Source organism: Anabrus simplex, chromosome 4, assembly GCF_040414725.1.
Source record: "Anabrus simplex isolate iqAnaSimp1 chromosome 4, ASM4041472v1, whole genome shotgun sequence".
Lineage (NCBI taxonomy): Eukaryota > Metazoa > Arthropoda > Insecta > Orthoptera > Tettigoniidae > Anabrus > Anabrus simplex.
In genome coordinates this window covers 211,193,123-211,265,211 of record NC_090268.1, presented here as the reverse complement: position 1 = coordinate 211,265,211, position 72,089 = coordinate 211,193,123, and positions in this window count along the sequence as shown.

The window sequence follows — 72,089 nt, the reverse complement described above, 5'->3', positions numbered from 1 at the left end:
ATACTCCCACGTGGCGCGTCCCAGGTGGCGGATAGGGGGGTCCTAACCGGCTTGCCGGCGGACTTGAGGGAAATAAAATACATCTCGCGGACCAAACACACTACCCCCTGTGCGTGGGGGCGTCAGACGAATAATACACCCACGGTATCCCCTGCCTGTCGTAAGAGGCGACTAAAAGGGGCGACCAAGGAATGATTGAATTAGTACCATGAAACTATTTTTGATTCGTACCATCACGCGGGAACACAATGCGAGTAGTACCACTCTGTTAGGTACTGAATAGTTTTATGATTCGTAGCACTCAAGCGGGGTTCAGTGTGGGTTTCCAGTACCCGTGAGTCGTACCTATGTGAGCAACTCCGCGGGTTTAGGCGTTGCCTGTGAGTTGTACCACTGTATGAGCGACACCGTGGGTCTGCGTTGCCAGTGATTTGTACCCACTATGTGAGGAACACCACGGGAATGCCGGTGCCCGTGATTAGTACACCTAGGTGAGGAACCTCATCGGTTTGCGTTGGCTGTGAGTGGCGCTATTTTCTGAGAAACACCATATGTCTGCGTTACCTTTACGATGTACAATACTTGTGAGTAGTACCTTAATGTTTGGAACACCGTGAGTTTACGCTACCTTTGATTAGTACCGCAGCTTGAGAAATACCATGGTTCTACTTTACTCGCGACATGTACCATTCTGAGGGGCCTTAGACCTGAATTTTGGACCCCTTTAGACGTCAAGCATCCTCGATTCAGGATTGTGCTTCATGAGTGGGCCCTTGGTCAGTAATGAATTTTCTATGATTTTTTAAGTTGGATCCAGTCGTTTTTTGTTTGCTCGTTTTTTGTTTTTTGTTTTTGGTTCATGTCCATCCATTCCTTCTTCATGACAATTTTTTATATTTTAGTCAGTGGATGATTTTGAAATTTTTGTTGTCATTTCATTTCGTGCCATTAGGGGCCGATGACCTTGTTGTTAGGCCCCTTTAAACAACAATCATCATCATCATCATCATCATCATCATCATCATCATCACTTTGTGAGCAGTGGCTGTGCATGTGACAGGTGTAACATGGAACGTCGTCGTGAGCTGACACCGTTCGAACGGGGTATGTTGGTCGGTGCCCGACGGATGGGAAGTGCGATTTCGGAAGTTGCGCGGGAATTCGGCTTCACACGATCAAGCGGGTCCAGGGTGTATCGTGAATGGTTGAATGCGGTTGTCACCGTCCACAACAGACGAACGACCGGCCGTCCAGCCACCATCGATGACCGTGACCGGCGACATCTGAGATGGATTGTCGATAGTGACAGACAGGCAACCATGCAACAAATCATGGCTCAATTCAACACAGGCCGTGCTAGATACGTCTCCCATTGGACAATCCGTAGGAACATGGGTTCTATGGGGGTATGGGAACCGGTGCCGCACACGGGTGTCACTGTTAACCCATCGTCATCGGGCACAATGACGCGCATTTTTCGCCAGTCACCAGGAATGGACACTGGAACAATGGCGTAACGTGATATGGTCGGACGAATCACGATTTCAACTGCACCATGCCGATGGGAGGCACCGTATATACCGCAGACCACATGAAGCGATGGATCCCGCCTGCCTCGAAAGTGTGGTCCAGGGTGCTGTTGTCTCTGTTATGGTCTGGGGTGCATTATCCTGGTATGGAATGGGCCCCGCCTAGTTATTCTGGAAGAGACTTTGAATGGTACGCGGTATGTTGAGCTGCTTGGAGACCATCTCCACCGATTTTTGGCCTTCCAGCGCCCAGACGGTTCTGCGGTGTTTCAAGATAATTGTTGTGATTATTGGGATTTGATTATTTGGACTCGGAAGACGGCGATGAATTGTGTATGTAAAGTATTTATTCAATTGTTTGTTTTGGTTTCTCCTCAGTATGTGAATTTTGGAATTGTTTAATTTGTTTGAAGTTGATATGATTTTAAAATTATTTGATTGTCATGGTAATTCTGGTGCATCCTGTACCACACGCGCCACATCGGCGTGGGAGATTTCCGGTTTCGTAAAGTTGCATCAATTTCGTAATTTCTAGAGGCTTCCTAAATGTTCTTTATCAGCACTATTTTTTCTGCGCTCCTATTGGAGAAAATAAAAGGAAATGTGATTGGTAGGTGAATGAAAACATCGTACGCTCATTGGCCGTGGTAAGATTTCATAATTTCCGGGGAGAAGCGTTGTCGCTGGAGCCTTGCTCTGCGAGGGCGTCTTTTCTGTTTGACCACTGAAGGGAACGGTCACCTTCCAAGGTACGGGTCTTCGTGGCCCCGCCATCCGGTAAGCACTGATTATTTTTTTTAACTTTTCAGGTATTCAGTTTCAGATGTAGTGTTTCATTTAATTTATCTTGCCGGAGCGTACCCGTGTTTTCTTCTGCTTCCAAATGTTATCATTTTGACTTAGCCGTTTCGGTAAGTCACCTCACATTGTTAAGAGATAGTTCCCGTTTGTTGTTTTGTAAATTAAATGTTATACGCCTTTCGAAGTAATCTTTATAAGTATTTTTTTTTTCTCGGGACTATCTCATTCATTCCGCTTCATCGTGGAATATTCATCTTTAGGTCGGGTACCCCTTCTCAGAAGTGTTTTTGAGGGGCTACCCACTGAAGATGCTCTGCTCCATGATTATACGTAAATATTTTTCTCCTTAGATGCATCTCTTCACTTTGGTATAACGTTACCTTCCTTTTATTTATTTCAAACTGTTTTGGGTTTTTAAAGGTAACGCCACGACAGTGGAACGTCATGTGTGATGTTCCGGTGTAAAAGAAATTTCATAACTAAATGCTACCCTCATGTAAACTGTAAATTGCAATGGTTGTTGAAATAATGCCGTCAAAATTTTAATGGTATATTGGCTATTGCTTTATGTATGAAATTGAATCTAAATTGTTAAGTAAAGTTTAGGATTACATTGACTTCGCTTCTTCAGTATTACCAATACCTTCCACCGCCTGGATATGGTTCCCAGCCGCTTCCCGGTTATCCTTTCTTAATAGTCATGTTGGTTAAACTGTTTGTTTATTTTTTGTGATTTATGTACTTGCAAATTTAGTTTCGTACACGTTGACATGCCTAGTGTATAGTACTTTTGGTGAATGCATTACCGTAGCAAACATTTTCTCTTCATTAAACCTATTAATTGTAACCTTACCCTTTGGAGAGGTTACAATAATAACGCGCCGCCACATCGCTCCCACGTCGCCCGGGAATTGTTCCAGGAACATGTAGCGGAGGTCCAACGACTGCCATGGCCACCCAGGAGCCCAGATATGAACCCTATCGAGCACATCTGGGATGTCCTGGAACGCATGAATCCTGCACCCACGAACAGACCAGCATTGGCGGCCGCTCTGCAAACGATTTGGTGTCAGCTGCATCTAGAGGACTACCAGGGACTTGTCGACTCACTTCCACGGCGTCTCACTGCAGTTTGCAGGGCCAGAGGAGGCCCCACACGCTATTAGGTGACTATCCCATGACATTTGCTAAGTCAGTGTAAACGTTCCAACATATTTAAACGGCTTTTACAAACTAGATAAGTTCACATTAAAAATGGAAATAACGTTAAACGTAAAGATGCCCTTTCTTGAAGAGCTTTGTCCGTCACTGTGAATTTTTTTTACGAAATAATAAAAATTGTTACCGGTCACAAGTTTTATTAAATTAATTTTACTACTTCAGTCAGAAAGTTCATGGCCTGCCTCCTTTGAGCTAGACAACATGGCGTACACTCCTGTGCTACATTCAATTAGTTCACGTACAGCCTCGTCTAGGCTAGGCAACATGGCGTACACTGATGTGCTACAGACAATTCATGTACTGTCTCCTATAGGCTAGACAACATAGCGTACACTCGTGTGTTACAGTCAATTAGTTCTTGGACACAGCGTACACCTATGAACTATAGTTAATATGTTCGTGGAATGCGCTAACAGTTCAAGAATCCCATAGTCTTTTATCCGCCTTTTCACGACATTTTCCCGTCGTGGTGATTCGGGCGAATTCAACTTCATCATCTCAAACGTTTCACAGTGGATTTTCGTAAGTCATGGCAAAACTTGAAATTTGCCCGTTGTTAAAACTACGACATTCCTATGTTCCGCCGCTACCATTCAACTATACTTCCCAATAGAGACCGTAGTTCTACTTATAGAGCATGCACGCAAGTACCCCTTGCTGGTTTGGCGAAGAACTGTCTTGACCACATCCTGTTTTGCAAACTTTCCGCTGCAATTCACCACAGCCACACTAGTCGCCCAGTACACGAATTCAGTGACTCTACTATGCAAAATCATTTAATACATCTTGTAACTTGGTATGGTTCTAATTATTACATAAAGAAATAAATAACGGCTCATCTGGTTGTAGCAATTATGGTGCCAATTTGTGCATGAACAAACAAACAATGCGACAGACATACATAAGAAACACACACAAGCAGCAAACATTTTCTTTGCCTATTGACGATGTCACGCACAAACACATAGACCACGCAGCCCATCTCGTGTAGTTTTAATTGCCACGTGGCTCAGTTTAGCATAATATCCGCCATCCGGATGTCCTGAGTTTTGACTTGCTGAGGGCACAGTTAGCCGCGGCCAGGTTGGCAATTAGTTCTCCACGTTCATCATTGGCCATATCGCAGTTAATCAACGCAGCTGTGATGAATGGCTGACCGTAAATTTTCTGCATGTTCTATATCCGAATACAATAACTCAGCTCACTCAAATAATGACTTCCGGCCATTATGTGATCAATTCTAAAGCTCGTTTTCTGCTCTTTTCCTTCTTTTGTCGTATCTCTACTCTGGATCGTGAAGCGTAGGCTCGCAGCTTTCTTATTCTGGTCTCTCTCTCTTTCCTGCCTGAAGGAATTTGCTCACACTTTCTTTCTCTTTCATATCGACAGTAATTTGTGAGACGCTAGAGGATGCTTCCCACAATACAATTAAGATATTCCAACCGTCTCGTGTATGGTTCGTCTATATCCTACCCAGGGGCACCTGTTTCTATTCCTAGCACCTCAGGGGATTAATACCCATTTCTAATAACCTTTCACATTGGTGCTGAATTGGAAATTATTGCTTATAATGTGCCACTGAGGGTAATGAAACACTTTAACCAGTTGAATGGTGTTCTTATTAAGCTGTTTCTTTTTGTACAGTATTTAAGAAAAGAACTATCTTTCATACAACAGTAATCATTATTATAACCATCAACCAGAGTGCATTTATTGTGAAGAAGCGTAAATGACATTAATATGATGCCAGCACCCACCATCTACACAGTAAATGCCATAAAATATATTCTTGTGTTCCGTACAGTTGCACAAATATTGGAGGCGTCTTCGTCGCAGTTTTTTAATTTGTAACAAAACTTGATGTATATGCGTTATTCCATTGCACTATGATAGGATTCTTCTCACGCACTACGTTCGACTGACCGCAGCAGACTAACCTGCTTCAGCTCCGTGTGTTCTCGATATGCCTCTCTATTGACATTCGCATGCACACAGTGTTACCACTCATGGCTTTTGCGATATCGGTCCCTTCACCGGAAATTTTAGACATACCTTCTCTAATTTACGTACGTACACTTAAACTATGTCAGAATATGTAAAATGATTTGAGTACTGAATTATTTATTATTACGGGAACTTCGTGAAATGCAGAGGTAAAGATAATGCCGAGGTGAATGAACCGACAAGGAAATGCCTAGAACATAAGGTAAAGCATTACATTTTGAAATGTTATTTCTTTCCTTTTCTATTTTAAAATTCATATATAATCTGAATGAACAACAACGATATAATGATGAGCTCGCCAGCTCGTACAAAACAATGACTTAATGACAAAAATCAGGTACAAAATTACAGAGAATTATCCAGGTGATAATATATAAGGGATGACCATAATCGCTCTAAACTAAAACACTTTTACAAGGGCATGTTTGATCCACTCATTTTCATTCTGGGAGACTTAGCTCCGAAAGTTTACTGTAGTTCAGCCTCTAAGATGCACAAACTTCTTACTAAAGTATGCTTTACAACTTTCAAAAGCTGTGTTTACAGTCATTTCTGCTCAACAGTCTGTTATACACTCGTCTATCAATGACTACAATTTAAACGGGGGCAGCGAGTGCCCAAACTAAATGGCCTTAATGTAAAAATAAAATGTTTAACACGAACGGCCAAGGGCAAAAGGCTAGGAGGCAAAACACTTGCACTCCCTTTAGACAAACTCTTAAAACCTTAAATGGGTCTATGGCCAAACATAGCAGAGGCTAAGCCTATGCTGCAGAGGGGTGAGTAAGCGAGAAATATTAAATACCAAAAACATGTTAGGAATTTAGAGGTTTAGAAAATTTTGGTCACCCCATACCAAGTTGAATAGGATTCAACAGAGAGAGAACACTCTATGTTCCCTTAATTTACATGTTTCCCAGCAGGGATTAGAACAGAGTCTTCAGACTTACCGAAAATTTACATTTAAACTATGACTTTAGAAATTTACATTAATAAAAGAAGTGTGAAACATTCCCCTCAAGTTATCTGCCTGGAGCTATTACATGTTAAGAAATTTCTGCCATTACGTTAATTACTTGGGCCTTTCGAACGACGGCAGGCAGCCCCTGCCTCCGAGTAAGACGCCGCACTCACTAGACTGGAGCGATGACGATGACAATATGGACCTAAAGCGCCCAGCTTTTATAGCATTTTCTAGAGGAAATTTCCAGAACTTTCTTCAGATATCCAGGAAGCCAGTACAAACTTCCAGTTTTAATTGGCTAGAGAAATGTACACAAAATTCCTGATTGGGTAATAACTAAAGAAGAAGGAGGCCGTAGGAGTTTTGACAACTTTAACACATAAAAATACAATCTACCAAAACTAAGGTAAAGAAACTTCGAAAATATAAATTTCTTCAAGAATTAATTATTCTTAATCCCGCCAGAGGGTACACATATGCCGATGGTAGAGGCATATAATAGTTGAAGGTCCAGGTACCTTGAGTTACATTAGTTCGGGGTTCATAGCAGAGATGGCCTTCTAGAAGGCGCGCAGTTTAACCGAACGGAGAAGGTGTACCCCCGGTATGTAAAAAAACCTTTATTATTTATTATTCAGTTATAAGAGTTGTTAAGGCTCAGCGTAAGGGAAACGGCTCTAGGCGAAGAATCTAATGAGAAAGAGTGGCCTATTTTGAAAGACTTACTGATGTTTAATATGAATAATGTATCAATGAATAGTCATACGGCCATAGGTATTGTCCATTACGAAAATCCTCAATAGGAGGGTACAATGACCGTCGTTGGACTTTACCTTGTTTTGAATTTGACTGCTGTAATGGTTTGTGTTCTCAAGAGGTTAGTGGTTGGTTGCCTTGTTTTATTTCCTCACAAAACAATAATCACCACCATCTCAAGAGGTTAGGCCGCCAACCCACAAGTTTAAACTTTCCGGTAACGAGCAAGAAACGACTAAAACTTTAACCTGAGTTTTAAAGATCGTCTGACTTTTTGTTCTGAACAGTTGAGCACTCTTACCTTCCACTGCGGCAAGTGCAATGCTCTCCAAAGAAATCCAACTTATTTCTGTGTGTTACTCTGCAGGTTCAGTACACTTCACAATTATTGATTTGATCCGCCTTCTCTGCTAGAAAAGTTCAACAAGGAACTAATTTACTTCCGTACTTATCAGTGGACGGAAGTGAATTTTAATTTAAGGGCACTTGGATGTGAAAATATGCCGGCCCCGCGGTGTAGAGGTAGCGTGCCATCCTCATACCAGGAGGCCCCGGGTTCGATTCGCGACCAGGTTAGGAAATTTTGTCTCAATGTGAGGGCTCGTTCCAGGTCTACTCAACCTACTTGATTAGAATCGAGGAGCTATCTGACGATGAGATAGCCGCCCCGCTATAGATAGCCAAACATAACGGCCTAGAGGATTCCTCGTGCCTCCCACACGACACCTCGTCATCTGCAGGCCTTCAGGCTGAGCAGTGGTCGCTTGATAGGCCAGGGCCCTTCGGGTCTGTTGCGCTATAGGGTTTGATTTGGTTTGGATGTCAAAAATTTATAAAAAATATAAGTTTGGCTTTTCATGTATTTTTGGAAAGAGCAAACTTTTCTGGACCAAAAATTATCTTGTGTTTATTCCTGCAACAGACGTGTATTTTAAACGAATGGTTATAGTGGCATCACTGCCATTTCCCCTCAGCTATCGCTGAGATTACATTTTTAAGTGACCCCCCGATGCTGGGGGGCGCACATGCAGAATACACCCGCGGTATCCCCTTCCTGTCGTAAGAGGCGACAAAAAGGGGTCCAAGGGCTCTCAACTTGGGAGTGTGGATTCGCGACCACGGCGCCCTTAGCTGAGTCTTGGCAATGCTTCCACTTACTTGAGCCAGGCTCCTCACTTTCGTCTATCCTGTCCGACATCCCTTGGTCAACTCTTGTTCTTTTCCGACCCCGACGGTATTAGAGCATTCGAGGCCTAGGGAGTCTTTCATTTTCACGCTCTTCGTAGCCCATGCTCTTCATCGTCCGTTACTTCATTTTTCGAAGTGACGGATCCCTTCTTTCTTCTTCTTCTTCTTTCTCTCCCTCAACCCCATGTGGGTGGGCGACGCAGACGAAAATTACACCCACGGTATACCCTGCCTGTCGTGAGGGGCGACTAAAAGGGGCGACCGGGGTATGATTGAATTACAACCATGAAACTCATTTTGATTCGTACCATCACGCGTGGAACACCATGGGTTCTCTGTACTTGCGAGTAGTACCACTATATTAGGTACGAAATAGGTTTGTGATTAGTAGCAGCAGAGAGTGTGTCACTGTAGGTTTCCAGTACCCGTGAGTCGTACACTTGTGAGCAACACCACGGGTCTGGGCGTTGTACCACTATATGAGCAGCACCGTGGGTCTGCGTTGCCTGCGCTTATTATCCACTATGTGAGTAACACCACGGGATTACCCTCTCCCGTAATTAGTACATCTAGGTGAGGAACACCATCGGTTTGCGTTGCCTATGTGTGGCGCCATTGTATGAGAAACACCATCGGTCTTCGTTACCTGTACGACGTCCAATACGTGTGAGTTGTATCATCATATGTGGAACACCGTGAGCCTACGCTACTTTTGATTAGTACCCCAACATGACAAATGCCATGGTTCTACTTTACTAGCGACTAGCGATAGTACCCGGCGTTGCCCGGATAGTTTTTGAATGTTTATCTATAATATTTGCATTACCAGTTAGTTAAGTTTGAAGTGAATGCTTATAGAATTATTTAGATGTATTTGATTTCAAGTTTTGGATTATTTAATTTTCGAGTAAAGCATTGTCCTTGTGGAAGCTCGAATTGATTAGGAAGTATTTGATCCTTTGAAAAAATAATAACTGACATATGATGAACACAATTTCAGCTATTATTGAGACTGTCACAATCATCGTTGTGACCCCAAAAGCAGTGGATTCAAAACAAATCTCGATCATTTTGTACTATTTACTTTTAATACCTTCTCAGCTCGTTTCTCTATGAAACTGCACTTGTAAAAAATCCGGAGTGTCATTATTAATCTCAGCGACCCCGAAAAGTATGGATGCGACACTATTTTCGATTATTTTAATATCTCACCCCTCTTCAGCCTTACCACAAAGGACCTTAAAACTCCGGAATGTTACTATTCTTCTCAGCGACCCCAAAAACTATGGATTTGACACTATTTTCGATCATGTTTATATCACACTCCCCCCTAACCCCCAAAACAAAGGGGCATGAACTTGCACTTATAAAAATTCCGGAGTGTCACTATTCAACTCAGCGACCCCGAAAAGTATGGATTCGACACTATTTTCGATTATTCACTCTCCCCTCACCGCCCAACCAAAAGGGTGCTGAACTTGGACTTATGGAAGGAAAGGAAACTCGTGTCCTCATCTCGAGGTGGCGCAGCTCTTTTCAGTTATACCCCCAATGGGGGTGAGCTGCATGTACCACATACCAGCCCTCCTGCCATTCTTAAATTTCTGGAAGTACGGGATTCGAAACCGGGCTCCCGAGGACGGCAGCTAATAACACTAACCGTTACGCTACGGAGGCGAACACTTGGACTTATAAAAAATCTGGAGTCTCACTATTCATCTCAGCGACCACGAAAACTATGGATTCGACACTATTTTCGATTATTTTTATATATCATTCCCCCTTCACCCCCCACCCCGAAAGGGGCTGAACTTGGACTTTAAAAAATTCCGAAGTATCACTATTGAACTCGGCGACCCCGAAAAATATGAATTCGACACCATTTTCGATTAATTATATACATCACCTCCCCCCTCGACCCCCACCTTAAAGGGGGGGTAAACTTGGTTTAAAAAAATCTAGAGTGTCACTGTTTATCTCAGCGACTCCAAAAAGTATGGATTCGACAATACTTTCGATGATTTTTATATCTCACCCCCGTCGCCTCCCGCTCCTAAGGGTGGCTGGGGTTTCCTACCCCCACGTGCTTTGTCTCATGGTACTAAAAATTCGGAGTGTCACTATTCACTTTGGCGACCCGGAAAACTATGTATCCGACACTATTTTCGATTATTTGTTTATATCGCCCCCTCCCCAAAGGGGCTCAACCTAGACTTTTAAAAAATTCAGAGTGCCACTATTCATCTCAGCGACTCCAAAAAGTATGGATCCGACACTATTTTCGTTTATTTTTATATATGCCCCCTCGCCCCCCGCCGTAAGGGTTCCTGGGGTGTCTTACCCCCACGTGGTTTGTCTCCTGATACTAAAAATCTGGAGTGTCCCTATGCACTTTGGCGACCCCGGAAACTATGTATTCATCACTATTTTCTATTATTATTATTATATATCACTCCCCCCTCGCCCCCCACCACAAAGGGGACTGAAATTGGACTTTAAAAATAGGAGTGTCATTATTCATCTCAGCGACCACGAAAAGTACGGATTCGACACTCTTTTCGTTTATTTTTGGTATATGACCCCTCCTCTCGCCCCCCACTCGTAAGGGTGTTTGGGGTGCCTTGCCCCCACGCTGTTTGTCTCCTGATACTAAGTGTCAAGTGTATCAAATTTGGTTGAAATCGCTCGAATGGTTTAGGAGGAGATGTGGTACAAACCCACCCACCCACATACATACAATGACTTTTATGTATATATACTAGCAAATGTACCCGTGCTTCGCTACGGTATTCTACATTGTACTCGAATATCGAAGTAAATGCTGTACATGCAGTAAGTAAGATTGTTTTAAAATTGCATGTCTCTTAGCGTTATCCGAGAAATAGCATGGGCAGGTCCCCATACGCTGTTTCCAATATAAAGTGTTTGTTACGGATTTGTGATATAACGGCAGGCTCACTTGCCTACTGCCATTCACAATCGAGTTGGTAAGTTTACATTATAATTGCAGGCCCCATTGTCTACTGCACGGTCACAATCGATTTGCGGAGTTTTCGTTACAATGGCAGCCCCCTTTCCTACTTCCAGACAGATAACAGTTGAGGAGTTTATATTATCATGTCAGGTAACCACCCTACTATCAGTCGAAATTGAGTTGTGCAGTTAATATTTTCCTACTGCCAGCCAGCTTACTGCTAGTCACACCAAGTTGGTGAGTTTCCATCAAAAAAGCAGGCCACTATGCCTAATGCCAGTCACATTTTAGATGAGGACAATATAATTGCGGGCACTCTTGCCTCCTGCCAAACACAATCGGGTAGGGTACTTTCAAACAACACTGCATGCTCTCTTGCCTTCTGCAAGTCAAATCGGGAAGTGAACTATTCATTACAATGGTAGGCCTTCCTTACTAATGCCAGTTACACAGGAGTTGGAGAAGGACCCCATTCCTACTGCCAGTCAAAGTCGGTGTGGGGAGTACTGATTGCAATAGCAGACAAACCCTTTCTCGATCGCTACAAACAGACATCGGTGAATATATATATATAGATCGACGTACGAAAATATATGCGTGTTCACAATATTGCAGACCTTCATTTACAGATTAACTGCTGCTAAACGTACGTCATATCGACAAAGGCTTGTACCATAAGACGCCGGATTTAGTGGCATAAATGGCTGGTCCTATGATATCTCATCTATTCATGGGTCAGATTGAGTTAGAAACGTTGAATAGGATAACATTTTTGTAAGATTATCTCACATTGCATTACTTTTCGGATAATTATGTGACAGCTACACACATAGCATTTGGCTCACATATTATGGCTACTGGATGGGCCAATTTTCGTGAATTGATTGCGGCTGAAGTATGACTTAACCATCCAGAGTGTCACAGATCAACTCTGTGACCTCGTAAAGAACGTATTCGACATTAATATCAGTAAAAAAATAGTTTATTTTATATTTCACCATCTCCCCTAGGTGTGCTAGTAAGTGATACGTGTACCAATTTTATATGAGGGCTATGCTGGAAGGAAAATACATCCGTATTTTTGGTCATTTTGAACATTTATTATTTTTTATATTGTGCCGTTTCACAGTTCTTTATAAGAGCTGTAGTAACAAAGATGGAGTCTCTGCCATCAAAATGTCAAATAAAATGCATTTAACGTCAGTACGGGCCGAAATGTAAGTCTTTTCGTCGGTCGGTTACGGAAATAACCGCGTATAGAAGGCGCAGGAAAAAATGACAAATGGACATTATTTAAAACCATTATTCAAAAAAAATGCTCATCACTTATTATATAATTTGACTTCGATGTGTTAAGAAGACGCAAGACTAGATTTGAAAGGGTTTATCCAGCGGAGCTAAATACTATAAATTGGAAACGAAAGATAATTCGCGACTACACGCCAATCTGCTGATATCAAGATTTAAACGCCGCGCGGGAGATTAAATACGTAAAAAGAAGAGATAAATAGACTACAGTAGAACTACGTCACGGAGTGGCGCAGGGCCTCAATAAAATTTTCCCGATTCTGTTTAATGTTGAAGGACACCTACTGATCAGTTGTTGAGTGCATTTACGCCAATAAAAAGATAGCGGAAAGAGATTTATTTTCAAATTGGAATATATACAGAACATCTATCTTAGTCGATTTGGAACTAGTTTGTTGGATCAACTGTACCCTAGCGAAATCTATACCACTTGAGCAACACAAGAGATATATTAATTGAAAGATGTCAGCAATGAATCAAATATTTTATTATTGTTCTGTTTCATACGCACGAGTTTCAACCATGAGTCGGTAAAGAAGCAAGGCAACGCTACTTGGATCCTGATGAGGCGATACGATGTTGGCTGTCCCGGATGACCCGTAATCAGTGTTGAGAAGCTACGATGTACCCGACCACTTGTGGAGGAACCAGATGACGAGATCCTAATCTCAGATGACCGGAGATGAGGAAACACCGAGACCATCTTGAGCAAAGCTAAGTCCATTATCCAAGTCGTTTTCGTAAGTAAGAGTATATTATTTCCTTTTTTGTATGTTGATGTTTGTTGATGTTGATGTTTTGTGCGAAGACAGTGCGTAGATAAACGTCTAGCTGAGATGATTGGAAATAAGTACTCATCCAAAGGAAATGTCAATTCCATTTGTAGGCGTGGTCACCAAGTGATTTTCCGATCGTAATGTTTTCCAGTGATATGTGAGGAGAGATAGCTAGAGTTATTATTATTATCAGTGAAGAGTAAAGAGTGAAGTTGGCATTAATACCTGTGTGTCCTAATTTAATCAATGTCAATCAGTTCGAGATCGTATATTGGAAGTGTTTTATGAAGGAATAAGGCAGTAGACTACTCCGAGTTCATGTTAAGTCTAGCACTATGACAGTAGTAAGTAATGTAGGCATTTTATGAATGTCACGGCACGTTGATGTGCAAGTTAAGGGAGTGATTTACATATGATGAAGTGAAAGAGTTGTTATATATGAAATGTGAGTATATTTAACGCGTTATAGATATGATGTAAGGTTGTTAATGATTTATGATGGTTGTATTTATTGTTTTCTTCGAGAGAGAAATAGTCATAGTTGTGCGAAGTGAGATCTCGTGATTGCAAATGATGTTTCTGAGAGTGTCACTGAATTCTCGCCAATTCCTGGTAATAGTTCTGGATCCTACGCATTTTACTTAGCTCAGGATATGATCTCGAGACGTGTAGTGCAATGTTTTTGTCCATGTTAGGATTACCTAGAGAATCATATATGTACGCAAGATGAGATTTGAGCCTTCACTGATTTATTTAGGATGATCTTGAAAACTCTCACTGTGTATAACATTATTCTGGACAAAATTCAACCTACTAGGCTAATCACTGGTGACATAGATTTTCAAAAGAGAATTTTTTTTTTTACTCGGAGATAGTGTCATCTGATCAAGTAGATTTTCCATTGGTAGTATGTGTTATGATAACTATGTATGATATGTGTGGTGACGTTTCTTGCAACCTTATACGCACGTAGTCTAATATCAATAAGCTAAGGCCACATTACCTTAAGTTCATAAATTAAATCTTACAATAACGTTACTTGAAGGGTGATTACGACTTACAATGGACGTAGCTTAGCTTATGGTGTGTGACACAGGGAAATATGAGCAACTAAGAGGCAACTAAGTATGCGGAAGTGAATATTTTAAACTGTAAAACATACAAGAGAGTACTTGTCAGATCAAAGGAAGAAGAACTTTGTGATAGCTTTTATTGAGAATTTTTAAACCTGCATCCAGACAAGCAGTCAGTGAAAATTAAGTAATGCGGCAGTTTAAAGAGTAAGGAATAGGTGGTAATTAACAGAATCTAATAGGCCTACTTATTCCAAGAATAATTGATTCAGACAACTTGAACTCCAATCCTGAACTGAACATTAACTCGGCAATTCTACAAGCGTTTCTTTATTTTCTCAAGAGAGTATCGCTAGGAATATTGTAAATAGTAACTAATACAATTTTTTATTTTTCGTCTTTGAGGATGCATCCTATATTCTTGGTATACTTGATTTTAATGTTTATTTTCTTGCCAGTACGGCACATGTAAATACAATTAACTGCATTCACATTAATTTATTTTATTGTCGCCCAACTTCGTGAGTTGTATGCGAAGGAAAACATGTCTTTTTCAGAAGTTTCCCAGATGTTACATAGTATTTATTCTAATAATTTATAATTTTGAGATCAATGGACTTATGAAAGGAAATAGTGTAATCCGAGAAGACATTTATTTAGGATGAATCGGAAGATGTAATTTTTCTGAAATGTTGTTGACGGATATAGACTATAGGGATGACAGTGAGTCACTCACTTCAAAAAATTTTATTGGCAAAGTTTGAGATAATTTTCTTGAATGTTTGAGTTAATATAAAAAAAATAAATATGGAATGGTGAAACCTAAACATTCTTTCTCTGTGTTCTTAGAATAAGAATTAGTGGTAAGACTGTAGTTGTTTCAATCGACGGCAATTTCTCTAAGAGCTAATAAGAGTATGGTATCTAACTAGTTACGAGTTAGAGACGTCTTTCTGCGTTAGTTAGAAACAACCATTACCTGGACGTTTTTCCATTACGGAACTCACACCCGTAAAACTTGGTCACCGGATTATTTGAATTTAGAGCTAGTCAGGATCTCTTGTGTCCACGCCTGGACGCGGGAACGGCGCAAGTAGAAAATGGCGCCTCAACGTGATGCGAATGGAGGAAAACGCCACGGGAACCGTTGGTCGTAAACCAAGTAGAATTTTTGGGATACTCATGCATGTGGAAATTCAAGAGAAAGTCGTCGTGGGAATTCCAAGAGAAAGAATACGACACAGAACTGTGAAGTGGTTGATTCCCATATGTAACAGTAAGAATGAGGAAAACATCGGGAAACCTGTTAAGAAGATGACAGAGGTGATAGTCGAATGACGGATCTTTGGTGCAATATTCGAGTAAAATGGGAGAATTTACTCAAAAGAAGTGGGTAAGATAAAGGAGATATTTTAGGAATTAATGGATGAGGAGTTATTGATTGTAACAGCAAGATGATTGTATGGAGATAGAGATGTCGTACGGTAATTTCTTTACTAGACTGTTATGCATTATTATTTTATGGGATCGAAATGGACACAGCAAGATATTAGACTGTGAGAACGAGTAGATGCCCAGTATAGATAATGGAATAGGAGAAAGAAGAAATGGATGATTGCTCTGAAGAGAATAGCAGAAAAGGGCTGATGGCAGTCAGAACTTGGAAAGAAGGATAGATTACCGCTAATATGTTGATTTATTTAGATGTAACTTAGATATAAGAGATAGATTGTAAGAGGTTATTTGAGTTATTTTCAGTTAAGAATTGGAGTCATAAGTACATGAACAAGTTCCTCATATTTCCTAGTGTGATTGGGTCAGCATCGTGAGCTAAGTCAGATCCAAGTAGTGAAGCCTGCCTGTTTATTTACTGAATATATATATTGTTGATTGAGGTAGTGGTAGAGACATTGCTGGAGAACTTGAGTTGTTGAGAACTTAGGGAAAATATAAAGTTTATCAGGATTTTTAGAATTTAGAATACTAATTGAATATCGATATGACGACGTTAAGCCATTTGAAAGCTCAATTTGAGGAATATCAAAGGGAACAACGAGAAGAACAAGAACAGTATCGGAAAGGCCAAGAAGAGAAACAAGAGAAATATCAAAAAGAACAGGAAGAGAAAGAAAGAAGACAGAAAGAAGAGCAACGGGGATTGTTGCAGGCTATAAAAGAAATGATGGAAGAAGCTTAAAAGGAGAGATTGGAAGAGAATAGAAAGCGCGATGAAGAAGCTAGAAAGCGTGATGAAGAAGCTAGAAAGGAGAGGTTGGAAGAGAACAGAAAGCGTGATGAAGAAGCTAGAATGCGTGATGAAAAACGGAAGGAAGAAGCTAGAAGACGCGACGAGGAAGCTAAGAAAGAGAGGCAGGAAGAAATGAGAAAGCAGGAAGAGACGTTGAAGAAGATGATGGAAGAAATGAATAAGAAACAGGTGGAAGAAATGGCTAAGAAGCAGGAGGAAGAGAAGAATAAAGAGAGACAAGAACGAGAGGAGCAGGAGAAGAGGCAGGAAGAAGAGAGGAAGAGAGAGAAGCAAGAACAAGAGGAACGATATCAGAGATTCATGGAAGATTTGGAGAGAAAAATGGGGGAGATACAGGAAGTAAAACATAGAGAAATGATGGAGGAAATAAGGAGAGGTCAGCAAGAACAAAGGGAAGAAATGAATAAATATCAGGAGAAGATGGAAGAAGTGACTAGGGAACAAGAAGAAAGACATAAGATAATGATGGAGGAGATGAAAGAAGAGATCAAGAACAATATAGATGAATGGAAAGCTGAAATTAGTGGAAGTATAGAGGAGAAGAACCGAGAGATACGAGAAGAAATAAACGAAATTAGGAAAGAAATGACAGGGAACAATAACTATCTCCAGTCTTTAAAGGAGAATGTAATAAAGGATTTATCAGACAACATGGAAAAGTTAAGCCTAGATTCCCAAGAAAAATGGAGATTATGTGAAGAAAGTATAGGAAAACTAGGTGAGGACGTGCAAACCACGAGTACAAGTCTGGAAAAGAAGTACGACCAGGCTGCAAACCAAATTGGGAGCAGAATAACGGAGATAAGGGACGAAATAGAACAACATAAGGATGAGTTAAACCAAAGAATATCGAAATCTGAAGAAGGGCTTAGACAAATGCAAGCTCAGTTACGAGAAATTCGGGAGGAAGGACCAGGAAAGACTGTTATGATGTCTGGTAGCGAGCGGAACAGAGGAGTTGAGTTTCAAATAAATGAAAGAGAAGTGACACCCATACCAGTCACACGTTCTAACCACAGTATGGGGGAGACAAATGTGGATAACGGAAGCAGTGGTTATCCTACGATTATTAACGTCATAAAAACTTTCGATGATAGACCGAAGCACTTTAATAATTCAACCAGTATTTCGCCCAAACGTTTCCTTAGGGAAATGGAGGATTACTTTAAGGAACATGGCATCGCTGAGGAGAAGAAATTGAAAATAGTGGAAAAGCATTTAGATGCTAATCCAAGTTTATGGTTCCAAGCATTTAAGTATACTTTCCATGAGTATAGCGACTTTAAAACGGCGTTCTTACAAAAATTTTGGAGTCCAGAAGTGCAGCAGAGTTTACGTCTAGAGTTGTATTCTCGCAAGTATGCTACTAATGGTCAAACAGGGTTTAGTGATTACTTCGCTTACCAGTTTCACCGTTTTCAAGATCTTGATTCGCCACCCAGTGAACTTGAAGCGATCAAGACGATACAACGACAATTTCCCTCAGACGTACAACGACTGCTGGCTACTGCTAACCCAACTACGGCAGTACAAATGGAAACGACACTTAGACAGATCGATATGACTACAGCACCACACCCTCAAAGAATGGTTAGGAATACTTACGGTGAAGAAACGGTTAATGTGCTCACACAGGAAAACATCGATAGGAATACCCCTGAAGAAAGAGGAAAAATGAACAGGAAGAGACAATGGGGAAACCAGGAGAGTGGAAGGAGAGATGAAGAAAAATGCTATTGCAGGAAAGGGTCCTACAACCAAGAAGCATATATGGGAAATAGAGCATATAGACCCAACATGCGATACAGGAACCCGTATAGAGAAAACAGAGGAAGAAGTAATTTCAGAGGAAGATATGGTTACGGAAAAAGAAATGTGAGAGACAACCAAGGAAGGGAAACTTATAATCGGAGACCTATACGCGAAGTAAATGAGGACCGAAACGAGAAAGTCAAGTGGGAGAAAGCAATTAGAGAACAAGACGTCAACGCTGATGTAGAGGGAGCGGAGAGTCTTGAGTTACAGAGATACAAAAAGAGGAAACAGGAAGAACAAATCCTCGATCCAAATTCGAGAGAATTCGAATGTAGAAGAGAAAATGAGAAGATAACAAGCAAAAAAAAACGCCGATTTTGAACTAGAAGGTGAGGTTGAGAATATAAAGAACGCATTGGATTCCAAATTTCACAGTTATTTCATAACGCAGGTTGATTCATGGGAAATCGATTCGGAAGAACTGATAAAGGATTTGACAGTACATCACATGAAAAGAAAATATGAATTGCCTATTATCGTAGCAAGAGTTGGAGAGCTGAAGGTACGTTGCCTAGTTGATTCTGGGGCTAGCATCAGTGTGCTTTCAAAGGAATTATTCCAAGATATGAGTAGAAGAATGAAATTATTAACCATCCCAGTTTCGAAAATTAAAATAAGAGGTATAATTCCGGATAAAACGGTAGAATGCAATATACAAACATATTTGGAAATCAATATTGGAAACAGGCATTTTGAACATCCATTCATTGTCATGAACAAAATCAAATATAATATTATACTAGGAATAGACTTCATGACGGTAACTGGAATGACGATCGATATGGAGAAACAAGAAATAAGATTCCCTATATCTGACGAACATACCAGGGAAAACCAAGAACGGATTAAGATCAATGACGACATTATGATCATAAATAACAAGGAGGTACCGGAAGAAGAAAACTTACCATCGGAAGAGCATCCAAACTTTCAATCAGAGGAAGGAGAGATATCTCTGGCAGATGAAAACATTGTTGAAAGCATAGAAAAAGTAATGGCTATGGAGGAGGAAGAAGACATGCCGAACATTGCAGAAGCAGTGGCGAATGCTAAGATTTCCTCGGTCGAAAGGTCAAAACTTCATGGAATCCTACAGGAATACTCGGATTTATTTAAGAATAAACCAGGACAGATTCCAAATTTTAAATATAAACTAATAGTGAACGATTGGACACCCTATAAAGGCAAACTCTATGGAATTCCGGAGAAACACTTCCCAGAAGTGAAAAAGATCATAAAGGAAATGGAAGACGATGGCATTATAATGAAGACATCTAGTCCTTATTTGAATCCCTTAGTAATTGTGGTGAAAAGCAACGGGAAACTCCGTCTGTGCCTTGACGCGCGTTTTTTGAACGGTCGGTTGATTCCAGAGTATAATCAAACTCCAAAGATAAAGGATATTATTCAGAAATTCCGTGACATGAGGTATTTTTCAACCATGGATTTTACGTCCTCATACCATCACATCGTTCTGGAGGAAAAATCCCGATTGTTAACCGGATTTATGTTTGATAATCAGACATATATCTATTGCCGTCTCCCATTCGGTTTGAGGAATAGTTGTGCAGTTTTGGTGAGAGCTTTAGACAGAAATTTAACACCGGAAGTAAAGGAGTTTTTAACTTACTACGTGGACGATCTAATTCTGGCAACTAAAACATTTACAGAACATTGTGACAAGCTTGAAAAGTTGTTTCGAAACCTAAGAGCCACTGGATTTAAGATCAACCTTACAAAATCAAAATTCTGTCAAGAAGAGGTCCTATTCGTCGGTCACATGATAGACGGTACAGGTGTACGGCCAAACCCAGTTAAGATCCAGGCCATATGCGATTTTCCCCGACCGAAGCGTATAAAGCACGTCAGACAATTTCTTGGTATGGCGCAGTTTTTCTCTAACCATTGTCAAGGATATAGCCAGACCGCTGCACCTTTACAGGATTTGTTAAAGATCAACAACAGGTGGAAATGGGATGAAAAGGCAGAGAGAGCATTCCAAGAATTAAAGACCTTGTTAACGAAAAGCATCAAATTAGGCTATCCGAACTATGAAAAAGAATTTATAATACAGTCAGACGCATCTAATGTTGGCATCGGAGCTTGTTTGTACCAAGAAAAAGAAGGAACACCTCCCAAAAGAATATATCTAGCATTCACTAGCCGAAAATTGAGGAGCCACGAGGTTAACTATACCACGACAGAACAGGAGCTGTTAGCAATCATTTACGCCTTACAGCAATGGAGAAAAACTATTTACGGATACCCAATAACGGTCAGATCAGACCATAAGGCATTAACGTTTGGATTGAAAGCTGCAATGACTAATGAGCGGATAACAAGGTGGATGTTGTTCACGCAGCAATTCCAGATAAAAATCGAGTATCGTAAGGGAAAGGAAAACATCCTTGCTGACGCCTTAAGTCGTAACCCTGTGGAGAAAGAGGAAGTAATTCATAAAATAGAATTGGTCCTGGAAGATGAAGAAACATTAGAGAAACTACTGAACCTAGTACACTTGCAGCGTCAAGACGAAAGGTTGAAACAAATTATAGATAAATTGGAAGACGGAAACCGTGAAAGTGAAACAAGGTCGAGGATTGCGAAAATCTACAGCTTAGAGCAAGGAATACTAATGGCTAGAACAGGTAAAGGTCATAAAAGGATACGTATAGTGCTACCTTCGATGTTATACAAGGAAGTAATCTGGCACATACATAGGATTACAGGTCACGGTGGCGTAGAAAAGGTAACCCAAGTCATACTCGAGAAATTTACTTGGAAAGGCATTCGAAGGAATGTGAGGAATACAGTAAGAACATGCGACATATGCCAGAAGGTCAAACATGGCAGTGGTACAGTAAGACACGAACCCAGAGCTATACTACCGCAGAAAGCTCGAGAATTATATGCTATAGATATCTTTGGCAGACTCCCAACTGCCAGAAAGGGACATAAGTACATAGTCGTAGTGATGGATGTGTTCTCTAAATATGTGTCGTTACAACCAATTCAACGCGCCAACACAAAACAGGTATTACAACGTTTAATCAAAAACACCTTACCTAGTATGGGAAGGCCTGAGAAATTACTGTCAGACAGAGGGACGCAATTTACGTCGCTTCAATTCAGAGAAACCATGGAAGAGTTAGGAATTAAACACATTCTTTGCTCGGTGAGACATCCAGCGTCCAACCCTGATGAAAGATGAATGAAAGAAATAGCGAAGTTCTGTCGAATCTATTGTCCGAACCAACACTGGAGGTGGTTAGAGGTAATTGGAATAATAGAAGACAGCATGAATAACACAATACATGAATCCAGCGGACATATACCTAAAATTATTCACCATAGTATTAAACCTGAGAGACCTTGGGACACAGTAATTCACCTACCTGCTGAACCTAACTTAGATATCAACGAAATTAACAAACTGGTTCGAGAGAGAATGTACAGACAAGCACAGAGAAGGTTAAGGAGAGTACAGCATAAGAAATTCCAACCTGAGTTGAAGAAAGGCGACCTTGTATTAATAAAGAAACCCGCAATCTCCAGTGTAACGAACAAAATCTTCGCGAAATTCTTGCATTTATTCGAAGGACCATTTATGATAAACCGTTCATTCAGAAATAATGCATACGAAATTCACGACTTAAATGGAAACAGTAAAGGAGTACATAACAGTTCAAACATCAAGTTATATTTCAAGGAATAGAGAAGTGGCAGACCATCTCAGGTGATGACGAAGCAAAGAAGTATGCATTGAAGCCACTTACATCATGAATGAACAGATTATCCCGAAGAAAGGAGTAATGATATAAATAAGAACTTATAAAGAACAGTGAAAAGTCCCATTATAAGAAGGAAGGCGAATATAATAAATATATAGCAAGCCATATATTTCTTTCAACGTAGGGGAAGTTAATGTGCCGTTTCACAGTTCTTTATAAGAGCTGTAGTAACAAAGATGGAGTCTCTGCCATCAAAATGTCAAATAAAATGCATTTAACGTCAGTACGGGCCGAAATGTAAGTCTTTTCGTCGGTCGGTTACGGAAATAACCGCGTATAGAAGGCGCAGGAAAAAATGACAAATGGACATTATTTAAAACCATTATTCAAAAAAAATGCTCATCACTTATTAAATAATCTGACTTCGATGTGTTAAGAAGACGCAAGACTAGATTTGAAAGGGATTATCCAGCGGAGCTAAATACTATAAATTGGAAACGAAAGATAATTCGCGACTACACGCCAATCTGCTGATATCAAGATTTAAACGCCGCGCGGGAGATTAAATACGTAAAAAGAAGAGATAAATAGACTACAGTAGAACTACGTCACGGAGTGGCGCAGGGCCTCAATAAAATTTTCCCGATTCTGTTTAATGTTGAAGGACACCTACTGATCAGTTGTTGAGTGCATTTACGCCAATAAAAAGATAGCGGAAAGAGATTTATTTTCAAATTGGAATATATACAGAACATCTATCTTAGTCGATTTGGAACTAGTTTGTTGGATCAACTGTACCCTAACGAAATCTATACCACTTGAGCAACACAAGAGATATATTAATTGAAAGATGTCAGCAATGAATCAAATATTTTATTATTGTTCTGTTTCATACGCACGAGTTTCAACCATGAGTCGGTAAAGAAGCAAGGCAACGCTACTTGGATCCTGATGAGGCGATACGATGTTGGCTGTCCCGGATGACCCGTAATCAGTGTTGAGAAGCTACGATGTACCCGACCACTTGTGGAGGAACCAGATGACGAGATCCTAATCTCAGATGACCGGAGATGAGGAAACACCGAGACCATCTTGAGCAAAGCTAAGTCCATTATCCAAGTCGTTTTCGTAAGTAAGAGTATATTATTTCCTTTATTGTATGTTGATGTTTGTTGATGTTGATGTTTTGTGCGAAGACAGTGCGTAGATAAACGTCTAGCTGAGATGATTGGAAGTAAGTACTCATCCAAAGGAAATGTCAATTCCATTTGTAGGCGTGGTCACCAAGTGATTTTCCGATCGTAATGTTTTCCAGTGATATGTGAGGAGAGATAGCTAGAGTTATTATTATTATCAGTGAAGAGTAAAGAGTGAAGTTGGCATTAATACCTGTGTGTCCTAATTTAATCAATGTCAATCAGTTCGAGATCGTATATTGGAAGTGTTTTATGAAGGAATAAGGCAGTAGACTACTCCGAGTTCATGTTAAGTCTAGCACTATGACAGTAGTAAGTAATGTAGGCATTTTATGAATGTCACGGCACGTTGATGTGCAAGTTAAGGGAGTGATTTACATATGATGAAGTGAAAGAGTTGTTATATATGAAATGTGAGTATATTTAACGCGTTATAGATATGATGTAAGGTTGTTAATGATTTATGATGGTTGTATTTATTGTTTTCTTCGAGAGAGAAATAGTCATAGTTGTGCGAAGTGAGATCTCGTGATTGCAAATGATGTTTCTGAGAGTGTCACTGAATTCTCGCCAATTCCTGGTAATAGTTCTGGATCCTACGCATTTTACTTAGCTCAGGATATGATCTCGAGACGTGTAGTGCAATGTTTTTGTCCATGTTAGGATTACCTAGAGAATCATATATGTACGCAAGATGAGATTTGAGCCTTCACTGATTTATTTAGGATGATCTTGAAAACTCTCACTGTGTATAACATTATTCTGGACAAAATTCAACCTACTAGGCTAATCACTGGTGACATAGATTTTCAAAAGAGAGTTATTTTTTTTTTAGTCGGAGATAGTGTCATCTGATCAAGTAGATTTTCCATTGGTAGTATGTGTTATGATAACTATGTATGATATGTGTGGTGACGTTTCTTGCAACCTTATACGCACGTAGTCTAATATCAATAAGCTAAGGCCACATTACCTTAAGTTCATAAATTAAATCTTACAATAACGTTACTTGAAGGGTGATTACGACTTACAATGGACGTAGCTTAGCTTATGGTGTGTGACACAGGGAAATATGAGCAACTAAGAGGCAACTAAGTATGCGGAAGTGAATATTTTAAACTGTAAAACATACAAGAGAGTACTTGTCAGATCAAAGGAAGAAGAACTTTGTGATAGCTTTTATTGAGAATTTTTAAACCTGCATCCAGACAAGCAGTCAGTGAAAATTAAGTAATGCGGCAGTTTAAAGAGTAAGGAATAGGTGGTAATTAACAGAATCTAATAGGCCTACTTATTCCAAGAATAATTGATTCAGACAACTTGATCTCCAATCCTGAACTGAACATTAACTCGGCAATTCTACAAGCGTTTCTTTATTTTCTCAAGAGAGTATCGCTAGGAATATTGTAAATAGTAACTAATACAATTTTTTATTTTTCTTCTTTGAGGGTGCATCCTATATTCTTGGTATACTTGATTTTAATGTTTATTTTCTTGCCAGTACGGCACATGTAAATACAATTAACTGCATTCACATTAATTTATTTTATTGTCGCCCAACTTCGTGAGTTGTATGCGAAGGAAAACATGTCTTTTTCAAAAGTTTCCCAGATGTTACATAGTATTTATTCTAATAATTTATAATTTTGAGATCAATGGACTTATGAAAGGAAATAGTGTAATCCGAGAAGACATTTATTTAGGATGAATTCGGAAGATGTAATTTTTCTGAAATGTTGTTGACGGATATAGACTATAGGGATGACAGTGAGTCACTCACTTCAAAAAATTTTATTGGCAAAGTTTGAGATAATTTTCTTGAATGTTTGAGTTAATATAAAAAAAATAAATACGGAATGGTGAAACCTAAACATTCTTTCTCTGTGTTCTTAGAATAAGAATTAGTGGTAAGACTGTAGTTGTTTCAATCGACGGCAATTTCTCTAAGAGCTAATAAGAGTATGGTATCTAACTAGTTACGAGTTAGAGACGTCTTTCTGCGTTAGTTAGAAACAACCATTACCTGGACGTTTTTCCATTACGGAACTCACACCCGTAAAACTTGGTCACCGGATTATTTGAATTTAGAGCTAGTCAGGATCTCTTGTGTCCACGCCTGGACGCGGGAACGGCGCAATATTTCACCCGTCTTTCTGTGCTTTTATAATTCACCCACGCCCCTAGGGGTTCTGGGTGTATCTGACCCACTCAGTAATGTTTTCTATATTGTAAATCATGTGTATACCAAGTTTGGTTGAGAGGTATGCTAGAACATACACACATCGCCTTTAAAATGTTTTACTTTAGACATTTCCTTTTCTTTACCAGTTCTCGCTCGCCTGCCGATTAGGACTTTTAAAAAATTCAGAGTGCCACTATTCATCTCAGCGACCCCAAAAAGTATGGATTCGACAATACTTTCGACGATTTTTATATCTCACTCCCTCTCCACCCCCACCCGTAAGGATGCCTGGGGTGTCTTACTCTCACGTGAGTTGTCTCATGATACTAAAAATCCGGAATGTCGCTATTCATCTCAGCGACACCGAAAAGTATGGATTCAACACTACTTTCGAAGATTTTTATATCTCACCCCCCCCCCTCGCCCCACCGCACTTAAAGTGTACCAGGGATGTCTTAACCCTACGTGGTTTGTCTCATTACACTAAAAATCCGGAGTGCCGCTATTCATCTCAGCGACCCCGAAAACTGAGGATTTGACACTATTTTCGACTATTTTTATATACCACTCCTATCTCGCCCCTACCCAAAGGGGGCTGAACTTGGACTTATAAAAATCCACAGTCTTACTATTCATCTAAGCCACCCCGAAATGTATGGATTCGACACAATTTTCGATTATTTTTATATAATTCCCCCATCGCTCCCACACCCCGAAGGAGGCTAAAATTGGACATTAAAAATTTCCGGAGTGTCACTATTCATCTCAGCGACCGCGAAAAGTATGGATTCAACACTATTTTCGATTATTTTTATATCTCACCTCCTCGCCCCCTAACCCTAAGGGTAGGTGGGGTGTCTAACCCCCACGTGGTTTGTTTAATGATACTAAAAATTCGCCAGGAACCTGCTACTCAGGCGTAGCAGGGGGAGAGGTGATACTCCCACGTGGCGCGTCCCAGGTGGCGGATAGGGGGGTCCTAACCGGCTTGCCGGCGGACTTGAGGGAAATAAAATACCTCTCGCGGACCAAACACACTACCCCCTGCGGGTGGGGGACGCACATGTAGAATACACCCGCGGTATCCCCTGCCTGTCGTAAGAGGCGACTAAAAGGGGCGACCAAGAGCTGACTGAATTAGAACCATGAAACTAATTTTGAATCGTACCATCACGCGGGGAACACCATAGGTTGCCTGTACTTGCGAGTAGTAGCACTAAATTCGGTACGAAATAGGTTTGTGATTAGTAGCAGTAAAAGCCTGGCCTGGTGGATTCCAGTACCCGTGCGTTGTACCCATGTGGGCAACACCGCGGGTCTGGGCGTAGCCTGTGAGTTGTACCACTATATGAGCAGCACCGTGGGTCTGCGTTGCCTGTGATTAGAACCCACTATGTGAGGAACACCACGGGAATACCGGCGCCCGTGTTTAGTACACCTAGGTGGGGAACCTTCTCGGTTTGCGTTGACTCTGAGTTGGGCCATTGTGTGAGGCACACCATAGGTCTGCGTTACTTGTACGTATTGCAATACTTGTGAGTAGTACCATCTTTTGTGGAACACCGTGAGTCTTCGCTACTTCTGATTAATACCCCAACATGACACATACCATGGTTCTATTTTACTCGCGACATGTACCATTCTATGGGGCCTTAGACGTGGATTTTGCACCCCCTTTAGACACCAAGCATCATTGTGCTTTATAAGTGGTTCCTTGGTCGGTAATAATGTTATTTTCGATCTGTATTGAGTCCGATCAACTGGTTTTTGTTTGTTTGTTTTGTGTTTTGTTGAATTCCTGTCCATCCATTCATTCTTCATGCCATATTTTATTTTTATTTTGGTCAGTGGATGCCTTTGCAATTTTTGTTCTTTTATTTCGTACCATTAGGGGCCGATGACCTTTGATGTTAGGCCCCTTAAAACAACAAGCATCATCATCATCATCAGCACTAAAAATTCGGAGTACAGCTATTCATCTCAGTGACCCCGAAAAATGTGGATACGACATTATTTTCGACAATTTTTATATATCACTCCCCTCTCGCCCCCCAACCCAAAGAGGGTAGAACTTGGACTTAAAAGATTCCGGAGTGTCACTATTCATTTCAGCGACCACGAAAAGTAAGGATTCGACATTTTTCAAATATTTTATATGTCACCCCACATGCACCCCCGCCTCAATGGGTACGTAGGGGTGTCTCACCCCCACGCGGTTTGTCAAAAGAAATCCGGAGTGTCAATATTCATCTCGGCGACCCAGAAAAGGATGGATTCGACCCCATTTTCGGTTATTTTGATATATCACTCCCCCTCGCCCCCCACCGCGAAGGGGGCTAAACTTGGCAAATAAAAAATTCTGGAGTGTCACTATTCATCTCAGCGACCCCTAAACGTGTGGATTCGACACTATTTTTGATGATATTAATATCTCACCCACCTCGCCCCCTACTCCTAACGGTTCCTGGGGTGCCTTAAACCCACGCGGACCGGGCGAGTTGGCCGTGCGCATAGAGGCGCGCGGCTGTCAGCTTGCATCCGGGAGATAGTAGGTTCGAATCCCACTATCGGCAGCCCTGAAAATGGTTTTCCGTGGTTTCCCATTTTCACACCAGGCAAATGCTGGGGCTATACCTTAATTAAGGCCACGGCCGCTTCCTTCCCACTCCTAGCCCTTTCCTGTACCACCGTCGCCACAAGACCTATCTGTGTCGGTGCGACGTAAAGCCCCTAGCAAAAAAAAAACCCACGCGGTTTTACTCCTGATACTAAAAAGCCGGAGTGCAAATATTCACCTTGGCGACCCCGAAAACTATGTATTTGACATTATTTTCGATTCCTGGTACTAAGTCGTAAGTGTACGAAGTTTGGTGCAAATCGCTCCAGTAGTATAGGAGGAGATGTAATACATACACACATACATACAACGACATTTATTTATATATATGTAGTAGATTAGTACTATTAAGTGGGGCCGTTGACCTGTGTTTTGTACCCCTTTAGGCAAGAAGCATCCTCGATTCAGTATTGTGCTTTAGAAGTGGTCTCTTGGTCAGTAATACTAATTTTTATGGTAGTTTTTGGGTAGGGTCCACTGATTGTTTTAAATTCATATCCATCCATTCATTCTTCATGGCGTTTTTTTTTTATTTTGGTCAGTGGATGATTATGAACTTTTAATTTGTCATTTCATTTCGTACCATCAGGGGCCGATGACCTAGATGTTAGGCCCCTTAAAACAACAAGAATCATCATCACATTTTCAAATGTGACATTAAAATATGTTTTTTGTGCAAGCCTAAGAGTCAGAGGGATCAAACTGTGTATCCTAGAAGCTAAAAGAAAGACTTATACAGAGTTTCCCTTCCCTAATATGCAAGTAATATGACATTATCCGCTTCTAGATTTTCGAGAGAAAGATATTTTTCTTTTGGAAACCCATATCAATTGTTTGGTTTCACCTTAAGGACTTTATTGTAAACACTATTATTATTATTTATTCGTTAATTTTGTGCATCTTTTCTATCTACTAAATCATTCATCCAGTGCGGCACGTTAAAAAATATTAGACTACGTGTTACATCATTAGGAGTGTATGTGCATAAATTCAGCTGGAGTTCCAAGTCAGGAGCAAATTATATAAAACTGATCATGTGAGAAACACAGGGCTTCCATATTAATCCCTGCTACATTGATGCTTGTTCTCAGTTATCGCAAAATCTTCATTACGATTATATAATATCTCATAAACCAGAAACAATTTCTACTACTACGCATGTAGTTATCATTTCCACTAAAACGAAGTCTCCACAGGTTGGAGTAAACAAAGTCGAGAAAAACATCGTTTTAGAATTAAGAAACTATGAACTACAGTATGTTGCGTACGACTGAAGAAAGTAATTCGCGCTAAAGTAAAGTAAGTAAACTCGTGTCCTCATCCTGAGGTGGTGCAGCTCTTTTCAGGCACACCCACAATGGATATGAGGTGCATGTACCATTTAAACTACATACCAGCGCTCCTGCCATTCTCAAACTTCTGGCAGTTCCCGAAATAGAACCCGGGACACCAAGGTCGGCAACTAATAGTATTAACTGTTACGCTTCGGTGAAAGAGAACATTCCATACTCGTTAATGGAACTGACGTTAATTTTCTATAGAATGAATTGCTTAAATGTATCACAGCAAAATCCATTTGTTATGTAAGTTAGAACAGGAGGCCTTGAAGACTTAAGGAAGGCTTTCTCTTTTTGATAACATCGAGAGGTGACTTTACCGAACACGCAGTTGCTGAAGATAGCACAGTTATTTCTTGGGCACTTCCTCTTACAAAGCTGGCGTTACCATGGTTATGGCTGGCCATTTCTTAGTTAGTTTCCAAAATCGGAGAGTTCTTTGGAAATATCTCGGAAGAGGTTGATTTTTGGGACACAAAATATGATTTTCGAAGTACCGTTGGAATTCCCGAGTACTGTTTCTCGCATTGTGACACTGACCTGTGCCCGGTCCTTCGACGCCAACTTCGATATTTTTCCTATTTTATGAGTTTTTGCTTTGTGCTCCCTTGCAACGTGAGTTAAAATTTGAATTTTTCCAAATACGATCCGTCTGAGTGCCTCATGCGTCTCGGTGTAAGAAGCGTTGGGAGTGATCCTGTGATGAAAAACAGAACCCACTAATGATCATAAATATGTCTTCCGATCGTGACCATCCATCAACGGCTCCTAATTTCAGACGTCAACCAGACATAGACATAGCTTGCACGCTTGCTATGTAACAATACCTTATATCACAGCCTGCACGGTTCCTAGAGTTACACTTCCGTCACACATTTTGTCGCGTCACGTTACACAAATTTTTGTATGAACCCCAGCCATAAGATATATTTATGTCAACAAGGAAAACATATGGTACAATGCGCTCTTACTTAATTTCATGCTACACAGTCACAGGAGATGCCGCCTTGAGCAGCTCCAACACAGAGTAGTGAAGCTGGGTTCTATCAAACACAGCTGCACAGGCGTTATTCAAGTGTCCCCACAGATGAGAATCCTGGGGCTTAACGTCAGGTGACTGGGAAGGCCAATGCACCGGATCCCAACGTACGAAAGTTAGAATTCAAGAGGCCCAATTGGGGCAAGTATTTGTTTACAGGAAGACGAATTAGGGATTCGAATAATTTATCTACGTATGCCCACATGACTCTCATCACTTCATCATGAGGATTAGTTCATCATCGTATACATTTTCCAGCTGATGGCTAGGTCTGCTTGGGACATAAGTCTCTCCATCTCCGCTTGTATTTCCACGGCCTATCCCTCTTCACTCTTGTTCAGTCCTCTCCTCCTCTCTGCACACAATCTTCCACTCCTTTTGTTCATCCGTCTCTTGGTCTTCTTCTTGGCCGTTTTCGTGTTATCTCATTTCGTGAATCCTTCTGGGTATTCTTTCCTCTGCCATGTGCCCAAACGATCCAAGTCTGGATGTCTCTAACCTCTTCTGCAGTGGCTCTTCTTTTACTGTATATCTAACCTTGTCATTTCTCACCTTAGCTGGTGGGGTTGAAGTACAGTGGCGACTACGGTGGCCCGAGACCGCTCGGTAGTTGTGAAGGCCCTACACCTCCATGGCACTACAGCCCTTCAAGGGCCTTGGCCTACTAAGCAACCGCTGCTCAGCCAGAAGGCCTGCAGATTACGAGGTGTCGTGTGGTCAGCACGACGAATCCTTTCGACCGTTTTTCTTGGCTTTATAGACCTGAGCCGCTACCTCACCGTCAGACAGCTCCTCAGTTCTAATCACGTAGGCTGAATGGGCCTAGAACCAGCCCTCAGGTCCAGGTGAAAATCCCTGACCTGGCTGGGAATCGAACCCCGGGCCTCCCGGTAAGAGGCAGGCACGCTAGCCCTACACCACGGGACCGGAAGGTCCTGCAGGAATCCTGAAAATGATAGTGGCTTTCAAGGAAACAAGGGGAATTAGATAGAATTCCAAATTATCTGTAATAATTGAAGAAAAGACTTGGTAAACAATTTATTGGATATATACAGGCTAGTTGACTGCCCTAAATGCAGATCAGTTGTAAGTGTAATGTAAATTTAGTTTTTCCTCTTTGAATGCGGGTTATGATCATTTTTGAGGTCCTCCACTAAATGAGTTCAATTGAGTAGAACTCCATTACTTTGAAGTGGATGTGTCACTGAATTTAACATTTTCCGTGAAGGGAATACGTCAAGTTCCTGAACTTTTCCATCCTACATTAAGGAAACTGCAGGTGGTCGCCATGACAACCCTGTGTGTAGTGCCCTAAATTACCAGAGCTTACTCAGAGAGAAAAATACGGAGACTGTTCAATATATATACGCCATCTCCTCCAAATCCTGCGTATTCATGAGACGGCTAGATGATCCCACAGTAAAGCTCGTCATTCTCCTCTTGATTGGTGTTATTAATTATTCATTGGTTTCATTAGGCCATCATGCCTCTGTCATCTATATCTGTGCCAACATGACTCTATGATAGCGCCACTCATGGACTAAAGCGAACGTCATCATTTCATGATGAGGATAAGAGCGGAATAATAGCAGCTGAACAGTCGAGTTCGTTCCAAGATAGGACTAAGAGGCTACGTGTAGTTCGAATACAGGAGCAGGCAGTGTAAACTCGGATGATAGCTATTTTTGTATAGACGGAATGATCAATTAACACATCTTAAACTTATTAGTGACAGTCATCCTGCCTAAAAGGTAATATTAACATACTTTGTGGCACCTGTTCGTGAAGATCACAATACAGTGCTGGAAAATCATTGATCAATGAATGAACATTGTAGATCGTTATTAGCTTATTAGTTATTTGTTATAATACATGGTAAATTTTTTACTACAGTCATACTTGAGGAATGCAAATTCACTTCACGCTATCGGAAGGGTAAACTCGAAAACCAGTCATGTGACATGAACGACAATTTTAGAGCTTTCACACATCATGAAGCTAAAATGTAGAATACAGTTATATTTGACATATTTTTCTAAGAAAATTCCAAATATTTTTTCAAATTTTTATAAATTTTGTTGAATATTTTATTGTCCTTATTTTCATAAATGAAGAGCTACATTTATGATTGCAGTCCATGTTTAAGGTATATTCATAAAAATACGATTTTACAGGAGAGCAATTCAAAGTAAAATAATAAGTTGAATATCTCGGCACATTAAACAAAGTGCCGAATTTCATTTATCTCTCATTAATGGTCACAGAAATTGTAAAATAAATATTATAAAAATACAGTTTCGCACGAGAGACATTCAAAGTAAAATTGTAAGTTTAATATCTCTGTAACCTCGCCTGTTACATTTGGCCGGTCAAATCAGCAAAAGTATTTGCTGTTACTCCTTGGCACTAGATTTGTCGTCCCTTAATGTCTCGTACGTGCTCAGTGGGCGAGAGGTCTGGTGATATTCCAGGGCAAGGCAACTGGTCAATACTTTGCAGAGCACGTTGGTTGACAGCAGTGGTATTAGGACTAGCGTTATCCTGTTTGAAAACACTCCCTTGAACACTAGGAATGAATGGCAGCACAACCGGTTCAATCACCTGTCTGGCTTAAAAATCCGCTGTCAAGATTCTTGGGATAACGACAAAAGTGCTCCTGAAATCAAAGGAAATCGCTCTCCAGATCATAACTCTTGGTTTAGGTCCACTGTGCTGACGCCGCAGACGGCTTGGTTCCCAGCGCTCCTCTGGCCTCCTCCTTACCAACCTGCGGCCATCACTGGCACCAAGACAAAAACGGCAGTCATCTGAGAACACAACATGTCTCCACTCCGCCCTGCAATGTGCTCTAGACTGACACCAATGAAGTAGCAGATGACAGTGATTTGGAGTTAGTGTCATGAACGCTAGAGAATGTCTGGCTCTGAGCTGTCCCTCAAGTAATGGATTTGTTACAGTTCGCTGTGTCACAGTGGTGCCAACCGAAGCTTTAATAAGTGTTGCAGTTGCAGTAAGAGTCACCAAATTCATGCGACGAATACGGCGGTCTTTCCTTTCCGTAGTAGCCCGTGTGCGGCTGGACACCGGACTTGTTGAGATAGTTCTCTCCCGTGATCATTCTTGCCAACAGTGGTGCACTGTGGATATGGATACATCACTGCCAAGTCTTTGTATGATATCGCGGAAATAACATTCACCTTCCCGTAGCCCTACTACACGGCCGCGTTAAAACTCAGTAAGCTGCTGATGCTGCCTTCTTCCTCTCCTTAAAGCCATCTTTGAATCACACCTACCTCACAGATTAATCAACACCGCACGATGACTAATGCTCATGAAGTATACAGCGCGTATTTAAAGTAAACATGCTTTGTAAGGTCATAGTTGCGCTACTAGCACCACTCTCCGTTCACTAGCGGCCAAATTTTAATAGGCGCCGTCTTTTAGATGTGCATCTAACACACAACTCGTCCATCGTGTTGGGATTTCATTTTCTGCCAGTGTATGTTCAACAAAATTCATGCCCGCTATGTGTTCGTTAGCTCGCTCTTTCTTCTGATGCGATATTTAAACCTTTCCTGTAGTTTCACAAAGCCGAAGATAATTCCGAAACCATTAATGAATATTATATACTGTAAATTATTTTATCTCAATAATAGATGAACAAACAATTTACTTTGATGAGAATTACGTGATTAATTTCAAGATTCAAAATATGTCTTCTAAAGTTAAGGTTGATTTTTGACGTAAATACGACTTAGGGCGGGGGGGGGGGGGGGGGGAGATATGAAAATTTGTGTAACGAAATATTGTCATGTAACAAACCTGTGACGGAAGTGTAACCTAGCAACGGTGCGGGCTGTGATGTAAATGTTACCTGGCAACCGTGCAGGTTTGCGGTCATCTGAAACTAGCCTCCGTTGATGGATGGCCATGACCAAGAGATATATACCTGTAAGACATATTTTTGATCATTTTATTTTCCCATGGAAAGATTTCGCACCATTTTGGAAAGCTGAAAGCGTCAGTATAAAACACGTATTGAGGATACCCTTTTACAGATACGTACGTTGAGGTTTGATAGGAATATGTCCTATGGCTGGGGTTCATCCCAAAATTAGCGTAACGTGACCTAATGTGCGAGGTAAGTGACATTACATGGTCACCAAACATGTTGCGGACGCGAATTTGTATAAATAGAATTTGTTGAAATAGAAAGTATACCGTCAATGACGTCACAATAGTTATTACAGTAGGGCTCGGTTGCTAAAGATTCTGTGGTGTGGGTTTGTAAAATTGTGCTTGTTGAAATAGAAAGTGTACCGTAAGTGACGCCACATTAGTAGTTACCGTTGGCTTTGGTCGCCAAAGTTTTTTCGGGTGTTGATTTGTATAGTGTGTGTTGAAACAAAAAATGTACCGTCAATGACATCACATTAGTCGTTACAGCAGGCCTTGATCGCCAAAGATGCTATGGCCATCGTTATCAATATTTGAGTTTCATTTATTTAAAGACATATTCTTGATCATCAGCTTTTCTTAACGGCAAAAGTTTATTTTACTACAAACTTTTATGCTCAACCATTTTTGTAAGTATACTTGGGGATGTTTTATTTACGGTTTAGGCAGCGTAAGCCAAGAAAGCGCTTGGATGGTTGTTTCTTCTTTGACTTTTTGCACAAAAATAGCCCTTTTATTGTCAATTAAAGTTTCATACGTCAAAATCTTCCTCGATGAATTTCCCCACGAGAGGCGCAAACCACATAAAAGTCCTTTCCTGGTTTTCGATGTTAGCCCGCACAAATATTGCAAAATAGCTACAGGGGCTCGCCTGATGTCCATGATTATTAAGGCGATAATTCATTACGGTCTAAGATTGTGGTTAGCTGTTTCGTGATCCGTTAATAAAAAATGACATCAACAGAATTTTAACCGGAGGAGAGGTGGTTGGTGTACAATTTATAATTACTATATTACCTACCAAAAGCCTGGATTCGATTCCAAACCAGTATTAGCGGAGTGAGGACATATGACGCTGTTGAGGGTGATTCGCTCTTTGCATGGTGAGAGTAAGCCTTGAGCAGACACTTTGGCGGTATTCGAAGTAGTATGCTATGTGCCAGAGCCGGGTTTTCCCCTATCGCTGTCTTATTATCATTATCACCATCGTCTCCTCACACACAGAGCGCAGGTCGCCTATGGGAGAAGATAGAAATACCTGCAACAGAACTCTCCGGAGGCCACATGCAGTCAACAAACATTTAATTGTGAATATACGCGTATTTATAATTGTATTGTCTTGGCAATGTCCATACATATGTATGAAACACTTAATTATTGAATACAATCTGTTGTATTGTAAAAGCAGGTCGAATTAAAGCAGAACTTTTGGATACCCCCTTTTGGAATTAAAGTAGTGCTCCAAATAACTGTGCTTAAGTCTATTCAAAACTCTCCATCAGAATGCTAGAGAGAGAAAGAGGAAAGTATGATTAAAGAACTTCAATTAAGGAACGTCATTTCATTCAGCTGGGCCACCTCCGAATTCACAATCACTTTTAATTTAACGCAAGATTAATTGCAGAAAGAGAGGCCTTTATGAAATGGAACACGTCTCTATCCAACGAACGAATAATTATCAAACATGGTATATTAAAGTAGGATGAAAATTAGTAGGATTGTTGTTACCACAATAACAATAATAATAATAACTGGAAAGAATAAATGACTTTACATACCTTATGTGGAAAAAGCTGACTTATTACAAAAAATCACGAAATATATGAACACTGTTCTTGCCGTTAGATGGGGGATTCATTCATTTCCGGTCAAATGACTGGAAACAGGCTGTGTATTTTCATTTTCTGTGAGTTAGAAGTCAGGTTTATTTATTTTTATTTTGTGTATGGCTTTTATTGTCGGGAATATCCAAGGTCATTCTCGGTTCGCCTGGTGGACATCTCCTTATTGACTCCTATGGACGACCTTCGTGTCTGGGTGTGATATAATGATGACTAGCAAATGTACCCGTGCTTCGCTACGGTATTCTACGTTGTATACGGATTTCTCCGTAAATTACTGTAAATGCAGTGAGTAAGACTATATTAAATTGCACCTACAAACGGATTTCTCCATCTGACGACTCGTTCTGTGTTGTACGTAGTTGGTCCTGTAACATTTTCCCGTATCTCCTATATTTATGGGTTACATTCAGTTATTCATTAATGGAGGAAAACTTGGTACAGTTTTCTCATACTATATTTTTTTTATACTCATGTGACCCTGGAATCATAAAATTTTGCGAACATATGGCCACTGGTCATATCAGTGTGTCTGCCCAATGTCATGATTGCATTTTTCCTATAAGTGTTCCACGAACCTGCTACGCAGGCGTAGTAGGGGGAGAGGTAATACTCCCACGTGGCGTGTCCCACGTGGCGTGTCCCAGGTGGCGGATAGGGGGGTCCTAACAGGCTTGCCGGCGGACTTGAGGGAAATAAAATACCTCTCGCGGACCAAACACACAGCCCCTGTGGGTGGGGGAGGCTGACGAATAATACACCCACGGTATCCTCTGCCTGTCATGAGAGGCGACTAAAAGGAGCGACCGAGGAATGATTGTATTAGAACCATGAAACTACTTTTGATTAGTACCATCACGCGCGGAACACCATCGGTCGCTTTTACTTGCGAGTAGTACCACTCTGTTAGGTACTCTATAGTTTTGTGATTCGTAGCACTCGAGTGGGGTTCAATGTAGGTTTCCAGTACCCGTGAGTCGTGCCCATGTGTGCAACACCGCAGGTCTGGGCGTTGCCTGTGAATTGTACCCGTGTGAGCGACACCACGCGTCTGGGCGTAGCCTGTGAGTTGTACCCGTGTGAGCGACACCACGCGTCTGGGCGTAGCCTGTGAGTTGTACCACTATACGAGCGACACCGTAGGTCTGCGTTGCCAGTGATTAGTACCCACTCTGTAGGAACACCACGGGAATACCGGCGCCCGTGATTAGTACACCTAGGTGAGGAACCTCATCGGTTTGCGTTGGCTATGAGCGGCGCCATTGTGTGAGAAACACCATAGGTCTGCGTTACCTTTACGACGTACAATACTTGTGAGTAGTACCATAATGTTTGGAACACCGTGAGTTTACGCTACCTTTGATTAGTACCGCAGCTTGAGAAATATCATGGTTCACCTTTACTCCCGATAAGTGCCATTAGCATCATTGTGCTTTATAAGTGGTCCCTTGGTCACTAATACTATTATTTACAATCCTTTTTGAGTCTGATCCACTGTTTTTTTTGTTTTTGTTGTTTTCATGTCCATCCATTCATTCTTCATGACATTTTTTATGTTTTTTTTTTATTTTGGTCAGTAGATGCTTTTCATTTTTTGTTGTTATCCCATTTCGTACCAATAGGGGCCGATGACCTCGAAGTTAGGCCCCTCTAAACAACAAGCATCATCATCATCATCATAAACCTATAAGTGTGCCAAACAATAACATACACGTGTAAAAAGTACAACATTAACTTGAACTCAAGAAATGCAGTGCTATTTAACGAATAAGGGATAGAGATACGACAAAATGTCATAGGCCCAAAGTTGTAGATCACTCCAAATTGAAACGCGATCTTTTGTGATACGACTTACGGTTTAGCTACCAATTATTCCGAAAGGAAGGTCTGCATCGTCGTTAAAATTGCGTCCAGGTTTCGGGATTACCACTCGCATACATACGGAGTAATTAAGGAAGCAAAATAATACATGTAAGAAAGCTGACATTAATAGAAAATGGATTATAACTGAGGATAGCCGGATGACGACAAATATGTAAATACCAAGAGAATGTATTGGAAAATCAAATGCCCTTCAGTAAATTATGCTGGTATGAGTTATGGATATAAGAAAGCGCTAACAGGGGAGAAATTTAGGCGCAGGGATTCTTAGGTAAACAGATAAGAAGATGACTAATGATGTTATTACCGAACTCGATAGCTGCAGTCGCTTAAGTGCGGCCAGGAAGCGACCGTGACCTTATCAAGGCACAACCCCGGCATATGCGGTGTAAAAATGGAAAACCACGGAAACCACATTCAGGGCTGCCGTCGGTGGAGTTCAAACCCTCTATCTCCCAAATGCAAGCTGATAGCTACTTGACGCAGGCTAAGCTGCCACTTGCTCGGTCATATTACTGCATTAAATGTCATATTTAAACCTAATATAAATTATGTTCATTCCACATGTTGTCACCCCTCCTCACTTGTTTTCTTTTTGTCCTTGATATAATACAGTGTTGAATGTTATAGGACACACATATAGCTTATTCTTCATTATTTTCGGTAATGCTTTTTCTCTTATTTCCTTTTTCAATACAAAAACGTGCTGTTGTTTTCGATGTGATTCATTCTTTGTTTGTTTCTTTCAAATTTTATAGAATTCCTTCTCTCTTTCTAATTTTGTTTTATATTCCCTACCTCTATTTTTACTCTGATTGTATCTGTCTCCTTACAAACTCTCAATAGATGCACCTCTTCCATCATTTCTCAACAAAATAAACAAAGGTTTCCTAACTCTAGAACCAGTGGTATATATTACGCTATAACTCACTGATTGTTTTAAATATTGTTAGAATCATCATTATTATCCACTGTCATCAGATTACACACAATATGTTGTCGATATGTTATCAAATACATCAGATTGCAAAATATGCTCTCCCGCATTACAATCATCATCAATATTGTCATAATCATAATCTTATTAATGTGTTAAGAAGAGACAATTTAATGTTCAACATAGTACACCATTCCTGGGCTTGACTAGGAGACACAAGCATAATAATGCGTCAGTATAACCTGACGAACAAGCACGGATTAGATTATATCGAAGAGCGGCCCGAACCGCCTACACGGGCTTCGAACCGCCTCCCCCTCTACTATCTGGACCAACCTCGGCACACTCGAGCACTTGGGGGGAGGTGACGTTCAAAAAAAGAAAGGTAAATGATAAAAATATATAAGATGGAGGCTTATGTAATTTTTGGGTTCAACTATTTGCTGGATACTGCTTAGTACTACTGGAAATTACAAAAATCATGTAATAGGGCTACAAATACAAATTTATTACTGAATTGCGACACAGGGATAAACAACACCAAGAAAAACAAACAGTACGCGAAATAAATTGACTCGCCTGAGAGGCATTTAATTATCTCAACTCATCAGAGACTTTATCTCGCAATGAAGTATAATTGAAATCTGGCAACTAAACATCATCCATTTTTCTGTCAGAAATATCTTTTCTTTCCGTCGATCACATTTGTCATATCATTTGAGAAGATGTCCCCTACATAATACACTCCATTCTTAGCAGGTAATTTACCGGTCCCTGCGGTACATAATTAACACATGAGAAAAGTATTTACATAAAAAGCAAACAGGTAGCAAGATTCTCCTGACTCGCCGTATACCCTAACACAAGGACAGAGAACGATTAACATCGGTTGTGTTTGAACTCAAAGAAATAAAATAATACATTGAACAAATTCATCTGTACACTTTACATACAAATGGGGCTATTCTTGTAAGGAAAAATTGGATATCTCTTTCTTCTATACCCGGCGAAAGATTGAGGCAAGCTTGCGTATGCCGGCTCATTCTGGCTGTCATCTAGGCTCGAGGTACCCATCTGAAAATCGCTAGCTATCTGTCGCCTCATACTACTGCACATGGGGGAATATATCTTAACAACCATCTAAATTGTCATTATATTATTTAACACTACCTGATGTACCCGTGCTTCGCTACGGGATTCTCAGAAAGACTGACTTTGTGGTTTTCCTAACCTGAAATCAACATAGGTCATTACAAAAACGTAAGTATGAATGTAGCGATTAAAAGCAATGCTATCATATAAAATACTCGATCAAATGGAAAGCCGCACGTTTTATCACTTTTAACGAACAGTGTTGCGGTTAGATTGCGGTGCCAATCTAATAGTCCAAAGTTCCAGAGCTGGGATGACCAGGCCGCAGATTGCCATGAACACTCATCTGCCATTATTCCGCTAAATGTGCACACTGTTCATTCCAAATCAGTGCCTCAGAGTAGGGATTGAATAGCCCGAATGCTATGATGATCCAATGTGTTACGTACAAGTAGTATAAGAATAAGGGGAATGGCATGCTAAAGAAGAAAGTTATCTAACTCCCTAGCTACTTCCCATCAATATTCAGGCAGGCTGTTACACTCTGTACGACTGGGTGAGTTGACCGTGTGGTTAGCGGTGCGCAGCTGTGAGCTTGCATCCGAGAGATAGTGGATTCGAACCCCATTGTCGGCAGCGCTGAAGATAGTATTCCGTGGTTTCCCACTTCCACACCAGTCAAATGCTGGGCCTGTACCTTAATTAAGGCCTAAGGCACTCCTAGCCCTTTCCTATACCATCGTCGCCATGAAACCTATCTATGTCGGTGCGACGTAAATCAAATAAAAAAGACTCTGTACGCAGCAGTAATGACGGAGATGAGGGGCAACAGAAGACACAAAGCACATCACGACAAACAATGGTCAATGTAATGTTATTGTTGATCAATGTTATGAGCTTTCTATATTGTGGGCCTTCACATTTAGTTTTCTTTCGACTCTGCGATTTGTAAAATATTGTATACCATAAACTGTAGTTTCTTATTCTCCGACATTACACACCGATTTTCATTAAATACTGTTTACCCATTTTCTCGTTACTCGGCGCTGATATGGTCTTAGTAACAAAAATCAAAATTCATTAATATCTTTGTGATCATAGCCAGTACGGTAACAATGTATAAGACATGAATAATAGGAAATTTAATACTATATAACCTTAGTTATGTAGCATTCATCGATTACACCTCTAATAAGAAATATTTGAGACTACCATTTCACTCAGTGTGAATAAAATAATTTACAGCCTAGACTATAGCGACTTGTTTCCTGACTTTGCATACCGATTTTCATCAGGATAGGACTACTAATAACAACAATACTGTATTTCAGAATTAAATTTTAGGCCTTCCCCTAAACTACCATTTCACTCAGCGTGAGTAAAATGATGTATAGCCTAGATTGTAGAGGCTCATCCCCCAACTTCACATACCGATTTTCATTAAATTCTCTTCAACCGTTTTCTTGTGATGCGTGTACAGACAGACAGACAGACAGACAGACAGACAGACAGACAGACAGACAGACAGACAGACAGACAGACAGAAATTACGGAAAAGTAAAAAGTGCATTTTCTTGTTACTGTGGACATGACCGATACAGAAATACCACTATTTTCAAATTCTGAGCAATGTACAGACAAAACTCTTATTTTATATATATAGATAGTGTTCTTAAATCGAACTATTGAAAGAAAACAGAGTGTGAAATCCAGGACTCCATGGCCTTAAACAACAGTAACACGGCACGCCCTCTGCACGGAGGGAAGAAAGAACAAAAGAAAAAGTTTCCCTTATATTGTACACGGGTAGGTCAGTCGGTCGATCCTTCTGATTCACTGGCTACGGGGGCATAACCCTTCATAATTACAGTGGCTAGTTCTCTTGCAATGGCCCCAATTCATTTATCCGATGTATTTCATATCACCGCGGAGTTCTCAAGGAATGTTATTCATTTACTCTCTATTCTCTCATTCTTCACATGGATTACTTTCGGGCATTATAACATTCAAATTCTTTATTTAATATCTCATTCCTAGACTCTTTTGGTCGTTCGGCCTTCTCATTACTTCTCATATCTCGTATCTTAGTTCCTTGGACATAGGGCTATCATTATTCCTTTCTCCATCCTTTATATTTCTCTTCGTTCACCGTAAGAATTCTGAAAACTATATCAAGTCACCGATGCTACAGCACTTCATACAGGTTTTGCACAAATAAAGCCCTCCAGACAGATTCTAGTAAAATCAAAAATCAAGGGAAATTTACATATTGTTCCTAACATCATATACCTAAATAACACCATTTTGTGTCTATCTCAGTCAGAACTCTTCATTCTGTATGTCCATACCTTAATACTAATGTACGTGTCAGCTAGGCATGCATTGTCTAAATTGTCCGTGAACCCCCGGCTGTCTATCTCCCAACAACAACCATATTGGATATCAATAGCAACTTTTTGGACATGGTATCCCTCATTGATCATTCACTACTGTTTCTATCCCATTTAAAGAAGCTCAAGATTCTATTCTATCCTTGTTTCACATACTAGCATATTGCTAATCACAAACAACGAAATACTCCTCACGAAATATTTGACAGCAAGAAAAATGTGGTTTCGTCCGGAAAATTTAGCTCTCTTAGTTTTAAGTTAATGTGACGGAAGAAAAATAAAATTCAATATTGGAACGTACATTACTTACAGCATTTGTGTATTAAACGAAAAACATCCTACATTAAGTCATCCCGGTTATCTTTTATTGTGCTAAGAAATAAAATGACCATAACTCATCTGTTTGGTGGGCGTTTTTCCTTCCACGGGAAACCCATGGTTTAGTTCTACTCGATCACCCTCTCAGCGCTGTAGACGAGAGTATGAGCCTTCGAACCTGGTCTGCGACAGTTCATCATACTGATCGGCTCGTCCAACTGCTAAAAATCTTGACGTAATCCAATTGGTATCGGCTCCAGCCCTCGTCACACTTTCCTATCTGTCTACAACGACACACACAGAATTTAACACGAGAAATTCCCTTATAGAGGCTAGTTACTCTAGTCAAGGGCGGCACGCACTAACAGGAATAAGTAGGGTGAATCATAAGACTTGACGAACCCTTACTCGAATAGCGGAATCGTCCCTGTCGACGCTGTTCTACTGCCGAATTTTACTGCTCTGAATTTGATACCACTAATTGACTGATATCGGGTCTTAATGTTATGCCGGCATTGTTCTAACCAACTCAAATTTTTCTAGCAGCCTACTTAATTATGCACAGAAAACTGAGACCTTTGCCTAGGCTCTATTGGCTATTGTTCACGTTCCTAATATACATTTCACAAGATGCACTCCCGAGTTACCTGGTTTACGATCACGACGGACAATAATTTCGTACTTTGTTAGCTGCCAGGAGTAGTGTTGGCTACTGAATGCATGATTCGAAGTAGTGTATCGATTCATTCAAGTGTCCGAGTGAATCGATTCACAGGAACGGCGAGCTCACGGCACACGATTTAGGTTACTCCCAGCGGACAGTGCTGAGTGGCGCACTCACTGGACGTTGACGGGGAGCCGAGCTTCCGCTGCAGCGAGACAGTGAATCATGGCACATCGAAAGAATCGTGAACGAGCGCGGCTCAGTGAGACATATGATACACACGGCTCCTTATCGGTTCACTGGACACGCGGAGAGCCGAGCTTCCGCTGCAGCGAGACAGTGAATCATGGCACATCGAAAGAATCGTATGCTATAATGGACTCTCGAGCTCAGCTCATTTGAAAATAATACCCATTTGCATTCACTGTCCTCTTCTTACAGGGAGGTTTAAATAATAGATGGATTTATTTGCAGTGTTAAAAAGGTAGTCACAACATAATTCTGAAGTAGCTAGTGAGTAGGTAGGCTATTAGGTTATACTATTTATTAGTTTAATGAATCTTAGTATTATAACTTAGTTGACATTTGACAATTAAACTCGACTCTAGCTTGCCCTATGACCACGAGTCATGCTCATGACCACTCAAAAGTACCTGTTTTATATTGGGAAGAACGGCTCAGTATTCTCTCAGTTCATATGTCACATCGTTGCACAAGACTTCAATCATATGTGGACAGACGCAATAACAGTATGTTGAATCAGAAAACCAGCGGGCTACTGTACATCTCGGGTAGCCTATACAAAATATGACGATTAAAAAATCCTCAGCTGATAGAAAAATACTTTAACAAAAGAAAAGACTGAGCGAGTTGTCGTGCGGTTAATATCGCGTGGCTATGCGCTTGCATTCGGGGGATGGTGGGTTCGAATCCCACCGTCGGCAGCCGTTAAGATGGTTTTTCCGTAGTTTCCCCATTTTCACACCAGGAAATGTGGGACTGTACCTTAATTTAGGCCATGGCTGCTACCTTCCTAATCCTAACCTTTCCCACCCTGCGTCGCCGAAAACCTTCGATGTATTAGAGTAACTAGCATTTTTTCTAAGAAAGGAGTTCATAGTATGAAGACCAGATGGCAGCTGCGAGCACTGAATGCTGTTGCTGCTGTCTTACCAGCACATACTATACAGATGCAGTAGGAGCGGTGACCAATGAGCCGTGAATCGGATCACTCTATCGATTCAGTAACGTGAACGAAATCAAATGAATCGATTCAGTAAAATGAATCGAATGTCCCATCACTAGTCAGGAGGCTCGCAGCGTGGGCCAGGGCCACCCTCATATTGTAAACTCGCGCTCCTTTGGGATTCGAGGCTCCGTTACGCTGAATTACGGAAATCTGCTCCGTTAATAACCAAATTTCAAGACATTTAAGGGTAGGTTGTACCTTCCTAGGGGGAAAAATAAAAAAAATAACATTTTTGCTCATAAACGTTCCTTGGAGTGTACTTTACTAGATAAATATGTTTTCTAGTTGCATTCTAGCCATTAAAGGCTTTAAATATTAATTTCCTTTAAGGGCAGTACAACTTGCCACGATCCCCTTTCGCCATCTGTCAACTTGAACTTCAAATACTTAATTTTTGCGGTATGTTGATTTATGAAGATATTTCGTCCTCAGAGTTGGCTCCTCTATTCACGCGGAACGACTTTCACTTGATCCTTGTGTTTCCGGCGCGTTTTCTGGACATGTTTACATCCGAAAGTTTGTTTATGTGACAACATGCCTCGAATTGGAAGAGTGTACAAGAAATGTAAAGGAGGGCCTGGAAGAAAGGCGAAATCAAGTTTAGTTAGTGGTAAGAATAGTGCAAATAATAGGAATTTTGTCCGTGGCAGTGTTGCAGGCTGTTCTAGGTTAGATTCAACATGTGATTCAACTTCATCAGTGATTGTGAGTGATAATTCTGGCAGTGAAAATATTAGTGCCAGTGCTTCCAGAAGAAGAAAGCTGAATACTAATTCAAGTATAGGATCTTTTGTAAGTCCTCAATCTAATATTGTAGAATATACAAGTGGCAATGTTGTCATAGATATTAAATTGTTGTCATCTGCCATATCTTCAATTGCAGTTTGTAAAGTATGCCATGTTAGTTTATTTTGTTGTGGAGATACCACTGAAAGATATGGACTTGCTAGTAAACTATTTCTGAAATGCAGGAACAGTAAAGCTCAGTATTCGTTTCGTACCAGTAGGAAGGTTGACAGTGGGTATGAAACTAATATTAGCTTTGTGTATGGACTGCGTACTATAGGTGAAGGTGAATTAGCTGGTAAGACACTATGTGCAGTCATGAATCTCCCAAGTGGCCCAACAAGATTGCAGAAGTATACAGGTACATTATGTGAAGCTGCTAAGAATTGTACTATTGCCTCTATGAAGGCTGCTGTCAATGATGCAAGTGAAATTAAAGATAATTCTACAGATATTGCTGTGGCTGTTTATGGGACATGGCAGCGTAAAGGGCATACTAGTCTGAATGGAGTAGTAACTGTAACAAGCATGGATAATGGCAAAGTGCTAGATGTAGAGGCACTGAGTAAGTACTGTCATAAGTGTAGATTTATAAAAGATTATGAAAAACTTAAATTGCATAAAGAAAGTTCTGAATGTAGTGTGAATTTTGAAGGTTTCAGAGGGAATATGGAAGCTGCAGGTGCAGTAACCTTTTTTCCAGGTCAGTTGATTTGTCTAGGGTAAGGTATGTAAAATATTTAGGGGATGGAGACAGTAAGAGCTTCAAGAGTGTGGTAGAGGCAAAACCATATTGAGATGTCAGTGTGGAAAAGCTGGAATGTATTGGACGTATCCAGAAAAGAATGGGAACCCGCCTTCGCAAGTTGAGGAATGATATGAAAGGCATAAAATTACCAGATGAAAAACCACTATCTGGGAAAGGTAGACTCACAGACAAGGAGATAGACAGTTTGCAGAACTATTATGGTATGGCAATTACAAGGAACTGTGACAGTGAGATGAAAATGAAGCAGGATATCTGGGCAATTTATTTTCATAAATTATCAACTGACACTGAGTCTTGTCATGCCTTGGGCCCAAAAGGACCAACCTCATGGTGCAAATACAATCGTGCTCTAGCAGCTGGTGAACAGTATAGTCATAGGCACTCATTGCCTGTTGAAGTGTGCAATGTAATAAAGCCAGTTTTTAGAAGTTTGACTGATCAAAACCTGTTGCATGAATGTTTGCATGGTAAAACACAGAACCCAAATGAATCATTTAATAGTGTAATATGGTCTAGAATTCCTAAAACAGTATTTGTAGTTAAGGATACATAGAATTTCGGTGTTTATGATGCAGTTGTTTCATTTAATGATGGCAATGTTGGTAGAGTTAGGCTGCTTCAGAAGTTAGGCATAAAACCTGGGGAAAATATGGTGAAGTCATGTTCCGAGTTTGATGCTGTCCGTGTCAAAAGAAAACAGATTATAAAGTGACTATGATAGCTAGGAAGGCAAGAATGCACTCGAGGAATGCTAAAAGGGCCAGGGAGGATAAAGAAAATGCAGATGGACCCAGGATATGGTGCAGGAATGTTCTAAAGTGAGTAAAAAACTATGTTCAACTTTGAAACCTCTTTTCTGATATTTTATATTTTTAATTTTAAGTACATTTTCTCAGGAACTAACCATCATAGAACAGTAAAACTTAAATATCATACAGATACTGAGCTTAACATAATTGATGCATTTGTTAAAGAGTTTAAGTTTAAGATTTCAGAAATTATGAATAAATAAAAGTGAAATATTCGGATATTTTGGAAATTCTTTTTAACAACTTGCAAAAAATTCTCTAAAAATTATATTATACAAGGCACTTACCTACAAAAGTAGGTCAAAGGAGAGAAACCCTTCCTCTATCCGCTGTTAACATTTTATATCATTATCACGAACAGTTCACGAGAATATTGTACCTACAATTGACCAATTTAACATTGTGGGTATACAAGGTACAAGGTGGTATTAAGAAGGGGGATTTGGAGAGGATTAAAAGGTTGGATACCCAAAGGTGGTCAAAGTCTTCCTAATTCAATACTAGGTGAAAGGCTTCTGTGGAAAAAAGCCCATGCGATTTAAATTGTTTTGAAAGTATCAATTTAAAATTAGTGAATCGAAGAAATTTATTTAATTGAAATAACATTAATAATTTAAGTTTTAGTATAGAAATAGAACAAATTTATTTATTTATAGTGAAGTAGTACTGTGAAGGAAACGGTTTAAGACCAGTACTTACTTTCAGTCATCTGATGGGTGCGTATTATAGACCTCGGGTCCCTCTTTCACTGAAGCCAAGTGCAATCGCAATTAGATCGGCAGTTTTTAGGAAATCAAGTTCCCGCCTTTAATAACAGCAGTCGCGTCCCTTTTTGGGAGGAGTTAAATTTTGGGCGCAATACCCGGCTTGGGGACGCGGTGTATTTTTTCCACCGAACATATTTTTTATTTTTGCTTATACACTTACACATTCATTTACAATATATACATAAGCACTTAAAAGGGACATTATGTATTGAAAAAGAAACGAGATATCCTTATCTATCGTTTTTAGCACTTTTCTTACACCTCAGTGTCCTGTGCTTATCTTCTTACGCCTATGGACTTACATCACATTACTCAACATAATACATGCAATTCGCTAAGGAACAGGATATGCAATGCTACATGTCGTTAGCCTCGATTTTCACTGTAACACTGCGCGTCGATGACACTCGCACCGCTTTCCAGCACCTTTGTGACATGGTTTCTACAAAGAAACTATAACACACACGAGATATGGTTGGAAAATCTAGATGCGGCTGAGACAACAAACCGTAAAATATCACAGTATATTTTGGAGTTCTTTTATGAGTAGACTGGCGGCCGGACTACCACATCTTGCTATTTTCCGTTGACATTCTTGTAAGTAGCTTTTGAAGGAAGTCAGGGATACTTTGTCGTTGGTCTGGGTGTAGAAAAGATACCCCATACTAAGCCAAGTCAGAGCATGTCTATGATCACGTCTGCTAATGCCCAAAGTCAATATTGCACGATACACGTCGTTCGGGTTTCTAGATCCCGTCAACCTGTTGAACGCTACTCTGAGCCACTGCCAAATGTCCTTGACGGCTCCACAACTAGTCAGTCTATGAAACTGAGTGTCTTGCATAGCAGCGATTGTGCCATCCTGTGGCGAATTTCTTTTCTTCTGTCGGAAGTAACTCGTTTATAACCTTATAGAAAGCTACTTTCCATTCTAAGAGGATGCAAGACATTTGGAAAGTTGTCCAAATATTAGTCCAATTTTAATTGGGGTATTTGACCATAATGTGTGGAAGATGAACATGTCTCTATAGCAGTTGATTATAAATTAGTTTAACAGTGAGGATATTGTGGTCAGGAATTTGCAAGCTGTGCAAATCCTGCAGAAACGATTTAAAACAGGACGAGCGAAGATATTGATTATTTTTCACAATGGGGGTGGGGGTGGAACTGGAGTGCTCTGTCTTGGTCGGAAGACGGATACTGCACAATTTCTCTGATCAGGAGAGCTTTGCATTTTTCGGAGACATCTATGAGCCCTAATCTCCCTTGGTAAATTGGTTTTCTCAGTTGTGGCCTGGCTATACGAAAATGATATCCTCTCCATAAGTAGCTTCCGACAAATAGTTCTATTCGCTGGGCGGTTATTTCTGGCATCGGTAAAATTTGTGCAGTGTACCATAGTTTTTAGAGTGCAAACAAGTGGGTATGCCATACTTTTTGTATTATGGTGAGGTTCCTGCTGAGGTGCATCGATAGGGTCGAGCGCACCTGTTGAGTAATATTGTTCCAGTTTAAATCGACTATTTATTCAATGTATTGGATAAAGATGATCCCTAGGATTTTAACACGCTCTTTGGTAGGTACGTCGGCTAACATTGCTGCCTTTGGCCATCTACCAAGAGGAAGAAGTTCTGATTTCTGATAACTTACAAGGGCACTGGAGGCCATTTCATACGTAGATATTATTCCTGTTAGCTTTTGAGCGACTTCAGGGGTCCGAAGATGAATAATGACGTAATCTGCGTAAGCTCTTATGGTAAACGGATTATTTGGATTAGGTATTAAGGACGTGATGAATAGCACGTACAAATGGCTTCATGCTCAAAGAATATAAGATCATAGACAAGGGGCATCCTTGTCGTATAGACGTTTGAATAGGAATCGGACGAAAAAAGAAACCATTAAGTAGAATTATAGAGTGGGCGGATTGATAAACATTACGCATGATGTTACAGAGAGCGTCGGGGAAACCTATATGTCTCATGACTCCCAGCAAGTATCCGTGATGAACTCGATCGAAAGCTTTCTGAAAGTCCAGTCTTAAAATGGCACCAGCCATACCTGTATTCCTTGCATAAAATAGCACAGTGTCCCTAATGTCTTGAAGATTGTGTGTTATTTTTCGAGTTGGAATACCACACGTTTGAGCTTGTTTGATGACTCTTCCCATGAAAGGCATTATACGACTTGCAAGAATTTTCATAAATATCTTACAATCGGTGTTGAGCAATGTTATTGGACGGAAGTCTGATCTTGTTTTGGTCATTTTAACCTTTGGTATTGCACCCGAGTGACTTAGGCCCAAAGTCAATCATGATTTGATTGATAAAATAATATATGGTACATTTATTGTAATACAGAAGTGTAGTTGAAAACATTTCATATATGTAATGTCGAAATAGGAGCGAAGGAAGGACGACAGACTGGAGCCTGACGGATTAGCTCGACACACCAACATTTAGCTACTTCACAGCAGGGGATCTCATTAGTTGGCGAACAAGGAAATACAAGTCTACAAATAAGTCTTGGTCAGAAAGAGAAAGGGGTAGGTGATACAAAGGAAGCTCGCTACGTGAGTAATGCACTGGGATATTTTTGGCAGGACGGAAATTCCGTGACGTCATGGAAAGCTACAGCGGCTGCCAGTACATTCGCTAGCCTAGGTTCGGGCAGGTGGAGATTTAAATCACGTGACCGCTTGCCGGCCAATCGTAAAAATTTGATGTAAGATTCAGGGATACCATCTTAAGGAATGATGGATGAGATATTCTCGTAACTTCAAAATTAATCAGTAATAAATTATTGTGAGTACACGGATCGATGTAATGAATTTATTAGATGTCACGCATGGAAAAATAATCAATAATTATTGGCAAATTAAATAAATTGAAGGCTGGATTTCTTGGAAACCAGACAGCTTGAATCTCATTGGCTGGACAGAGACCACGTTGTAAGGGACGCTTCCGAAGGCGCGCAATGTGAGGAGCTAAATCCACCCATATCTCCTAAATCTGTGATCACCAGGAGTTCATATTTAATCCAGCAGATATGCTAGCGGAGTGGATTAATTTGATGTAAATTTTAACGTCCAATTCGGAGTGCAAGTGCCGATATTAAAAATCCACCCCCTCCCTCAGGGGTATGACGTCAATGAATCCGCGGGAGAAAGCTTCATCCATATATACGGGACAAGGGATCCTCGCCAACACACTTGAACTGAATCTCTGGAGCTGAAATGTCGGTCGCAGCTAACTTAGAATTCTACGGGCGTACAGTAACTCAACATTTAATGGCGCGAGCATCCGGCAGTGTTTATAAAATGTGATCGCGCTCAAGCAACATGAACTGGAAATAGTTAACGTAGGACAGTGTTTGTCAGTTATAAATATCAGTGAAGTAAATTAATTGCACTGTAAGAGAGTAATATAAATTGTACCACAATAAGTACGTACATAACAGACTGTGTGACGAACAGTACTTTAAGGGAATAGTAGCCTGTACTTTGCAATATCGAACCGCTATCATGAACACTTCAAGAGTGCCATATGAAACGGGCGTATTGCGTCGGACGACATAAATCGCGACGGGCGTAAAAGTTGACACCTCGTCGTACGTGTCCAGGTCCATTGTGCGGTAATTGGACGAAGATTAAAATAGTGTAAAATATTAAAATTTTTGGGTCTAGGATATTAATTTGTTGTATAAAAGTTAAAGTATTCAGTGTTAACGTTGTCAATGGTGAAGTTTTGGTGATAATCAAGGTATTAGTGTAAAATGGTAATGTGCCAGGAAATCTTTTGTGGAACTACGCCATCAGGAATGGAGGAGTAAAATGCAGATAGGGGCCGAAAGGAGCCTCTAATCTGCAAAGCTGTAATGGAATACCGAGAAACTAAGATGAGTACATAATGTAAAATATATTTGGGAAATGTTAGCGTGATTGGGAAAAATGGGAATAATTTGATTATACTTGGTTACCTTCTGTAACAAGATGAGTCGCTTAACGACCCCATCCTAAATTTGTAGCACGGACAGTAGTAAATAGTAACAATGTAAATAATCGGGTCTTTTATGTATTCAGTTTGTTGGAGATGTAAATTTTGTAGATATAGTGTAGTACGTTAAGTCATGCATGCATTCATATTTCTTTGTAGTCAATAATTTTCTTTATATTTGATTTTGGTTATTATAGTTAAATAGACCCGATATGTGTTTTTCTGTTTTGTCATTTTAACGAGCTATGTAATGAGACTGAAGGAAAATGCAGCTTCGCCATACCAGTTGTGTTTTGTTGTGATTAGTATGTTCATATTTTCAAAGTGAAGTTGTTCAAATTTGTGAGAAGCGATTATAATAATAATATTCCAAGTAAATCGTATCTGGGATTGGTTAGTGCCAGAATAAATCGGATTTGAAAAAGGGGTTATGCGTTAAACATATTAAGAGTGGACTACCGTGTAACAGGCGAAAATTAAATTTTTTAAAATTAATAATAATAATAAATAATAAAATTACTTTTTTTTGAAGAATTTTTAAAAAAAATATAATTTGGAAATAATAATCATTCATGGGATATTGGAAATTTTTAGTGATCAATGCGTAATAATAAATTTAAGTGATCAGGTGTTGAGTTTATCGGGAATCATTTAATGACGGGATGTCGTTTTTAATTCGGAATTAAAGTGTGTGGTAATTTAACTTGATAAATTAATAATATTGAAATGTAAATCGGTGCTAATAATCCGTACATGTTAATGAACGTGTGGTTTAAATTACGGTCCAATATATTTTTACGTATAAATGTCGTGTCTTAAAGTTGCAATTCAGTAGCCGGAACACGTAGGATTAATATTACGAAACCATGGTTGTCAAATTTTGGTAAATATAATTTCAAGATGTTACGATTATTTGTGGAGAATGAACTAAGGCGTAGATCAAAATGAGATAGAAATGTTAAAGAATCTGCAGTCAGATAATAAAAGGTCGTACGATGTCAGAAGTGAATAAATAAGTCAGTTGATAATTCTGTGAGAAATAAATGAATCAAGGAATATTGAGATAGAAAAGGAAATAAATTCCGTACGAGAGACACTTAGGATATTGAAATGAGTGTAAAATGTACGGGCAGTGTCACAGAGAAATACTGAGTTACGTAGCGGGTAGAATTCGGACCCGTGACAGCATGTACGAAATAAATAGACTGCACAGCTATTCGTCGAGATACTACGGATATAAGGATAATGAGAGTTCAGAGTCCACATAAATGATCGTATATTATAATCATTGTAAGGACGAGTGATGACAATCATGATGTCGTGATAATAATAATAATAAATATTGCAGATAAAGGATTGGACCGCCTTAATTAATTGAGCGTTGATAAAGATGTTAAACGGGAATCTAAATGATAATATGCAACCGATAATAATAATAATAATGTAAGGACGATGTTAAATCATCGCGGTCAGATTAATAATACTTGTCATAATAATAACAGTAATGATGCCGTTGGTTGATCAGTGAAATAATTATAATTGCGACCGATATCTTAATATATTTGGCGGAAGTGACCGAATCATTAATAATAATAATAATAATAATAATAACCTCTTGAGTGACGTGAATAATAATAATAAAATCTGGAGTCACCTATTTAATAATAATAATAATAACCACAAGAGGGATATAATAATAATAACAACATTAATAACCATTTGTGTTTGCATCCCGCATAATAATGACGATATTAATCAAACGTGACAGTGCCAGGAACCGTTGAGTATAATAATAATAATAATAATAATAATAATAATAATAATAATAATAATAATAATAATAATAATAATAATTTCGAGGATGATAATTTCATGGATAAATGAATATTTCTGACGATAGTTAATTAAATAATTGGTGACAACATCCCTCGACTCTTATGTTTCAATAATAAGAGTGATAAATTTTAGTCATTTGTGACCTCGTTATCGTACGGTTTCCGCACGGTATTTCCCATCGCTTCTCGTTATCTCATCTGTGGCAGTAGTCTACTGAGGCTACTTTGTAACATTTCAGATCAGGTGTAAATAAAATGTAAATGCTAATTCAATGGTATGGCATCAGCTGGACATCGTAAGAATAGGAACTGTCCGTGTAATCCATTTTTCGTAATTCACGAGAAACATTACCCAGTCCGAGTACCGGTCTCGGAAAAATGTATATAGCCGGAGTACATCATCTTAGTTAAATCGGGAAGCCGACCGTAACATGGGTTATGCTCGGGCTCCCGATAGAAGGAAGCTATATCCTTGAACAACGGTTCGATTCAAATGGAATCGATCCGTAAATTATACCTCAAAATGTCATTTTATTTCAGAAGCAACCCAGCACGATATTGATACCACTTGCGGTATAGCAAGTGATTTGTTTATGTATCATGTGTGGAAAAATTTAAATATCGTTGCCAAATGTATCAACGTTTCGTACGTCGGATGTCGTAATAAACTGCTCTTTCTGGCAATTATTTCAAAGGAAACCATTCTCATAATCTTTTTATTGTAGTTAGATGATGCCCTTTTTAAAGTTAACAGTCACTTCCTAGTCCTATCATGGAGTCCTTAAATTCAAGTTTACAATCGAGCCTCCCCCATTTTAATTTTAAATTGCTCCGTTCATTCCCGTGTTCATTGATGCCGCTATATTTATATTTTGATGACTTAAATAATGAACCGACACCCCTGAGATAAATGCTAGTCTGGGACTCGGGAGGTGGACGGGTGCAGTATGTGTATTATTATATCATTACAGAACCCAGTACAATCAGGCAGTTCTTCGTTAAGTACATTCATTAGTTCCACAAAAGTATTTTTGATGATAGGCCAGTATTTCTTGTGAAAAAGGTAGTTAAGGCCATCGGGGCCAGGTGCGGACTTGTGACTAGCTGCGTGTATTGCCTCAAATATTTCCTCGCCAGTGATGGGACGGGTCAGATGCTGTTTTTCTTCATCACCCAAGTGCTGCTCTACAAAATAGAATATTTCGTTGCTCGGCTACGGAGTTCCCATTATCTTTAAATGTTTCTTTGAAGTATTTCTCTGGTTCCTCTAGGCATTCTTGTGTACCATTGAACTGTCTACCATCTTCCGAGTGTAGGGTTTGTACACATTTCCTCTGATCCTTTCTTTTATCCATGGCTATATTGTAGAGTTGAGCTTTCTCTTCCGCCAGGAGGGATGAAGGGCAGGACCGCAGAAGGGAACCTTGAAAAATGTGGTCCTGGATAGGTGTTATTCGACGTTTGAGAGCTGCTATACGGTTGGAGGTATCAAAGCCTGCTTGTTGTCGAATCAATAGATCATTGAGGATTACATAGTAGGAATGTAGGGTTTGTCTTCTTTTATTTGCCATTTCCATCCCATGTATTTTAAATAAGGATTGAATAGCAGGCTTCAACAACCATGTTGATACGTTGAGGGGCCTCTGCCTTTGTAGTCGGTTAAGCAAGTCTGTCCACATATGATTAAATTCATCTTTTATTTCTTCCTTAATTAACAGGGAGTCGTTTAATTTCCAGTACCCCTCCCCATTCTGGACAGCTGCATGATGGTTACTGAACGGTACGATGTTAAATGTTATGTCATGAACACTGGGAATAGTGTCTTTATTAACATAGAATATATCAAGACGGGATGCCGCCGCTCGTTGTAAGTATGTAAACTGAACAAGTGGTCCATATTTGGATTCCCACACATCACGAAGTTGGAGAGCTGTATAAAGCCGTTCAAGCGCTGGCGACGAATTGAAGTGACCTTTTTGATCTGAGGAATGCAACACTCAATTAAAATCACCTCCAATGACTAGTTTGTGACAGTTGTGTCGCAAATAGTATGGTAGCTATGTGGTAACAAATTCCTCTCTTTCATGTCTTCTGTGTGTCCCTGAGTGCAAGTACATATTCACGTAAAATGTGTCGTTGTCTATGAGTATAAATGTAATCCGTCCACTGGGATGACATTCGGTTAACTTGATGGTTATATTTTCTCTAAATAATATTGCAGTACCTCTGGTCTCCTCTCCGGGGTTGGCAATGTAATTATGTAATGGGCCGTCTCACGTATTGTTCATAATGGTCCTGTAGATTGCTGAATATGCTGATGAAGACAGGTCGCCGCAACGACACAAAAGTGACTCTCTCTCCTCTCGTAATTCGGGAACATTCCCCAGTGAGTCATCCGACCAAAAAATGGATTTTTTCAGCATGCTCCATATGTAGGCATCCGGGGGCGTGATATCTGGCAAATGGGAACGGTACGGGAATTTAAGTGATCTTCAAAGTGTTGTTGCAGAAGGGCACACACTCGCGATGTGGACTGTAGATCCATTTTACTGAATCTGTTGCCGTTGAAGCCGCAGGTTCGTGGCGACATTCAGTAGCCTACTATTTGATGTTTAGAGAATGTTAGTAATTAATTTTATACGCACGTTAAAAATATGGAAGAAGTATACATGAATTAGCATTGCAAAATTAATGCCGTTTCTTATAAATTAATTAATCAATTTCACACTTATGTTTACCCCAGCAAGCAGTACATTATCATCTATTACACCATTTATTATTTTATCCAGGAATATTTGCTGATTCGATTTCCAAGAGTGGAGAACTGAAATGCCTGGAGTTGGTTTTTGTAAGAGACTCTTCCTTCGGATGAGGTGGCAGAATAACACCCACAGTATCCCTAGTCTGTCATAAGAGGTGGATAAAAGGGGACTCATGGACTGTTAACTTAGGAGCGTGCGTTGTTGACCACAGGGCCCTTAGCAGAGTCTTGACATTCCTTCCACCTACTTGTGCTAGGGCCCTCACCTTCACCTACGCTTTGCGACCTTAATTGGTCAACTCTTGTTATTTTCCGACCTCGACGGTTTTACGTTCTCGAGGCCTACGGTCTCTTTGATTTTCACGAACTTCGTGGCGTTTATCTTTCTTTGGCCAATGACATGATTTTTCCAAGTGTCGGGCTCCTTCATTTCTTTCCCCCTGTTTAGTGTAAATAGATAATGGTTGCCCAGTTGTACTTCCTCTTAAGACAGTAATTACCACCACCATCTTCCGGTGATAGCCGAACTTTAGGTTTTCTTACAGTAAAGAATTGTAAGAAATGTATTCTGAAAATTTTCACTATCATTTACGAACGTTTAGCTATACGGATTCTACACAAAACACCATATTGTGTATGTGTTTCAAAATATATCAGTTCACAAATTGTGAATGACGACACCGATCCTGAATTTTTACATTTTAAACGGTGATAAGAGAAAATCTGGAAAATTTTGAAAATAAAACATAGTGCGATTATCATTTAGGAGTGGTAAACTTGATGTACTACACAAATGTATCAAATAGTGTAATAATAATAATAATAATAATAATAATAATAATAATAATAATAATAATAATAATAATAATAATTGTACCGGGAGGTACACCTCTGCGCCGCACATATAAATCTTGCGCCTAATAGAACTCCCCTACTGGAGGAACAGTGAACTTGAAACTGGACCAACTTATAAATTTACTCTGAAGATGGCACCACTAAAATTTGATGTAATTTTGTTATTGTGAAGTTTCCAGTACTGTGTGAATTTCTACTTGTTTTGTTTGCCCTTTATCAAGAAGTTTGGACTTTCTTTAACGGATGTCACTGCTCGTAAACTATGATTATACACCCTGGTGCGAAGTTGAAGAACCTTGTTATCGAAACCGACTTTCAACTTACTAGGTCGTGATACGTACATTGAGTACGTGTTGAAGAGATGTTAAGAACCCTGATTTGAAGAAATTTTGTATTCATAAGTTTTTTACTAAATTTCGTTCAATCATTGTTTGGTTGGCAATATTTATCTTTTCTTTCCGCCAGTTTTGAATTTAGCCAATCACGAATTTCTGTAATTAATTTTCCGCCTATCACAGGCTTCTTCCTCGATTTGGAGTGTAACTTTTGAATTCTCCAATAAAGTGAGAGGGTGTGGCTGGTTTATTCATGAAAGGTCTCGAACTTACCCCGAGGGTTTATGAACTGCGGATTTTCACGGCTCTTGGCCATTTGATCGTCATCTAACTTAGTGTGTGTGTCAAGCAGGAGGCGCCTCTTTCATCAGGCAGCAGTTCTTCAGCAAGGTAATGGCCAATTAACATCTTTATTTCTTGCTAGCTCTGCAGTTTAACCCGAGGGAGAGGTCCGAAACCTTAACTATGTAACCTACATTTCTGTAAATTTAACTTCTGCCGGCTTTTGTAATAACTTCATAAAACTGTAACTGCAAATCGGGGATAGAGAGTGATGTACCCTTTCGAGCTCCTCTTCATATTGGTTTGAGGTGACTACGTTTTATAACTGGTTTTCCTCCTTTCCGTAATGTCTTACATTTTCTTTCGTATACGAGTCAACTCCCTAGTTTGGGAATAGCCCCTGTTTCATCGGCCTAGTGCCCTTTAGGTTTTAAGGATGCATACTTAGGAGTGCAAGTACTTGCCTCCATTCAATTTGTGTTTCGGTCCGTTTACTTAACCTGTTTCTTTCCGCAGCGGCCCAATAATTTGGGTACCAAATACCCCTGTATAATCATTTTTTCTATTGTAAGTTGTGCCTTCAGAGGCCATAATTTGTAATGCTGCCTTGAATAGGCTTGGAAAACTTAGAGCCTGTTCGCTCTTTTTCAGAGTTTTTGTAAGATTAATGAATGCCTCTGGGAGGCTTGATATGGTGAGTTGGGAGCAAGCGCTCCATGTATTGAGGGATTTCTGCCCTCGTGTAAATTTGTACATTTGTAAATTCGAATTAGAAGCTCACAAAAATTGTAAAACTAGGGGCTGGTAGCCCAAGTGTGTTAAAGTTTCGAAATCTTGGATTTTTCCTAAGTCTTGTACCTGAATTGTCATTGTTATCTCACCAAGTGAAAGGTTGTTAAAGTTTTCTTGTTTTTTTTTTCAAAAACTTAAACTTCAGTTTGAATTTTTAATTTTGTTCTGGACATTGTAGTTAGAGCCATTCACCCCGGCACCTTCTTTCACCTCTGCTGGTCCACGGGTAACCCCCTAATAATAATAATAATAATAATAATAATAATAATAATAATAATAATAATAATAATAATAATAATCGCTGATCCGAAGAGGTGAAACGAAATTTATGATTATTTATCCCACGCTATTTGCCCGCATGGTATGAATATTGCATGTGGAGTTAAACAGGCAAGCTGATTTCCATTCCCACTCCAGTTAAGTATAACTGTTTCATTTGCAATCGGATTAGTTTACGTGATGACTGAATCGAGCTAAGCTCTTCCATACATGGAAGATTTAGGGCCCCATTTCCAAACAAGTGGCGCATACTCGTACATTCAACCGCAGTTTAAAAGCTGTCAAACATTTACTGCTCGGCAACTTACAGTTCCACGCACACATCACAGACGAGACATTCCATTTTGTTCAGTCTGGGTTGCGACCTTAGTCATCGAACTGCAAAACGCGGAAGATAATATTATTCTAGACAATAAAAAGGACGACCTACAAACTATTTTGAATGAAGAAAATTTACTATCAGAATCTTGACCAGCAGGGTAGGGAATGTGGTGATATACAATTTCTAATCACTAGACTCCGTGCCAAACGCCAGGATTCAATTCCAAACCACCCCACGTATGACGCTGTTAGTTGTTGTTCGTTTGTTGCATGAGGATGCTCCTCGATATTGTTCTACAACAGTAGGCTATGTAACGGCACCAAGTTTCATGCTCTCCCTGCCTCATTATCATCATAATATCCGCTCAGTTGTCAGCGTCAATTAGACATGGAGACCCACTGTGGGTGGGAGGAGCAGACGAAGAATACACCCGCGGTATCCCCTGCCTGTCGTAAGAGGCGACTAAATGGGCTCTCAACTTGGAAGCGTTGGTTGGCGACCACGGGGCCCTTTGATGAGTTCTCGCATTACTTTTACTCACTTAACCCAGGCTCCTAACGTTCATTTATCCTGTCCGACCTCCCTTGGTCAACACTTGTTCTTTTCCTACACCGACGGCATTAGAGCATTGGAGGCCTGGAGAGTATTTCATTATCACACCCTTCATGGCCCTTGCCTTTCTTTGTCCGGTACTTCATTTCTCGGAGTGTCGCATCCCTTCCTTATTTTTCGCCCTCTCTCATCCCTTGTGGATGGGTCACTATGGATTCACAGTATCCGTGATTATTATCACTATATGCGGAACACCACGGGCTTACATCGCCTGTGATTAGTTCCATTATGTGAGAAACCACACAGGTTTGTACGCTGCCTGTAATTAGTACCACTATATGGGTGACACCGTGAGTGTGCGTTGCCTGTGATTAGTGCCCACTGAGGAAAATCACGGGATAGTTACGAGTCCTTGTGATTAGTACACCTATGTGAGGAACACCATGGGTTTGCGTTGCCTGTGAGTGGCACCGCTATGTGAGGAACACCATAGGTCTACGTTACCTGTGTGTAGTTCATTACTTGTGAGTAGCGCCATAATATGTGGAACATCGTGAGGTTATGCTACTTGTAATTGGTACCGCTGCATAAGAAATACCATGGTTCTTACTTTCCTAGCGATATTTACCATTATGAGGGGCTATTGAGTTGGAGTTTGGAGCCCTTTAGACTACAAGCATCATCGATTCAGGATTGTGCTTAGGAAGCAGTCCCTTGGTCAGTATATAGGCCTAACATTGTTTTAAGATAGTTTCTGGGAAGGTGAGGCATTGCGGGTCAGATCCACGGATTGTTTTAAGTTTATAATCATTTTTCTTCGTCGTCTCTTTGAATTCTAGCCGGGGTGGAATTATTTTTAACTTTCAATATTGTGAGTTGGATCCGCTGATTGTTTTAAATTCATACTAATCCACTCATTCTTCATGACGTTTTGAATTCTGGTAAGTGGATGTAAATTTGGACTTTTAAATTGCCATTACATTTAATCTCATTTCGTACCATTAGGGGACCGATGACCTGATGCTAGGCTCCTTTGAACAACAACATCAACATCATAGAGAAGTAGACCTGCACGAGGGGAGCCTAACATGTCCTCGGGTGTTTCTTTTGCAGACGATCTGACTTTATTGGCAAATGACATACAGGAGGCTACTATTCAGCTCCAAACACTGCCCTCAATAGCGGCTAAAACGGGTCTTTTGATCAACATAGGAAAGACCGAGTTTGTTAGTAACATCAAAGATGCCCCTAGAATGATGAGAGTCAGTGATAATATCTACATCAAGAGAGTCAAAAGTGTAAAGTACCTTGGGGAATGGTTCTCAGAGGACCTCAACGAAACAATGGCTCTTGAACACAGAAGACTCAAACTAGATAAAGCTTACCATGCCTGTAGAAAATTATATGCTTCAAAAAACTGTCTTTGGATGTCAAACTAAGACACTACAATGCAGTAATCAGACCTTCAGTCCTCTACGCAGCAGAGTGTCTATATTTAACTAAGAAGACCCCACTAAGAGCCCTCGAGGTACAAGGAAGAAAGTTCCTGAGACGGACAGTGGGACCACGAATTTTACCAGATGGAATCCGATGGTATCAACTAAATCGTCAGCTATATAAACACCAAGAAAATCTCATAGATGCCATCAGAAGAAGGCGACTGGCTTTTTACGGACACCTATCCAGAATGGACTCAAATAGGTTATCCCATAGGATCTTCAAGGCTGCTAACAAGGGCAAAGCTACTGGATTCGTGTAGATGAAGCAAGTGGAGAAGGACCTTTCGGAACTCCATATAAATCAAAATGACATAGCTGATCGGAGTAACTATCATACAACTCTTAAAACTAAATCCTTTGTAACATCCCTCACAGACGTTACCCACAGACCAAAAGACGAGACCAGGAAATGGTCTGAGGAACGTAAGATTGAATTTAGCCGGAAATTGAAGGACTACGGGGCCATCAGAAAAGCTAGAGGTACCAACAAGAAAACAGGTGCCAAGCCAACCGCTAAGAACACCAATTGTGGCAAACAACGACGATGACATCAAGAAACAGCTAAAACTCAAGCAAAAAATAATAAAAATAAATAAATAAATAAATTTCGGATTATAACTTTAATAAATCACAAGTTCTTTACTAACCTCCATCAATCTCATCGAGGCAGCTCGTTCAGCACGGGGCAAACGAAACCTCGAAATCATTCGGAGTAAAGTTTACCGAAGGAGCCCAAAATTGAGAATTCGGAAAATAGCCGGAGAAGTCTTCCTGGCATTTTTATTGCTTAGTGATAGTCCAATTATTGGATCATTGGAGTCTTCTGTTCCCTTCTCGGGCAACTCGGCAAGCCTTTACGAGACAGATGAAGAAACGTGGTTTTCTCGTGAGTGGTATTACGAGGTGTTCATCGCCTAGCAAGTATATGCAAGTATAATTATTAATGGAACAATTACTTTATTTTACAAGTTGTTTAACGTCGCACCGGCACAGACAGGTCTTATCGCGAAGATGGGTTAGGAATGACTTAGGAGCGGGAAGGAAGCGGCCGTGGCCCTAACTAAGATACAGCCCCAGATTTACGTACATTTACGTTCGCACCCACTCTCTAACGGATGGAAGCTCACAGCTGCGTGTCCCTAACCGCAATTACTGTTGTCCTGAATATACTGCTACTGAAGAAACTTAAGGTGAATGAGTGGATTTCGAAAAGAAATTAAAATTAAAATTAAAATTAAAATCAAAATTAAAATTAAAATTAAAATTAAAATTGAAATTAAAATTTAAAAAATTAAAATTACAAAAATTAAAATTAAAAAAGAGCAGTGCAGTGTTATTTACATACCTAGTGTCCGACTCGTTGGCTGAATGGTCAGCGTACTGGCCTACCGGTTCAGAGGGTCACGGGTTCGATTTCCGGCCGGGTCGGGGATTTTAACCTTCATTGGTTAATTCAAATGGCTCGGGGGCCGGGTGTTTGTGTTGTCCCCAACATCCGTGCAACTCACCCACCACATATAACACTATCCTCCACCACAATAACACGCAGTTATGTACACATGGCAGATGCCGCCCACCCTCATCGGAGGGTCTGCCTTACAAGGGCTGCACCCGGCTAGAAATAGCCACAGGAAATTTTTATTATAACCTAGTGAATGAGAGGTAGGCTACAATCTGAACACATTTTAGAATGAACAGTTCTGGAAGAGGACGCACCGAGCTCGATAGCTGTAATCGCTTAAGTGCGGCCAGTATCCAATATTCGGGAGGTAGTGTGTTCGAACCCCAGCTCTTTTCTTTCCCATCGTCGCCATAAGGCCTATCTGTTACGGTGCGACGTAAAGCAACTTGTAAAACAAGGGAGAAAGAGGTCTCTGTGTGGTGGTAGTCCAATACACTTAATCGAAACAAGATTCTATTAAAACGAGCAGGCTCAACTCATTTATGAACTGTTCACTGAAAGCAGAAGCTACAATAAATTTGCGCACTCCTTGAGGCGGCTCCGCGTAGCACACTTTGAAAACCATAGTTCTAGATAACTCATTACTTCACTCGGTTAGTTTCATAGATCCTGAGTTAGTATCCCGGTATCGATGCACTGAATCCGACACTTGTCGTCTCCATATCCCATACATATGTCTCTCGAAAACGATTCATTAGATGGCAAATAGGTTAGTCGTTATCGAATTATTGAAAGACCTATTTATGATCATTTGACTTTTCCTAAGGGAAATTTAACACCATTTTTTGTTATGTACTTTTTACCGATATAGTGAAAATTGAGGTATATATTAGTAGCATTGTATGAAATATTAATTCCAAGAGTCGATAATTAACTGTATGGAGAGCTGCTGTATAGAACATCCCGGCAAGTTTGTTGTTTTCGAACAGGCCACTAACATTTCGACACAACAGATTATAATCAGCTTTGTTCGTAAACATTTCCAACTAATCCGCTTTGAGAATGCTGCAGAAATATTTATTAAACGCCATCTGCCTGCGTGCGCCACTGGAGAGTGTCCTCTTGAGTAATCGCAGCTGCTGGCAACTTGTGCGCGGCGCCGTCACATTTGTTACGACCGTCAGGGCAGACCATGATTGTCAAACGCTGCGACTTTTGAGAAATTGTCGCGGGCCTTGAATTAATGTTGGCCAAGTGTTAACAATAGGAGGGCATACGTAAATTTTACAACGCTGGCGTTGTCGAGGAGACTTTCATTCTTATGATATATATTCCACCTTCTGAGGCTAACGGTTTGCTTCCTGCTTCATCCCCCTCTACTAGAGAAGTGTGAAATCCGCAGATGAAAGAGATGATTACTGTGTGAATAGATGGATGATGTCTATATCTGTGGCTAAGTTGACACTCTACGCCGTTACAACTGTTATTATAATTTGGATCCACCTTATTCAGTACATAAAAACTGTTCTTTAGATGAAATTACAACATATATTTCAATCAGAACTAGTTTCGACGCCCTTTTTGCGTCATCATCAGCTGATACAGGCTCTTCGAGAAATTGGCAATCACATAAGTTTATCTACGTCAAATTGAACAAAATTTAAAACCATATTAACAACCTAAAATTGTGTTACAATTATACTGTTTAAAAGTCCATATTTTCTACAAGTCCGAGACTTGCGAGTCTTAAACCTTAAATTGTAATTTCATCTAAACAACAGTTTTTATGTATTGAATAACGTGGATCCAAATTATAATAAAAGTTGTAATCGTGGTTCAATACGGACAAACAATGAAATTTATTAGTTTAGCTCTAGGCCGTGTTTTACAGTTAACCACTGTTTCAATGTTGAAGAATTTATGGCTCAACAAATGTCATCCGTTATTGGTTGACAATATAGTGCGTCTTATACATTGACCTTTAATAATCTATTATCTATATCGCTAATTCTGTCTATCATTCACAGCGATATTGAGAAAACGGGGTTTCAGCAGCTGAAATCGGTACCAGTTGTAGATTGTTATGTCTTCTTTACAAGAAAATGCAATGAACTACTCACGACCACGACATTAATACTTTTTAAAGCCAAATGCGTTTCTATTACTGAAGCCATTGTAGCATATTTCTCATGATGACGTAGGTTCACAGCTATATCTATCAGCATGTTGAATTGCGTACATCCAGGCTCCTGTTGCCTTCCAAAGATATATTTGAGCCATGAGGATGGGGGACGCATATGAACAATACACCACGCTATGCCCTGCCTGTCGTAAGAGCTGACTAAAAGGGGTCTCAGGGGCTCTCAACTTGGGAGCGTGATTTGGCGAACACAGGGCACTTAGCTGAGTCCTGGCATTGCTTCCACTTACTTGCGCAAGGCTTCTCACTTTCATCTATCCTGTCCGACCTACCTTGGTAAACTCTTGTTCTTTTCCGACCCCGACGCTAGTAGTATAATTGGATGGTTCTGCGGCCTCCTCCTCCTCCGGCTCTCGGGAGAGGCCTCCTCCTCCCGCGGGAAATTTGAATTTTGGCGGGAAATTTTAATTTTGGCGCGAGATTTGAATTTGTAAACAAAGCCACGTGCTTTTTGACAGCTGTCATCGACAACAACGCATCGCTAACCTCAGTACTGCCATCTTGACGGGCCTAAACCTCACTAGTGCCAACTTAACCTAACTAGCATGAGGTAAACAAACCCACGTGTTTTTTGACAGCCACGTGCTTTTTGACAGACAACAACGCATCGCAAACCTCAGTACTACCATCTTGACGGGCCTAAACCCCAGTAGTGCCAACTTAACCTAACTAGCATGAGGTAAACAAAGCCACGTGTTTTTTGACAGCCACGTGCTTTTTGACAGATTTGTAAACAAAGCCACGTGCTTTTTGACAGACAACAACGCATCGCTAACCTCAGTACTGCCATCTTGACGGACCTAAACCTTAGTGGTACCAACTTAACCTCACTAGCGCGAGGTAAACAAAGCCACGTGCTTTTTGACAGCCACATGCTTTTTGACAGCTGCCATCCGCCATCTTTAAACTACAGAGCGCTGTGCTGCCCTCTTGCGTCACCTGTCATCGGCAGTGCTGCCATCTTGGCGGGCCTAAACCTTAGTGCTACCAACTTAACCTCACTAGCTCGAGATAAACAAATCCACGTGCTTTTTGACAGCCACGTGCTTTTTTGACAGCTGTCATCCGCCATCTTTAATCTATAGAGCACAGTGCTGCCCTCTTTAGCTACTTACCTTTGAAATGTGGTGGTGGATAATTTGAAAAATGCTTTTTGACAGCAGCCATCTTGCATCGCAAACCTCAGTGCTGCCCTCTTTAGCTAGATACCTGTGGTAGCAGACAATTCCACGGGACAGCAGCCATCTTTAATCAAGAGAGCACCGTGCTGCCCTCTATGTGGTGGCGGCAAATTGAAAAATTCCACGTGCTCTTGTTTGGAAACAAACTCACGTGCTTTTTTGACAGCTACCATCCACCATCTTTAATCAACAGAGCACAGTGCTGTACTCTTTAGCTAGATACCTTTGAAATGTGGTGGCGGCAATTTGAAAAATTCTATGTGCTCTTGTTGGGAAACAAAGCCACGTGCTTTTTTGACAGCTGTCATCCGCCATCTTTAATCAATAGAGCACCGTGCTGCTATCATGCGGGCAATTTCATCACCTATCACCCGCCATCTTTAATCTACAGAACACCGTGCTGCCCTCTTTATGGCTACTACCTTAAGCATGTAGTAGCGGGCAATTTGAAAAGTTCTGTTAGCTATCATCCGCCATCTTTAATCAAGAGAGCACCGTGCTGCCATCTTTATCTAGATACCTTTGAAATGTGGTGGCGGCAAATTGAAAAATTCCACATGCTCTTGTTTGGAAACAAACTCACATGCTTTTTGACAGCTACCATCCGCCATCTTTAATCAACAGAGCATAGTGCTGCCCTCTTTAGTTTGAAATGTGGTGGCGGTAAATTCCACATGCTCTTGTTTGGTAAACATAGCTACGTGCTTTTTTGACAGCTATCATCCGCTATCTTTAATCCAGAGAGCACCGTGCTGCCCTCTTTATCGCAGTAGATGTAAATTCGTCACCTGTCATACGCAGTGCTGCTATCTTTAGCTAGATACCTTTGAAATGTGGTGGTGGATAATTTAAAAAGAAAAATTCTACAGCAGTCCTCTCTCGACGCTAATTGCATAAGATGGCGGCTATACATGACTCCTTAAGGGTGCTTACGCAAGATGGCTGCTATACACAGGTTCTTATGAGACGCCCTTGGGATGCTTGCGCAAGATGGTGGTTATACAAGGCTCCTTATGAGACACCCTAGTGATGCTTGCGCAAGATGGCGGTTGCTCTTATGAGGCGGCTTAAGGGTCCTTGCACAAGATGGCTAGAGACGCCCTAAGGATGCTTGCGCAAGATGGCGGACACAAGATGGCGGCTATACACGTCTCCATATGAGACGCCTTAAGGGTGCTTGCGCAAGATGGCTGCTGCTCTTAGCTTAGAGGCTAACGTGTCGTGCTAGTTCGATTCATTAAATTTAGGGCTTAAATGCAAAATGTTAAATATCTCGAAAGCAGTGCACCGTAGAGCAAAACGGACAAAATTTTTCTGCCTAATACCTAGGTTCGCAGTATGAGGAACAAGAAAATCATAGTCTAATGATGGGATCAACGGTTCGGTTCCTACTTAGGCCCTTTGGCATTTGCTCTGTTTTAGCTTGTATTGAAGCGAGTCTTCGTAACATGATCAGGTTTAGCTATGGTAGAGAGTATAACGTGCCGTGCAGGTTCGATTCATTAAATTTGGAGGCTTAAATGCAAAATGTTAAATATCTCGAAAACGATGCATCGTAGAGCAAAACGGACAAAATTTTTCCGCCTAATACGTAGGTTCGTAGTATCAGGAACAAGAAAAAACATAGTCTAATGATGAGATCAACGGTTCGATTCCTACTTAAGCCCTTTGCCATTCGCAGCTATCTATTTCTACAAGATGGTGGCTGCTCTTATGAGAAACAAGATGCCTTGAGACGTCCTAGGGATGCTTACGCAAGATGGCAGACACAAAATGGTGACTATACATAGCTCCTTATGAGACGGCCTAGGGGTGCTCGCACAAGATGGCGGCTACTCTTATGAAGAAAGCTAGCTTAGAGGCTACTGCGCAAGATAACAGCTGCTGTTATGCATGTGGTGGAGGGCAATTTGAAATTCTATGTGCTTAATCAACAGAGCACCCTGCTGCCCTCTTTAGCTGAAATGTGGTGGTGGATAATTTGAAAAATTCTTTTGACAGCTATCATCTTTAAAAACAATGGCGACTATACATAGGCTGTTAAGGCCTTATCATTCTCCTCCTCCTCCTCCTCCTCCTCCTCCTTCTCTACCTCCTCCTCCGCCTCTTATGTCAAGGCATAGCTTTATATCGAACAAGTTTAAACCTGCATCGCGAAGGCAAGCGTGTGCAGCGATAACATTATTGTGCATGTTTAGACTTTCGAAACATAAGAAGAGTAGAATCAAACGCTGTACTCGATACGACATGTGATTAGAACATTGATTGATGCGTTCAGAAAACAAAATAAGTGATCAAGACTAGAATCGAACAATGTACTCAATACATCATGTGTTTAGAATATGTCAGGGGATACGCTTGTTCTAAGAAGATCAGATTGAAACATAACAAGACTAGAATAGAACACTGTAATCGATGTTGTTAACTTCAACATGTGATCAGAACATTGATTGATGTGTTCAGAACACAAAATAAGTGATCATGACTAGAATCGAACACTGTACTCGATACAACATGTGATCAGAACATTGATCGATGTGTTCAGAACACGAAATAAGTGATCAAGACTAGAATCGAACACTGTACTCAATACAACATGTGTTTAGAACATGTTAGGGGGTACCCTCGTTCTAAGAAGATCAGAATGAAACATAACAAGACTAGAATCGAACACTGTAATCGATGTTGTTAACCTCAACATATGATCAGAACATTGTTTGATGTGTTCAGAGCAAAAGTACAATTTTGATGATTTGCGCAGCTAACTCGCTCGGTAAACGATATAGCCAAAGTATAACTTCAAATTATTTACCTTCCATCATTCGTCTTGTGTGTAAAAATCAGTCGAACAAGTTATCGCATAAACATGGCTGAAAAAAAATCGTGATAGGGTATGGAACCCAGGGGTTACATCTTATCAGAAGGGCAAAAAGGATGAAAGGACTCTTCCTCCTCCTTACCGCACATTCCTTGGCTAAAGGGCTAATGGGCTAAAGGGCTAATGGGCTAAAGGGCTAAAGGGCTAATGGGCTAAAGGGCTAAAGGGCTAAAGGTGCAACAACCTCATCGATCGCTATCAGCAAGAACGCTTGTACTTTGTAGAAAATTAATCTTTATTGGTAAATGGTTTTATGTTCAGAACAAGGAATGGAACCTAGGGGTTACGTCTTACCTAATAAAATCCCCGAGGTGCGATGAGTTACGTTTTTCGAACTAGTGTTTGGAACACTGAACTTTTCAAGATGGCAAGAGTGAGGTTAGCAATGTTCTGTTGTTGGATTTTAAATTCCGCGCTACAACATGCATAAGGTGGCAGCCCTTGAGGTTTACTCCCGTAAAGATGGCAAGAGTGAGGTTAGCAATGTTCCGTTGTTGGATTATTAAAATTCCCCGCTATAACATGCAAAAGGTGGCAGCCTTGAGGTTTACCGCCGTAAAGATGGCAGCAGTGAGGTTAGCGACGCTCCATTGTCCTTCAAAGTGAGGTTAGGGTTCGTCAAGAAGACAGCTGTCAAAAAAGCACGTGGCTATGTTTACCAAACAAGAGCACGTGGTCGTGACGTCACGGTCACGTAATCAATCCTTAGCTCGACGTCGCTAAGAGCAGCATTAGGATTAGCTATGCTTAAAAGTCTTAGGAACAGAGCAGCAGTATGAATTGCTATGTTTCAAAGCGTGTACACATCACCTATCGATTTTACATACATCGACCATCGAACTAAACTTCATCCGCTAGATCGTGCTGCTATCTTAGCATGACTTTAAAGTACAATGAATAGCCATGTTTCAAAGCGTGTACACATTACCTATCGATTTTGCACGCATCGACTCTCGTACTAAACTTCTCCCGCTAGATTGTGCTGCTATCTTAGCATGACTAAGATGCATGAACTGAAAGTACGAAGAATAACCATGTTTTAAAGCGTGTACACATTACCTATCAACTTTGCATGTATCGACTCTCGTACTAAACTTCTGCAGGTAGATTGTGCTGCTATCTTAGCATAACTTATACGCATGAACTTAAAGTACAGAGAATAGCTATGTCTCAAAGCGTGTACACATTACTTATTGATTTTGCATGCAACAAATATCGTACTAAACTTCTTCCTCTAGATTGTACTGCTATCTTAGCATAACTTATACACATGAACTTAAAAGTACAAAGAATAGCCATGTTTCAAAGCATGTACACATTACCTATGGATTTTGCATGCATCGAATCTCGTACTGAACTTCGTCCGCTAGATTGTGCTGGTATCTTAGCATAACTTATACACATGAACTTAAAAGTACAAAGAATAGCCATGTTTCAAAGCGTGTACACATCAACTATCGAATTTGCATGTATTGACTCTCGTACTAAACTCCTTCCGCTAGATCGTGCTGCTATCTTAGCATAACCAATACGCATGACCTTAAAGTAAAAAAGAATAGCCATGTTTCAAAGTGTGTACACATTACCTATCGACTTTGCATGCAACAAATATTGTACTAAACTTCTTCCGCTAGGTTGTGCTGCTATCTTAGCATAACCTGTACGCATGTACTTAAAGTACAAAGAATAGCCATGTTTCAAAGCGTGTACACATTACTTATTGATTTTGCATGCATCAAATCTCGTACTAAATTTATTCCGCTAGATTGTGCTGCTATCTTAGCATAACCTATACCAATGAACTTAAAGTACAATGATTAGTCATGTTTCAAAGCGTGTACACATCAACTATCGAATTTGCATGTATCGACTCTCGTACTAAACTTCTGCAGGTAGATTGTGCTGCTATCTTAGCATAACTAAGACGCATGAACTTAAAGTACAAAGAATAGCTATGTCTCAAAGCATGTACACATTACCTATCGATTTTACAAGCATCGACTCTCGTACTAAACTTCTTCCGCTAGATTGTGCTGGTATCTTAGCATAACCTATACGCATGGCCTTAAGGTACAAAGAATAGCCATGTTTCAAAGCGTGTACACATTACCTATCGATTTTGCATGCATTGACTCTCGTACTGAACTTCTTCCGCTAGATTGTGCTGACATCTTAGCATAACTTATACACATGAACTTAAAAGTACAAAGAATAGCCATGTTTCAAAGCATGTACACATTACCTATGGATTTTGCATGCATTGACTCTCGTACTAATCTCCTCCCGCTAGATTGTGCTGCTATCCTAGCATAACCTATACGCATGACCTTAAAGTAAAAAGAATAGCCATGTTTCAAAGTGTGTACACATCACCTATCGATTTGCATGCAACAAATATCGTACTAAACTTCTTCCGCTAGATTGTGCTGCTATCTTAGCATAACTAAGATACATGAACTGAAAGTACGAAGAATAACCATGTTTTAAAGCGTGTACTCATTACTTATCGATTTTACATACATCGACTCTCGTACTAAACTTCTTGCGCTAGATTGTGCCGCTATCTTAGCATAACCTGTACGCATGAACTTAAAGTACAAAGAATAGCCTTGTTTCGAAGCGTTTACACATTACCTAATGATTTTGCATGAAACGACTATCATACTAAACATTTCCCACTA